We start from the raw sequence: 72,089 nt of genomic DNA on the forward strand, positions 1-72,089 counted from the left end.
CGATGGCAACAATACAATACGTGCCTTGCTGCCCTTACTGTCACCAGGAAAGGACACCGCAAGATTGAACCCAAAGCTAAGTGAGGGAGTCCTGGATTAGGGGGTGTCCGGATGGCCGGACTATACCTTCAGCCGGACTCCTGGACTGTGAAGATACAAGATTGAAGACTCCGTCCCGTGTACGGAAGGGACTTTCCTTGGCATGGAAGGCAAGCTTGGCGATACGGATATGAAGATCTCCTACCATTGTAACCGACTTTGTGTAACCCTAACCCTCTCCGGTGTCTATATAAACCGGAGGGTTTTAGTCCGTAGGACAACATACACATCAACAATCATACCATAGGCTAGCTTATAGGGTTTAGCCTCTCCGATCTCGTGGTAGATCTACTCTTGTACTACCCATATCATCAATATTAATCAAGCAGGACGTACGGTTTTACCTCCATTGAGAGGGCCCGAACCTGGGTAAAACTTCGTGTCCCTTGCCTCCTGTTACCATCCGGCCTAGACGCACAGTTCGGGACCCCCTACCCGAGATCCGCCGGTTTTGACACCGACATTGGTGCTTTCATTGAGAGTTCCTCTGTGTCGTCGCCGTTAGGCTCGATGGCTCCTACGATCATCAATAGCGATGCAGTCCAGGGTGAGACCTTCCTCCCCGAACAGATCTTCGTCTTCGGCGGCTTCGCACTGTGGGCCGATTCGCTCGGCCGTCTGGAGCAGATCGAAAGCTACGCCCCTGGCCGTCAGGTTAGATTTGGAAGTTTAAACTACACGACTGACATCCTCGGGGACTTGATCTTCGACGGATTCGAGCCACTGCCGAGCATGCCACACTGTCACGACGAGCATGATCTAGCTCTGCCGCCGAACAGTGCCCTGGAGGCCGCACCCGCATTGGCTCCAACCCTCAATTCGGAGCCAACTGCGCCGATCGAGGATGGGCGGTTGGACGCCACCTCGGGGGCTGTGACCCCAACAGCGATTGAGCCGAACACCAGCCCCGTACTCTGCGAGACTCGTGACTCCAAGGAGCCGGACTCCTCTCCGAACTCCGAACCCTCCGCGCCCTTGCCGATCGAATCCGATTGGGCGCCGATCATGGAGTTCACTGCCGCGGACATCTTTCAGCACTCGCCTTTCGGCGATATCCTCAAGTCACTGAAGTCTCTCTCTTTATCAGGAGAGCCCTGGCCGGACTACGGTCAGCAAGGTTGGGGTACGGACAATGAAGAAATTCAAAGCCCACCACCACCCACTTTGTAGCCACTGTCGATGACTTAACCGACATGCTCGACATCGACTCCGCAGACATCGACGGTATGGACGCTGATGAAGGAGACGATGAAGAACCAGCGCCCATTGGACCCGGAACGCCACCTCGTCATATGACGTATACATGGTGGACGCACCAAAAGATGACGACGAGGAGCGGAAGGACGCATCGAAAGCTTGTTCCCTCGAAAAGCAGTCAAAGCGGTGACGCAAGCGCCGCCCCAAATCCCGCCTCGATAGAAATAGCGATTATACAGACCCAGCGCTGGAGCAGGGCAAACCGCTGCCGGACAACGGCAATCTAGATAATCAAACCGAACAAACAAATCCTATCAAGGCTAATGGTCCGGACGACATAACGCCGGACAGGCACCCGGAGCAGCAGACTGCCCGTAAAAGGCTTGTTGCCACCGCGAGGAGTCTGAAAAAGCAGAAGCAAAGGCTCAAAGCCGCGCAAGACACACTCCAAATCAGATGGAGTAAAATACTCAACACCGCAGCATGGTACGGCGACAATCGCCCCTCCAAGAGCTACCCAAAGCGGAAGCTGCTACCTGAATTCGATGAGGAGGCCTCAGAACCCCCACAAACAAATATCAAAGCAGCCACCTGGTCGGATAGATGACCCCTCTACCAACACAGATCGGCATACAATGCCGCTCACAATACAATACGTGACCCATGCGAGGGCTCGCACCCAAAGGACGGCGCAACAAGATCCATCTATGGACCACGCAAGCGCGCCCCAGCATACAATGCAACACAACAAACATCTGAACAATGCGGTACACCCAGCTACAGGGGTGCCGCACATCCCCTATGCTTCACCGACGAGGTGCTGGACCACGAATTTCCAGAAGGATTCAAGCCCGTAAACATAGAGGCATACGGCGGAACAACAGACCCTGGGGTCTAGATTGAGGACTACATCCTTCATATCCATATGGCTCGAGGGGATGATCTCCACGCTATCAAGTACCTACCCCTCAAGCTCAAAGAGCCAGCTCGTCACTGGCTCAAAGGCCTACCTGAAAGCTCGATTGGAAGTTGGGAAGAGCTCGAAGACGCCTTTCGGGCAAATTTTCAAGGGACTTATGTCCGACCTCCGGATGTGGACGATTTGAGTCATATAACTCAACAACCCGGAGAGTCGGCCCGAAAGCTTTGGAACAGGTTTCTTACTAAAAAGAACCAGATTGTCGACTGTCCGGACGCCGAAGCCCTGGCAGCTTTCAAGCATAGCATCCGTGACGAATGGCTCGCCAGACACCTCGGCCAAAATAAGCCGAGAACGATGGCCGCACTAACAAACCTCATGACCCGCTTTTGCGCGGGTGAGGACAGCTGGCTAGCCAGATGCAGCGCCAGCGACCCCAGCACATCTGAAGTTAGAGATGGAAATGGGAAATCACCACGCAACAGCAATAACAAACGCCGGAATAAAGAAGACAGCACGAAGGGCACGACAGTAAATGCCGGATTCAAAAGCTCTCGGCCAGGTCAAAAGCCGCCCCCTAAAGGCACCAGGGATGAATTGTCCAGCCTCAACAAAATTCTGGACCAAGTATGTCAGATTCATAGAACCCCTGGCAAACCTGCAAATCATACCCACAGAGAATGTTGGGTCTTCAAGCAGTCCGGCAAGCTCAACGCCGTGCACAAGGGGGAGGATACACCAAGTGAAGACGAGGACGAGCCCCCCAAGCAAGACACGGGGGAACAAAAGAAATTTCCACCAGAAGTCAAAATGGTAAACGTGTTACACGTAATCAAGGGAAAAAACAACGGGGCACTCCCAGGAAAATATACCCAAGTGCCTGTCACCACGAAGTCCTGTCACTGGTCATCTCAACCGATCACTTTCGACCATCGCGATTACTCAGCAAGTATCCGACACGCAGGATGGGCTGCCCTGGTATTAGACCCGGTAATCGGCGGATATCACTTCACAAGAGTCTTGATGGACGGCGGCAGTAGCCTAAACCTAATATATCAGGATACAATCCGCGGGATGGGGTTAGACCCAACACAAATTTGCCATAGCAATACTACCTTTAAAGGAGTAACGCCAGGCCCAGGGGCTCGTTGTACGGGCTCCCTCCTACTACAAGTTATATTCGGCTCCCCCGACAACTTCCGTCGCGAGCATTTAACTTTCCACATCGCTCTGTTTCAAAGTGGCTATCAAGTACTGCTCGGACGCGAAGCTTTCGCCCGCTTTAATGCAATGCCACACTACGCCTCCCTCACACTCAAGATGCCCAGTCCACATTGCATCATTACAGTGCACGGAAATATCAAGCGATCTCTGCGCACCGAAGAGAGTGAGGCTGCCTTGGCAGCCGCACACTAAAGGCGCCCGGACAAGCGAAAGCATCCAATAGGTCGTCAAGACCTCAGATACAACTAATCAAGTCCGGCGCCGCTATTTATACGGAATAAATGGTCACACCCCCATTTGTCAATACAAGGGGCTCAACGCGCGCAGACAAGTGGCAACTTCTTATCATCTTGAAATTTACATGGTTTCTTTGAAAACTATCTTTTTGCACGACGACTTTTTTACTTAACTTCCTCTCTTTTACAGAAGATCATCGTGCCACACCCGTCCAGGATACGGCACAACGGAGACACAGGCGCAGACGTGCAGCAGGGACCCGCTCCAAGGATTCTTTTTAGATTAAGACCCTACGTAAACCTTTTTTACTGTCTCTTGTTGACACATATCCACCGTTGAGAAGGATGCTGGCGTCTTGGCATGTGGCCACGCCAGAACAATGCGCGTACCTGGACACAAGGGTTTCTTACAAAGGCCACTATTTAGGCCCGGTTTATACCACAAAGACCGAATACCTTAGGGAGTGTTCGGCGTCGCGAGTTTGGCCCTATATGCATCAGCTCTGAATCATTGTCTTTGGTCAAATGTTGGGTTTGCCCGGCTCCTGTGTTTTGGTGCCTTACGTTCCACCTTGCCGGCTAAGGTAGCACCAGGAGAACTACTGCGATTGTGCCCTGGTTCATCCGGACGAGCACCTTAATAGAGAAAGTCGAAAACTGACTGTCATGATATAGCGTGAGACTAGTCAACCACTCGATGACCTGTGGGAATGTTAGAATTCCTCCGCCTTAACGAAGGGCCATTTCCCGGCCAGGCATGTACGCACCCCGGAATCGGGATAGTGCGGTGCCACCGGGGGCTATCTAGTAGCCCCACTGTCAAACTCCTATGGCTAAGTGAAAGTGCTAAAGAATTATAGTCCGGTTGCCTCGCTCGCTCCACTATCACCTCCTTAATAGGACTAAGACGTTGGGTTAAGTGTGAACGCGTGTTTTTGCGAGCACCTCCGCATTATATGCGTGGGGTTGAAGCCAACGACTGCAATCTTTCAGGTTATACACATGTATACATAAACGGCCGCCCAGGAGGCATCATATTACTTTCAGGAAAAAGTATAAAAATAGCCTTATAAAAATTCATAAAAGCATTTCGCTTACAATGAGATTACATATCACTGAAACATAATATTTTTTGAGCACTGGGTCTCTATCAAACGGGCACCCTCAAGAACTTCTTCAAAGTAGTGCTCAGCAGCCTTTCGACCTATAGCCGAATCCCGCGCTGCAACATTGGTAGCATCCATCTCCGCCCAGTATGCCTTAACATGGGCAAAGGCCATGCGTGCGCCCTCTATGCACGCCGACCTCCTCATCGCATCAATGCGCGGCACCACGTCAAGGACCTGCTGCACCAAGCCGAAATAGCTGCTCGGTTTTGACCTTTCCGGCCACAGCTGATCCACAACAGACCTCATGGAGAGTCTGGACAACCTATTTAGTTCGGCCCATTCGGCTAATTGGTCAGTCAATGAAAGTGGACGCTCGGGAGAATGGAATTGTCTCCAAAACAGCTGGTCTACTTCACGGTCCGTCTGACCCTGGAAGTACTTGGCCGCATCGGCAGCGCTTGCCGCCAAATCCATATACACATCCTCCGAACTCCATAGCCGATCCAGAGGGGCGTACCGTGGATCTCCGAATTTCCTCCGCAACATAAAGGATTTCCCAGCTACAATATCCCCGGCTTCCCGCAACTCCTCCTTCTTTGCCCTCATAGCAGAGCGGAGATCCTTTTTCGTCGCAGCAGCCTTCTGAAGGTCCAATGCCTTCGCTTGGTTTTCCTTTTCAAGAACCCGGCAACGGTCGGCAGCGGCTTTTAATTCTATAGCCATCTTGTCTCGGGTCTCGCCATGCGCGGCCTTCTCGGCTTGCAACTCTTCGTCCGCCTTCACAGCAGCCGCATTACCCAACCTCGCTTGTTCCTTGGCTCAGGCAAGTTCTGCTCGTAAGGCTTCAACAGTGGCATCTCCATCTGCAGTCACAACATATTAAAGATACTGGCATCATGCTGCTCTTCCTATGTGACGTTTACCAGATAATGACACTTACCCTGTGCCTCATCAAGCCTTTTGTTAACAAGCTCGATGTCGGCGTCTGCCGCATCCAACTGCCGTTCTAAATGGGCAAACTCGCTAGTACGGATAGCCACCGGAGCTTCCATCACCTGCACATAGAGGCGGTATGGTTATTACATGGGAATATGATCCTCTGTTCGTCGTCGTTTCCGACGACAACTAGAGTCTCAGGGGCTACTATCTACACAGGGCACACCTAGCATGTGCAGGACTATCATACATTCTTTTACGTACCTCAAAGCCTGTCAGTAGACTCATAAAAGCTTCATGCAATCCGCTTTCGGCGGACGATATTCTCTCCATCACCGTCAGCACACGGTGTTCATCTGAGATGGCCGCTCGCCCCACCAACTCCCTCAGAACATCCGATCGCACACCAGACGGTGCCGGACTCTTTTGTCTGCTCTCTTCGGGAGCCGGACACTGGGAGCTTCGGGGGTCAATGGGATTATCTTCTGGCCTCACCGAACTCGGAGAGGCCCTCCGCGAGGACACTTCAGGGTCGCCCGCTTCTGGCGCGGAGGAGTCCGGAGGAGGCGTTTCGCTCTCCATCATCTCTGGAAGAAGATCCCCCGAAGACGAGCTCATTTGAGAGGGGCTAAGGCCCGAACTGCAAAAATATATGCGGTGGTTATTTTCTCAGTAGAAAAAGATGGCATATCTGTACCATTAAAAGTATTTCGGGTCACTTACGACTCGCGGGAGAATTGATCCCCCCGCGGACTTTGTGCGGCAACGGCGCCCCCCGAGGTAGGACCCTCTGTGGGAGACTTCTTCTCCCGTTTGGAAGCTTCGGCTTCCGAATCCCCGGGTGCAGTCCTTTTCCTCTTCTGGTCGCCTTCCTTCATGGAGACGCTCGCTCCCTCGGCTAGAGTGGGCAGCGTTGGGGGCCCGCATCCGCCCGCATTATCCTCCACAGTGTCTTCCTTCAAGGGCTCCGGGCAAGGTGCGGTCTGGAGCATCTTTTCCAATACCGGATTTTCTAAACCCTCAGGGAGGGGGGCCGAACACCAAATCAACTTCGCCTTTGTTAGCCAGCCCTGGTCAAAAAGCGAACTTTCAGAAATAACTTCGTAACGAAGAGAGATGTTCGGCCGGAAGATGCCTTACCTCATCGGCGGCGCGGTTACTACTCAGGCCCATGTCCTCGGTGATCTCCGGACACTCCACTTGAGGTTCGAAGAATGACTTGTACATCTCCTCATGCGTCAGACCGAGGAAATTTTGAATGGCACGCGGTCCCTCGGGATTGAACTCCCACAGGCGAAGAGGTCGGCGTTTGCAAGGCTGGGCTTGACGAACCAGCATAACCTGTATCACTGCAACCAAGCTGAAATCTCCATTGAAGAGATCTCAAATGCGACTTTGCAGTATAGGCACGTCCTTGGCTGGCCCCCAGCCCAGACCTCTGCTGATCCATGACATCAGCTGTGGTGGGGGCCCGAGCGGAAAACAGGGGGAGCCGCCCACTTGGCACTTCTAGGAGCCGTGACGTAGAACCACTCTTGTTGCCACAATTCAGACACCTCTGGGATGAAACCTTTGGGCCACGGAGCTCCCGTCATCTTGTGTATTGAGGCACCTCCACACGCTGCATGTTGCCCCTCGATCATCTTCGTCTTCACTTCAAAGGTCTTGAGCCATAGGCCAAAGTGAGGGGTAACCCAGAGGAAGGCCTCGCACACGACAATAAATGTCGTGATATGAAGAAAGGAGTCCGGAGCTAGATCATGAAAGTCTAGCCCATAGTAAAACATCAAACCCCTTACGAAAGGATCCAAAGTGAGGCCTAAGCCTCGGAGGAAGTGGGAGATGAACACGACGTTTTTGTTAGGTTCGGGGGTGGGGACGGCCTGCCCTCGGGGAGGCAGCCGATGCAAAATCTTGGCGGTCAGATATCTGGCCTCCCTCAACCTTTTGATGTCTTCTTCCGTGATGGAGGAAGGCACCCATCGGCCTTGAAGGCTAGATCCGGACATGACTGAAGGTTCGGAGCACCTGACCTGAACTTCAGGCGTTTTGAGCTTGAGGTGGGGGAAGGATTCGATTGAGCACGGGAGGGAAAAATAAAGGCCTTGTCCCCTTTATAAAGAGGGTGAATATCAAGCGTCCTCTCCGTGTCCGTTTGGACTTGCCTATAATCTAGGAGTCCTAGAAGCGGTTGGGTTACCCACACCCGTATTGATGAGAATCCCAGAATAAGGGGACACGATCTCTGCTTTAACAAGACGTGCCAAGGAAACCGCCTCGCATGACGCGCTGAGGTGGGATAATGAAACGACTCGGATAAAGGCTTGGCCGTGGTGTGTCATGCTACGGAATACGTGAGCATATTAGATTTGTGTAAATATTATTCTCTCTATGGCAATATGTGGAAACTTATTTTGCAGAGCCGGACACTATCTTTGTGTTCAAATCTTCTATGAAGTACTTGGAGGGGGAACCCGCCTTGCAATGCCGAAGACAATCTGCGCGTCGGACTCATCGTCATTGAAGCCTGGTTCAGGGGCTACTGAGGGAGTCCTGGATTAGGGGGTGTCCGGATGGCCGGACTATACCTTCAGCCGAACTCCTGGTCTGTGAAGATACAAGATTGAAGACTCCGTCCCGTGTCCGGAAGGGACTTTCCTTGGCGTGGAAGGCAAGCTTGGCGATACGGATATGAAGATCTCCTACCATTGTAACCGACTTTGTGTAACCCTAACCCTCTCCGGTGTCTATATAAACCGGAGGGTTTTAGTCCGTAGGACAACGTACACATCAACAATCATACCATAGGCTAACTTCTAGGGTTTAGCCTCTCCGATCTCGTGGTAGATCTACTCTTGTACTACCCATATCATCAATATTAATCAAGCAGGACGTAGGGTTTTACCTCCATCGAGAGGGCCCGAACCTGGGTAAAACTTCGTGTCCCTTGCCTCCTGTTACCATCCGGCCTAGACGCACAGTTCGGGACCCCCTACCGAGATCCGCCGGTTTTGACACTGACACTAAGCATTTCTCCCATTGCAAGAAAGATCAATCTGTAGGCCAAACCAAACTGATAATTCGAAGAAACTTGCAAAGATAACCAATCATACATAAAAGAATTCAGAGAAGATTCAAATATTATTCATAGATAGACTTGATCATAAACCCACAATTCATCGGTCTCAACAAACACACCGCAGAAAGAAGATTACATCGAATAGATATCCACAAGAGAGGGGGAGAACATTGTATTGAGATCCAAAAAGAGAGAAGAAGCCATCTAGCTACTAACTATGGACCCGTAGGTCTGCAGTAAACTACTCACACTTCATCGGAGAGGCTATGGTGTTGATGTAGAAGCCCTCCGTGATCGATGCCCCCTCCGACGGAGCTCCGGAACAAGCCCCAAGATGGGATCTCGTGGATACAGAAAGTTACGGCGGTGGAATTAGGGTTTTGGCTCCTGTTCTGATCGTTTGGGGGTCTTGGATATATAGATAGGAGGAAGAAGAACGTCGGTGGAGCAACAGGGGCCCCACGAGGGTGGAGGGTACGCTTGGGGGGGTAGGCGCGCCCCCTACCTCGTGGGCTCCTGTTAGCTGGCCTGACGTAGGGTCCAAGTCTCCTGAGTTGTATTCGGTGAGAAAATCACGTTCCCGAAGGTTTCATTCCGTTTGGACTCCGTTTGATATTCCTTTTCTTCGAAACCCTAAAACAGGCAAAAACAACAATTTTGGGCTGAGCCTCCGGTTAATAGGTTAGTCCCAAAAATAATATAAAAGTGGATAATAAAGCCCAATAATGTCCAAAACAGTAGATAATATAGCATGGAGCAATCAAAAATTATAGATACGTTGGAGACGTATCATATAACCGGTTGCTGCGACCAGACGTTGGAGTCCAGGAGCCAGACGCCACCGTCGACGACGACTCCTACAACTCTGGAGGTGCCTACTACTACGTGCAGGCCGCTGACGATGACCAGGAGTAGTTTAGGAGGATCCCAGGCAGGAGGCCTGCGCTTCTTTCGATCTGTATCCCAGTTTGTGCTAGCCTTCTTAAGGCAAACTTGTTTAACTTATGTCTGTACTCAGATATTGTTGCTTCCGCTGACTCGTCTATGATCGAGCTCTTGTATTCGAGCCTTCGAGGCCCCTGGCTTGTAATATGATGCTTGTATGACTTATTTTATTTGTAGAGTTGTGTTGTGATATCTTCCCGTGAGTCCCTGATCTTGATCGTACACGTTTGCGTGTATGATTAGTGTTCGGTCAAATCGAGGGTGTCACAACGTGCACTATTATTATTATCCACACTATTCGGTCGTGCAAGTGAAAGGCAATAATGATGATTATATGATGAACTTATTGAGATGAGAAAAGATGGTATGAACTCGACCTCTCTTGTTTTTGTAAATATGATTACTTCATCATTCATGATTCAGCCTATTATGAATAAACATGTTTGCAATGACAATTAGAGATTGTAGTTGCTTATGCCATGCTTAATTAGCTAGGAGCTTATAATGGTTTACCTTGCATGCCAACATGCTATTAAAATGGTTGTCATGTGGTATGATAGGGTGGTATCCTCTTTTGAACGATTCGAGTGGCTTGACTTGGCACATGTTCACGCATGTAGTTGAAACAAAATCAACATAGCCTCTACGATATTTATGTTCATGGTGCATTATATCCTACTCATGCTTGCATTCGGTGTTGATTAATTTTAATGCATGTTCATGACTGTTGTCGCTCTCTAGCTGCTCGCGTCCCAGTCTTTTGCTAGCCTTCACCTGTACTAAGCGGGAATACTGCTTGTGCATCCAATTCCATAAACCCCAAAGTTATTCCATATGAGTCCACCATACCTACCTATATACGGTATCTACCTGCCGTTCCAAGTAAATTTGTATGTGCAAAACTCTAAACATTCAAATAAACATTCTGTTCAGTATGCTCGAATAACTCATGTATCAACTAGGGTTGTCCGTATCTTCCATGTTAGGCGGGTAATTCTCAAGAGGAGTGGACTCCGCTCCTCACTCACGAGAAAATGGCTGGTCACCGGGATGCCCAGTCCCATGCTTTATGCAAATCAAATCAAAATAATTGCAAACAAAACTCCCCCGGGACTATTGTTAGTTGGAGGCACTCGTTGTTTCGAGCAAGCCATGGATTGATGCTTGTTGGTGGAGGGGGAGTATAAACTTTACCATTCTGTTTGGGAACCGCCTATAATGTGTGTAGCATGGAAGATATCGCCATCTCTCGGTTGTTATGTTGACAATGAAAGTATACCACTCAAAATATTATTCACATCTATTTCAAAACTGAGCTCTGGCACCTCTACAAACCCCTACTTCCATCTATGAAGGGCCTATCCATTTACTTTTATGTTGAGTCATCATCCTCTTATTAAAAAGCACTAGTTGGAGAGCACCACTGTCATTTGCATCCATTACTGTTGGTTTACATTGAGTATGACTTGACTTGCTCTCTTTTACCATGAATTACAATGTCTAGTCAGTCCTTGATCTTTAAAGGTGCTCTGCATTTATGTTTGGCGGTCTCAGAAAGGGCTAGCGAGATACCATCTTGTTGTATCATATCATGGTTGTTTTGAAAAAGTGTTGTCATCCGAGATTTATTATTATTGCTCGCTAGTTGATTATGCCATTGATATGAGTAAACATGAGACCTAAATGTTATTGTGAATATGGTTAGTTCATAATCTTTGATGAAAACTTGAATGTTGGCTTTACATATTTACAACAACAAGAGCAAACAGAGTTTGTAAAATTTTTTCTTTATCACTTTCAGTTTATCAACTGAATTGCTTGAGGACAAGCAAATGTTTAAGCTTGGGGGAGTTGATACGTCTCCGTCGTATCTACTTTTCCAAACACTTTTGCCCTTGTTTTGGACTCTAACTTGCATGATTTGAATGGAACTAACCCGGACTGACGCTGTTTTCAGCAGAATTGCCATGGTGTTATTTCTGTGCAGAAATAAAAGTTCTAGGAATGACCTGAAAATCAACGGAGAATTATTTTGGAATATATAAAAAATACTAGAAGAAGAATCCACGTCAGGGGGGCCTCCACCTGTCCACGAGGGTGGGGGCGCGCCTGCTGATGAAGATATGTACCTAGGGTAGGGTCATAGGCCTGACCTAGACACCCTCCCCTAGGACATCACCCTCAAACCAGAAGCATTCGAAGAAGAGTCGTCATCCACTCGACCATGAGGACTTCCACTCGGAAGACTTGAAGCCACCCGACCGCGGAGACTGTCACTCGACCACCAGAAGGTCTAAGGTCGCTCCGAACTGCAACGGTCGGACATCACCTCATAGCTTTAATGGTCATTATGTCTCTTTATTTGCTAGCGTTACCAGTAACATCTCTCCTTTAATGTACCTTAAATTGTAAGGTGGGCTGGCTGGGGTCCTGGCGCACTCTATATAAGCCACCCCCTCCACAGGCACAAGGGTTCGCATCTTTTGTAAACTCACACACACATATAATCCAGTCGACTGCCTCAGGGCACCGAGACGTAGGGCTGTTACTTCTTGCGGGAAGGGCCTGAACTCGTAAAACTCATGTGTACAACTACTCCATAGCTAGGATCTTGCCTCCTCATACCTACCCCCCATTCTACAGTCAGTCTTAGATCCACGACAGTTGGCGCCCACCGTGGGGAAGGTGTCTTAGCAGTTTATTGGAGAAGTTGCGATTCTTCCGATTCCCATCATCATGGTTTCCGGCGAAGGATTGGCCGAAGGCCGCGAGATCCGTCTCGGCGCGCTCGTCTTCATCGCCGACGACTCCGCTTGGCTCCACGAGGCTTGACTCGACGTCGAGGCGCTCCTCGTCTGCGGGGCGACGCACTTTCGCGCATGCGTTCGCGGCGTCCTTCTTCGGCAACCGTCAACTACGTATCAGTCGGCTCCTACGGCAACCTCCCTCTCCGTTGTTCGCCGGCGCCAGCGATCTGGTCGGTCGCGGCTTCAGTGGTGGGTGAGGCACGCGGTGGCCCGCCAATCGGCCACCCCACAAATCGCGGTGATCGAGCCCGATGAAACTCTCTATGGCCTGTTCGATCTGTCGGCTGGCTCCATCGAGACTGTGTCCGAATGCGACAACAGCGACCCCGCGGCGGAAGTCTTGATGGTCAATGGACCATGCAGTCCTCCTGGCTTCACCCGTGAAGGCGGTGGCGATGGCGGCGGTGATCTATCGCGTGTTCACGAGGAGTACCGCCTCGAACCCCTCTCTTCGCAGCGGAGGGAAGATCTTCGCCGCCGTAATATGGATGCACTTCACACTCCTATCGTTGGAGGAACCCCTGAGGCCCAGGCCTTGGAGGAGGCGCGCCTGGCCAAGTTGGCTGAGCGCACTCGACTGGAGAACCTCCAGCGCGCACTCGACGAGCGTGCTTGGCAGCGTATTCCCGAGTCCAGTCAACGCCAACTTTTTCCGCCTTCAACTTAGGTATACCGAACTCCGATCCAGAATCTCACAGCTACAGCTTGAATAGCAGAGTCAATTCAACCTTCCCAGTTAGAAGCTGGCCGAGGTTTGATGCAGATCCGGGCTTTACTCCGAGCAGCGGGAGATCAAAATACAGTAGTATCTCAGTCGCGGAATAGGATTCATAGCAGGTCTGTGGTGGCGGATACTGTCCATTCTACCCATAGCCTGAGATCGCCTCCGTGGCATGAGGGACGTGGGTACCAGCAAGATCAGTGCAGGAATCATGAGCAGTATGATCATCGACGCGACCATGATGACCGTCGTCGAATGCCCACGCCTCCTCCGAGGAGTAGGTCATACGTGCCTCAGCGGCAAGATGACAGGCGCCCCCACAGCGGCGAACGACGAATTCTAGTCGACCCCAGAGAGCCAGGTTTTGATGCAAGGTCTATCCTCGTTCAAGGTTTGGTTGATAGGAACAGAGCTCACTGAGAAGGCCACGGTAGAGATCATCCGACTGGAAGCAGGGTGCACGTTTCAGGACCCAAGTGTTTCAGCAGAGCCATTAGAGCAGCAGTGATTCCTCCCAACTTTAGGTTGGCAACTGGAGTCAGCAAGTTCACCGGTGAATCCAAGCCAGACACTTGGCTTGAAGATTACCGAGTGGCTGTGCAGATTGGTGGTGGCAATGATGATGTGGCCATGAAGCACCTCCCCTTGATGTTGGAGGGCTCTGCCAGAGCGTGGTTGAATTAGTTGGCTCCTGGCAGCATATATAGTTGGGAGGAACTTGCTCGAGTGTTTGTTAGGACCTTTGAAGGCACTTGCAAAAGGCCGGCAGGGTTGACAGAATTGTAGCGTTGTGTCCAGAAACCGAATAAAACTTTGAGGGATTATATCCAGAGATGGATCACGTTGCACCATACAATGGAGAATGTGTCAGATCACCAAGCAATTTGTGCCTTCAAGGAAGGCGTTAAGTATCGGGAGTTGAATCTGAAATTCGGTCGGACAGGAGATATGACTCGGACTTGGATGATGGAGATTGCCACCAAATATGCCAATGGTGAAGAGGAAGACCGACTCCGGAGTGGCAAGCACAAAACAGTTGCCCAAGAAACCGGAGGAGGGAATTCCAGTCGGAAACAAAAGCGAAAGGCCGAACCAGCTGCTCCTGGTGAAGCTTTAGCTGTTACCCAAGGAAAGTTCAAAGGAAATCCCAAAGGGCCCTAGACTCCCAAAAAGTTAAGGATAAAGATGGGAATGATGTGTTGGATTTACCATGCCATATTCATACCAAAAAAGATGAAGAAGGGAACATCATTTACCCTAAACACACCACTCGACAGTGTCGTTTCCTAATCTAGCAGTTCCGAGAGAAACAACCCAAGGAAAAGGAAAAGGAGCCGGACGGAGGTGAGGATAGGGAAGAAGATGATGATGGTTTTCCCAATGTCAATTCCACGCTGATGATTTTTGCTGATGTTGAAAGCAAAAGTCGATTGAAGGTTATTAATAGGGAGGTGAACATGGTTGCTCCGGCAACACCCAGTTATTTGAAGTGGTCCCAGACTACCATCACGTTCGACCAATCGGACCACCCAGCGCATATAGCCACCCCTGGGAGGCAAGCACTAGTGGTCGACCCAGTAGTCGAAGGCACTCGACTGACTAAAGTGCTGATGGATGGTGGCAGTGGCCTGAATATCTTTTATGCTGAAACCTTGAAGGGAATGGGCATTCCGATGTCCAAGCTTAGTGAAAGCAACATGAGTTTCCACGGTGTTATACCCGGCAAGAAGGCTCAGTCACTCGGCCAGATCGCACTTGATGTGGTTTTCGGTGATTCCAAGAATTACCGCAAGCAAAAGTTGACGTTTGAGGTAGTGGATTTCAAGAGTGCTTACCATGCCATTCTGGGGAGACCCGCTTATGCACGTTTTATGGCTCGACCATGTTACGTGTATCTCAAATTGAAGATGCCTAGCCCCAGAGGAGTAATCACTGTCACTGGCAATCGACAGAAGGCAGAAGAGTGCTTCCAGAAGGGCTCAAAAATTGCCGATGCACAGATGGCAGTAGTGGAACTGCAAGAGTATCAGAAAAATGCAGATCTGAGAGATTTGCTGTGAGCCAAGAAGCCTGCCACAGAGTCCGCATTTCAGTCGTCAGGGGAAACGAAGCCGATTCATATCCACCCGACTGATCCCAATGTTGCTCCGACCCATATCTCGTCAACACTCGACAACAAATAGGAAGAAGCGCTCATCCAGTTCCTCCGTGAGAACTGGGACATCTTTGCATGGAAACCTTCTGACATGACGGGTGTACCCAGGGGACTGGCTGAGCATCATCTGCGAGTCGACCCGAAAGTAAAACCAGTCAAGGAACATCTCCGATGGTCCGCCGTCCAGAAGAGAAAAGCAATTGGCGAGGAAGTGGCTCGGCTCCTGGCAGCTGAGTTCATCCGAGAGATTTACCACTCCGAGTGGCTCGCCAATGTTGTCATGGTCCCCAAGAAGGATGATTCACTTCGCATGTGCATTGACTTCAAGCATATCAATCGGGCCTGCCCGAAAGATCATTTTCCTCTTCCCCGCATCGACCAAATTGTCGACTCAACTGCGGGGTGTGACCGTTTGTCCTTCTTGGACGCCTATTCCGGGTACCATCAGATCCGACTGTATGGACCCGATGAGATAAAAATGGCTTTCATCACTCCATTCGGGTGTTTCTGTTATGTCACTATGCCATTCGTCCTGAAGAACGCCGGAGCCACATTCATGAGGATGATCCAGAAGTGTCTACTCACTCAAATCAGTCGAAATGTGGAAGCATACATGGATGCCATTGTAGTCAAGTCATGTAAAGGTTCTGACCTGCTGGCTGACCTTGCCGAAACCTTTGCCAACCTCAGAAGGTATGATATCAAGCTTAATCCATCAAAGTGCACATTTGGAGTTCCTGGTGGAAAGTTACTCGGTTTTCTCGTTTCCGGACGAGGGATCGACGGTAACCCAGAGAAAGTTGGTGCCATTCTTCGGATGAAACGCCCTGTGCGTGTGCACGATGTCCAAACGCTTACTGGTTGTTTGGCCGCCTTGAGTCGATTCATTTCTCGTCTCGGTGAAAAGGCACGGCCTCTTTACCGACTGATGAAGAAGTCTGATAAGTTCGAGTGGACTCCTGAAGCTGATGCAGCGTTTGTAGAGCTCAAAGCCCTGCTTTCCACCCAGCCGGTGCTTGCTGCACCAATCAGCAAAGAGCCTTTACTGCTTTACATTGCAGCCACAGGACAAGTTGTCAGTACAGTACTCACGGTCGAGCGGGAAGAAGAAGGAAAAACTTATAAAGTTCAGCGCCTAGTGTATTACGTTTCTGAAGTTCTGACTCCATCAAAGCAAAGATATCCCCATTATCAGAAGCTTGTTTATGGAATTTACATGACCACAAAGAAGGTTGCACACTATTTCTCTGATCATTCCGTTACAGTCGTCAGCGACGCTCCATTATCGGAGGTTTTGAACAACAGAGATGCAACTGGTTGAGTGGCAAAGTGGGCGATTGAACTCCTTCCCCTGGATATCAAGTTTGAAGCAAAGAAAGCTATTAAGTCCCAAGCAATAGCTGATTTCCTCGCCGAGTGGATCGAACAGCAACTTCCGGCCCAAATTCACTCGGAGCATTGGACCATGTTCTTCGATGGGTCCAAGATGCTGAATGGTTCCGGTGCTGGAGTGGTGTTGGTCTCCCCCCGTGGTGAAAAACTCAGTTATGTTCACCAGATTCACTTTGACTCCTCCAACAATGAGGCCGAATACGAGGCACTTCTGTATGGGTTGCGTATGGCCATTTCACTCGGTGTCCGTCGCCTCATGGTCTATGGCGACTCGGATTTAGTGGTCAATCAGGTGATGAAGGAGTGGGACGTGAGAAGCCCAGCCATGACTGGTTATTGCAATGCAGTAAGAAAGTTAGAAAAGAGGTTTGAGGGGCTAGAGCTCCATCACATCCCTCGACTGAAAAATCAAGCAGCCGATGATCTGCAAAGATAGGCTCCAAGAGAGAAGCCATTCCCAGTAATGTGTTCCTGGAGCATATTCATGCACCTTCAGTTCAAGAAGATCCCTTCACTGAAGAGCCCCCACAGCCGAAGAGTGCCACTGATCTGACTGAAATCGAGATTCCAGTCGTGGTCGACTTGATCATGGAAGTTTTGGTCATCACCCCTGATTGGACAGTACCATATATCGCATACATTCTTAGAAGAGAACTCCCAAAAGATGAAGAAGAGGCTCGACAGATCGTCCATCGATCTAAGGCCTTCACTATGATAAGAGGACAGTTGTTCAGAGAAAGTGTGACTGGAGTTTGCCAAAAATGCATAACACCTGAAGAAGGCCGAGTGATCCTTAATGATATCCACTCGGGGACCTGTGGTCACCATGCGTCCTCTCGGACCATTGTGGCCAAAGCATATTGAGCGGGATTTTACTGGCCTCGGGCAAATGAGATGGCACAAGAAATAGTCGACAAATGTGAAGGTTGTCAGTTTTACTCCAACATGTCTCACAAGCCTGCGTCTGCCCTGAAGACCATTCCACTCGTCTGGCCTTTTGCTGTTTGGGGATTGGATATGGTTGGACCTTTGAAGACTGGCAGGAGTGGATTCACTGATGTGCTTGTAGCAGTCAACAAGTTCACCAAGTGGATTGAAGCCAAGCCTATCAAGAACCTTGATGCCAGTACTGCTGTCAGCTTCATCAGGGAGATAACATTTAGATATGGTGTTCCACACAGCATCATCACTGACAACAGATCAAACTTTGATTCTGATGAGTTCTGGACTTTTTGTGCTTCACAAGGTACTCGAGTTGACTATGCCTCGGTCGCCCACCCCTAGTCGAATGGACAGGCTGAAAGAGCAAATGGATTGATTCTCAAAGGACTGAAACCCCGACTGATGCGTGATCTCAAACACGCAGCAGGAGCCTGGGTCGATGAACTTCCATCAGTATTATGGGGATTGAGGACAACTCCCAATCGGTCGACTGGCAGAACCCCGTTTTTCTTGGTTTATGGAGCCGAAGTTGTACTTCGGAGTGACTTGCTCCACAATGCACCCCGAGTCGAGCTTTTCACAGAGGAAGAAGCAGAACAAGCACGACAGGATGCAGTTGACCTCCTTGAAGAAGAAAGAGAGATGGCCTTGATCCGATCAACCATCTATCAACAAGACCTGCGTTGATTCCATGCCAGAAACGTGAGGGGTCGAGCATTTCAAGAGGGAGACTTAGTTCTCCGAGTGGATCAGCAGAAACCACATAAGCTTGCTCCCTCTTGGGAAGGTCCCTTCATGGTCACCAGAGTGCTCCACAATGGAGCATACCACCTTTACGACGTCGAGCACAAGAAAGACGAGCCACACGCGCCTGGAATGCGGAGCTGCTCCGCCCCTTTTATACTTAAACATTCAGTCTGCTGAGATGTAATAAAAAACACCTTTGTATTTTGTTTATCAAAGACAAGAGTCTTATGGTCTTCTAAAAAGATTGTCGATTGTTTACGTCTGCTTCTGAAATCCCCCAGTGGGTGGCTCAGCTGTGAATCCGTTTCGCCTAAGTTGATAAAATCCTACCGAGTGATGAGCAAGCCTCTCACTCGGGGGCTTAGCTGTGAACCCGCTTCGCCTAAGATGAAAAAATCCTACCGAGTGATGAGCAAGCCTCTCACTCGGGGGCTTAGCTGCAGTCCAGTACTCGCCTAAGTTGAAAAAATCCTACCGAGTGATGAGCAAGCCTCTCACTCGGGGGCTTAGCTGCAGTCTAGTACTCGCCTAAGTTGAAAAAATCCTACCGAGTGATGAGCAAGCCTCTCACTCGGGGGCTTAGCTGCAGTCCAGTACTCGCCTAAGTTGGAAAAAAATCCTACCAAGTGACGAGCAAGCCTCTCACTCAGAGGCTTAACTGCAGTCCAGTACTCGCCTAATTTGAAAAAATCCTACCGAGTGATGAGCAAGCTTCTCACTCGGGGGCTTAGCTGCAGTCCAGTACTCGCCTAAGTTCCAAAAATCCCGCCGAGTGATGAGCAAACCTCACACTCGGGGGCTTAGTTGCAGTCTAGTACTCGCCTAAGTTTCAAAAATCCTGTCGAGTGATGAGCAAACCTCATGCTCGGGGGCTTAGCTACAGTCCAGTACTCGCCTAAGTTTCAAAAATCCTGCCGAGTGATGAGAAAACCTCACACTCGGGGGCTTAGCTGCAGTCCAGTACTCGCCTAAGTTTCAAAAATCCTATTGAGTGATGAGCAAACCTCACACTCGGGGGCTTAGCTGCAGTCTAGTACTCGCCTAAGTTTCAAAAATCCTACCGAGTGATGAGCAAACCTCACACTCGGGGGCTTAGATTCAGCCCCGTGCTCGCCTAAGTTTCAAAAATCTTACCGAGTGATGAGCAAGCCTCTCACTCGGAGGCTTAGCTGTAGCCCCGTGCTCGCCTAAGTCTCAAAAATCCTACCGAGTGATGAGAAAACCTCACACTCGGGGGCTTAGTTGCAGCCCCATACTCGCCTAAGTCGAAAAACCACCCTTATCCGCAAGGATGAGGAGGTGCAGGTCGACTGCAATCCTCTCACGGAGCCGCGCTACAAGTACAATGTCCGCTCCATCCCTATCCGCAAGGATGACGAGGTGCAGGTCGACTGTAATCCTCTCACGGAGCCGCGCTACAAGTACAATGTCCGCTTCATCCCTATCCGCAAGGATGACGAGGTGCAGGTCGACTGCAATCCTCTCACGGAGCCGCGCTACAAGTACAATGTCCGCTCCATCCCTATCTACAAGGATGACGAGGTGCAGGTCGACTGCAATCCTCTCACGGAGCCGCGCTACAAGTACAATGTCCGCTCCATCCCTATCTACAAGGATGACGAGGTGCAGGTCGACTGCAATCCTCTCACAGAGCCGCGCTACAAGTACAATGTCCGCTCCATCCCTATCCACAAGGATGACGAGGTGCAGGTCGATTGCAATCCTCTCACGGAGCTGCGCTACAAGTACAATGTCCGCTCCATCCCTATCCGCAAGGATGACGAGGTGCAGGTCGACTGCAATCCTCTCATGGAGCCGCGCCACAAATACAATGTGCACTCCACCCTTATCCGCAAGGATGGCGAGGTGTAGGTCGACTGGGATATCTCCTTCAGAGTTGCATCTCGAAAGATATTCCGAGTGAAGAACAGGTTCTACTCGAAGACGAAAGCAAGCATATGCAGGAGATAAACCAAGATAAAACGAAGATAAAAGTACTTAGGCATCAGGCCCGAAGGAGTTTAACGGTTACAAAAACCACTCGACATTCCGAGGCAAATTTAAGGCAAGTTCAAATCTCAAGTTTGTTCATTCGGCAAGAGGAGGGCTTGCAGGCTCGACGAATTCATCCAAGTCAATTCCATCAGCGATCCGAGTGGAAGCAGCGATGAAAGTCTCCTTGAAGGACTGGAGTCTGGAAGTCATGCCTTTTGGTGTTGGCGACCTTGATCGCCGCCAACTTATCTTCGCGGGCTTCCTTGAAGTGGACTCTTACCAGTGACAGAGCCACGTCAGCACCGCATCGGGCAGAGGACTTCTTCCATTCCTGCACTCGACCTGGGACCTCGTTGAGTTGAGCCATCAGAGACTCGAGATCATTTTGAAGCGTTGCCCTTGGCCAGAGCGATGAGTCGATGCGTGAAACTGCCACCTTCAGAAGAGCAAGATAACTTGTAACACTGACGACGCGGGATTCCAGTCGAAGCACATTCATGGCAGCCTCGTCGCCGACTGGAGAAAGGATAGGGTCCAAACCCATCTCGATCCGTCCAGTCTCCTCTTCAAAGTTTTGGCAGAATTCTGCAGTCAAGGAGTTAGTGAGTCGACTGGACAGGACTAACTTGCAAACAGTAAAGCAGTCGGATTAAAAGGGGTACCTTCGAGCATAAGAAAGAGCTTCTTGGCGAGGGTTTCCAGATAAGCTTCCAAGTCATTTCTCTTATGAGCCATGTCTTCCAGCTTCTCGTTCAGAGCCACCTTATCCTTCTTCAGACGAGTTGCCTCTCGGTTGGATTCAGTGAGAGAGGACTTCAGCTTGCTTACTTCCTCTTCCAGCGCTCCGACTGAAGCCAGCTTCTTGTCAGCATGGATAGTCTTCTCTTGAGCCTCCTTCTGCGCAGCTGCAAGGTCCATGTCCTTCTTCTCCAGAGCCAACCTCATTTCCTCTGCAAAATAAGCATTTAGATCAAACAAAAGATCAAAGGGATAATTTAAAGGACGATCGACATGATCAGTCGACAGGCAGTTACCTTCCATACCGGCAACTTCATCTTGAGCCTTCTTCAAGTTTTGTTGGGCCAGCTCTAGGTCAAGGTTGAGTTGCCTCTGCTTCTCCTCAAATTCGGTGAACTTGGAAATGAGAGTACAAGATTTCTGCAGAGAGTAAAAGACATATCAATCGACAAGATCAAAGATTATTTACTTCCGGGTGAATAAAACTTCAAAGTTTACTCAGACCCCAACCGACTGCCAATAGTCAGCTGCGGTCTCGGGGGCTACACCCAGTTGGTGCACTTGGCGTGCCCCCACTGGTTCAGATTCCACTCGGCCGGTCCGCCCAGGTCGAGTAATAAAAAAAAGAAGTACTCAGACCCCGGCCGACTGCCAGCAGCCAACCGCGGTCTTGGGGACTACACCCAGTGGATGCACTTGGCGTGCCCCCACTGGTTCAGATCCCACTCGGCATGTTCCGCCCAGACCGAGTGGAAGAAAGGAAAGAGAAAGAAGTGCTCAGACCCCAGCCGACTGCCCGCAGTCGACTGCGGTCTCGGGGACTACACCCAGTGGGTGCACTTAGCATGCCCCCACTGGTTCAGATCCCATTCGACCAGACCGAGTGGAAGAGTGCAAATACTAAAGACAACAAAACACCTAGTGGGTGTACAGATTCGAAGCAGACAAAAAGATATTGTACGAAGGAAAATATTCAGGTAGCATATCCTAATAGAACAAGTTCAGTCGGAAGTCAACTTACCTGGACATTGGCTCGAAGAGCCGCACTGGCGTCGTAAGCAGCCTGGCTATTGTCGTGCACCGCCTTCATCCGCTCCATCATTACGCCAGCCTGACGGATAGCCTCCGCAGCGGTGTCCGACTGGCTTTCCGGAACATGATAGGTGGTGAAGAAGGGGACAGACGGTCCAGATGCAGCAGCTTGGAGCTCCGAGGCATGAGGTTGGATGACTGAAGAAAACACTGGTACAGTCAACGGTGCGGGGCGTTCACTTGACACTGGGACATCAAAAGTTACAGAGGCTCTACCTGCATCTTCGGGCTGTTGGACTGTTGGTTCTGTCGCCAGTTCCGACTGAGATATCTTGCTAGCTGCTGCTTTCTTGCTCCTTCTGGGCCTCGGTAAGCATCTCGGAGTTGGAATGTATGCTTTGATGAGATGATCAAAGATTTTGGGTGTATACAAAGTTTATGAGAAACTTGTATTTCCAAAGAAGTGAGTGGGAGCACTATAGAATTTCTGATGAATATATGTTGTTGATCGGAAATGACGTAGAATTTCTGGAAAGCATATAGGGTTATTGGGAAAGTGTTTTTCAATGGAAAGCCTGGATTAAGCTACTTGAACATTGAGCATCAAGATCTATAAGGATAGATCAAAACGCATAATGGTACTTTCAAATGAGCACATACCTTGACATGATCTTGAAGGTGTTCAAGATGGATCAGTCAAAGAAGGAGTTCTTGCCTGAGTTACAAGGTATGAAGTTAAGACTTAAAGCTCGACCACGGCAGAATAGAGAGAAAGGACGAATGTCGTCCCCTATGCTTAAGACATAGGCTCTACAGTATGCTATGCTGTGTACCGCACCTGAAGTGTGCCTTGCCATGAGTCAGTCAAGGGGTACAAGAGTGATCCATGAATGGATCACAGGACAGCGGTCAAAGTTATCCTTAGTAACTAGTGGACTAAGGAATTTTCTCGATTATGGAGGTGGTAAAAGAGTTCTTCGTAAAGGGTTACGTCGATGCAAGCTTAACACCTATCCGGATAGCTCTGAGTAGAGATACCGGATACGTATAATGGAGCAACAATTTAGAATAGCTCCAAGTAGAACATTATTTGGAATAGCTCCAAATAGAGCGTGGTAGCTGCATCTAGGAGATGACATAGAGATTTGTAAAGAACACACGGATCTGAAAGGTTCAGACCCGTTGACTAAAACCTCTCTCACAAGCAACATGATCAAACCTAAAACTCATTGAGTGTTAATCACATAGTGATGTGAACTAGACTACTGACTCTAGTAAACTCTTGGGTGTTAGTCACATGGCGATGTGACCTGTGAGTGTTAATCACATGGCGATGTGAACTAGATTATTGACTCTAGTGCAAGTGGGAGACTGTTGGAAATATGCCCTAGAGGCAATAATAAATTAGTTATTATTATATTTCCTTGTTCATGATAATCGTTTATTATCCATGCTATAATTGTATTGATAGGAAACTCAGATACATGTGTGGATACATAGACAACACCATGTCCCTAGTAAGCCTCTAGTTGACTAGCTCGTTGATCAATAGATGGTTATGGTTTCCTAACCATGGACATTGGATGTCGTTGATAACGGGATCACATCATTAGGAGAATGATGTGATGGACAAGACCCAATCCTAAGCCTAGCACAAAGATCGTGTAGTTCGTATGCTAAAGCTTTTCTAATGTCAAGTATCATTTCCTTAGACCATGAGATTGTGCAACTCCCGGATACCGTAGGAATGCTTTGGGTGTATCAAACGTCACAACGTAACTGGGTGACTATAAAGGTGCACTACAGGTATCTCCGAAAGTGTCTGTTGGGTTGGCACGAATAGAGACTGGGATTTGTCACTCCGTGTAAGCGGAGAGGTATCTATGGGCCCACTCGGTAGGACATCATCATATGCGCAATGTGACCAAGGAGTTGATCACGGGATGATGTGTTACGGAACGAGTAAAGAGACTTGCCGGTAACGAGATTGAACTAGGTATTGGATTCCGACGATCGAATCTCGGGCAAGTAACATACCGATAGACAAAGGGAATTGTATACGGGATTGATTAAGTCCTTGACATCGTGGTTCATACGATGAGATCATCTTGGAACATGTGGGAGCCAACATGGGTATCCAGATCCCGCTGTTGGTTATTGACCGGAGAACGTCTCGGTCATGTCTGCATGTCTCCCGAACCCGTAGGGTCTACACACTTAAGGTTCGGTGACGCTAGGGTTATAGAGATATTAGTATGCGGTAACCCGAAAGTTGTTCGGAGTCCCGGATGAGATCCCGGACATCACGAGGAGTTCTGAAATGGTCTGGAGGTAAAGAATTATATATAGGAAGTGCTATTTCGGCCATCGGGACAAGTTTCGGGGTCACCGGTATTGTACCGAGACCACCGGAAGGGTCCCGGGGGTCCACCGGGTGGGGCCACCTGCCCCCGGGGGCCACGTGGGCTGTAGGGGGTGTGCCTTGGCCTATATGGGCCAAGGGCACCAGCCCCAAGAGGCCCATGCGCCAAGAGAAGAGAAAAAGGGGAGAGTCCTAAAAGGGGAAGGCACCTCCGAGGTGCCTTGGGGAGGATGGACTCCTCCCCCCCCTTAGCCGCACCCTTCCTTGGAGGAAGGGGCAAGGGCTGCGCCTCCCCCCTCTCCCTTGGCCCTATATATAGTGGGGAAAAGGAGGAGCAAACACACCTAAGGCCTGGCGCCTCCCTCTCCCTCCCGTGACACATCTTCCTCCTCCCGCAGCGCTTAGCGAAGCCCTGTTGGAATCCCGCTACTTCCACCACGCCGTCGTGCTGCTGGATCTCCATCAACCTCTCCCTCCTCCTTGCTGGATCAAGGCATGGGAGACGTCTCCGTTCCGTACGTGTGTTGAACGCGGAGGTGCCGTCCGTTCGGCGCTAGGATCATCGGTGATTTGAATCACGACGAGTACGACTCCATCAACCCCGTTCTCTTGAACGCTTCCGCGCGCGATCTACAAGGGTATGTAGATCCACTCCTCCCTCATTGCTAGATGACTCCATAGATAGATCTTGGTGACACGTAGGAAAATTTTGAATTTATGCTACGTTTCCCAACAGTGGCATCATGAGCTAGGTCTATTGCATAGATTCTATGCACGAGTAGAACACAAAGTAGTTGTGGGCGTTGATTTTGTTCAATATGCTTGCCGTTACTAGTCTTATCTTGATTCGACGGTATTGTGGGATGAAGCGGCCCGGACCGACCTTACACGTATCCTTACGTGAGACTGGTTCCACCGACTGACATGCACTAGTTGCATAAGGTGGCTAGCGGGTGTCTGTCTCTCCTACTTTAGTCGGATCGGATTCGATGAAAAGGGTCCTTATGAAGGGTAAATAGCAATTGGCATATCACGTTGTGGTTTTGCGTAGGTAAGAAACGTTCTTGCTAGAAACCCATAGCAGCCACGTAAAACATGCAAACAACAATTAGAGGACGTCTAACTTGTTTTTGCAGGGTATGCTATGTGATGTGATATGGCCAAAAGGATGTGATGAAAGATATATGTGATGTATGAGATTGATCATGTTCTTGTAATAGATGATCATGGAGCCCCAAGATGGAGATCAAAGGAGCTATATGATATTGGCCATATCATGTCACTATTATTTGATTGCATGTGATGTTTATCATGTTTATACATCTTATTTGCTTAGAACGATGGTAGTAAATAAGATGATCCCTCATTAAAATTTCAAGAAGTGTTCTCCCCTAACTGTGCACCGTTGCTACAGTTCGTCGTTTCGAAGCACCACGTGATGATCGAGTGTGATAGATCCTTACATTCACATACAACGGGTGTAAGACAGTTTTACACATGCAATAACACTTAGGGTTAACTTGACGAGCCTAGCATGTGCATAGACATGGCCTCGGAACACAGAAGACCGAAAGGTCGAGCATGAGTCGTATGGTAGATACGATCAACATGAAGATGTTCATCGATGATGACTAGTCCGTGTCACGTGATGATCGGACATGGCCTAGTTGACTCGGATCATGTAATCACTTAGATGACTAGAGGGATGTCTATCTGAGTGGGAGTTCATAAGATGAACTTAATTATCTTGAACATAGTCAAAAGGTCTTCGCAAATTATGTCGTAGCTCGCGCTTCTGTTTTACTGTTTAGATATGTTCCTAGAGAAAAATTAGTTGAAAGTTGATAGTAGCAATTATGCGGACTAGGTCCGTAGACTGAGGATTGTCCTCATTGCTTCTTAGAAGGCTTATGTCCTTAATGCACCGCTCAGTGTGCTGAACCTCGAACGTTGTCTGTGGATGTTGCGAACATCTGACATACACATTTTGATAACTACGTGATAGTTCAGTTAAACGGTTTAGAGTTGAGGCACCGAAGACGGTTTTGAAACGTCACGAAACATATGAGATGTTTTGAGGGCTGAAATTGGGATTTCAGGCTCGTGCCCATGTCAAGAGGTATAAGACCTCCGACGATTTTCTTAACCTGCAAACTAAGGAGAAAAGCTCAATTGTTGAGCTTGTGCTCGGATTGTCTGAGTACAACAATCATTTGAATCAAGTGGGAGTTGATCTTCCAGATAAGATAGTGATGTTTCTCCGAAGTCATTACCACCAAGCTGCTAGAGCTTCGTGATGAACTATAATATATCGGGGACATGTATGATGATCCTTGAGATGTTCGTGATGTTTGACACCACAAAAGTAGAAATCAAGAAGGAGCATCAATTGTTGATGGTTGGTGAAACCACTAGTTTCAAGAAGGGCAAGGGCACGAAGGGATACTTCATAAAACGGCAATTCAGCTGCTGCTCTAGTGAAGAAACCCAAGGTTGAACCCAAACCCGAGACTAAGTGCTTCTGTAATAAAGGGAACAGCCACTGGAGCAGAATTACCCTAGATACTTGGTAGATTAGAAGGCTGGCAAGGTCGATAGAAGTATATTGGATATACATTATGTTAATGTGTACTTTACTAGTACTCCTAGTAGCACCAGGGTATTAGATACCGGTTCGGTTGCTAAGTGTTAGTAACTCGAAATAAAAGCTACGGAATAAAACGGAGACTAGCTAAAGGTGAGCTGACGATATGTGTTGGAAGTGTTTCCAATGTTGATATGATCAAGCATCGCAAGCTCCCTCTACCATCGAGTTTGGTGTTTGCGTTGAGCATAGACATGATTGGATTATGTCTATCGCGATACGGTTATTCATTTAAGGAGAATAATGGTTACTCTGTTTATTTGAATAATACCTTCAATGGTCTTACACCTAAAATGAATGGTTTATTGAATCTCGATCGTAGTGATACACATGTTCATGCCAAAAGATAGTAATGATAGTACCACCTACTTGTGGCACTGCCACGTAAGTCATATCGGTATAAAACGCATGAAGAAGCTCCATGTTGATGGATCTTTGGGCTCACTCGTTTTTGAAAAGTTTGGGACATGCGAACCATGTCTATTGGTGTATATGCATGAAGAAACTCCATGCAAATGGACCGTTTGAACTCACTTGATTTTGAATCACTTGAGACATGCAAATCATGCCACATGGGCAAGATGACTGAAAGCCTCGTTTCCAGTAAAATGGAACTAGAAAGCAACTTGTTGGAAGTAATACATTTTGATGTGTGCAATCCAATGAGTGCTGAGGCATGTAGTGGATATCGTTATGTTCTTACTTCACAGATGATTTGAGTAGATGTTGAGTATATTTACTTGATGAATCACGAGTCTGAATTATTGAAAGGTTCAAGTAATTTCAGGGTGAAGTTGAAAGATCGTCGTGACAAGAGGATAAAATATCTATGATATGATCATAGAGATGAATATCTGAATTACGAGTTTGGCACAGAATTAAGACATTGTGGAAATTGTTTCACAACTGATACAGCCTGGAACACCATAGTGTGATGGTGTGTCCGAACATCATAACTGCACCCTATTGGATATGATGCATACCATGATGTCTCTTATCAAATTACCACAATAGTTTATGGGTTAGGCATTAGAGACAACCACATTCACTTTAAATAGGGCACCACGTAATTCCGATGATATGACACCGTATGAACTATGGTTTAGAGAAACCTAAGCTGTCATTTCTTAAAAGTTTGGGACTGCGACGCTTATGCGAAAAAGTTTCAGGCTGATAAGCTCGAACCCAAAGCATTATAAATGCATCTTCATAGGACACCCAAAACAGTTGGGTATACCTCCTGTCTCAGATCCGAAAGCAATAAGGGATTGTTCCTAGAATCGGGTCCTTTCTTGAGGAAAAGTTTCTCTCGAAAGAATTGAGTGGGAGGATGGTGGAGACTTGATGAGGTTATTAAACCGTCACTTCAACTAGTGTATAGCAGGGCACAAAGAGTTGTTCCTGTGGCACCTACACCAATTGAAGTGGAAGCTTATGATATTGATCATGAGACTTCAGATCAAGTCACTACCAAACATCGTAGGATGACAAGGATGCGTACTACTTCAGAGTGGTACGTAACCCTGTCTTGGAAGTCATGTTGCTAGACAACAATGAACCTACGAGCTATGGAGAAGCGATGGTGGGCCCGGATTCCGATAAATGGCTCGAGGCCATATAATCCGAGAGAGGATCCATATATGAAAACAAAGTGTAGACTTTGGAAGAACTACTTGATGGTCGTAAGGCTGTTAGGTACATATGGATTTTAAAAGGAAGACGGACAATGATGGTAAATGTCACCATTAAGAAAGCTCGACTTGTCGTTAAGATGTTTTCCGACAAGTTCAAGGAGTTGACTACGGTGAGACTTTCTCACTCGTAGCGATGCTAAGAGTCTGTTGGAATTATATTAGCGATTACTGCATTATTTATGAAATCTTGCAGATAGGATGTCAAAACATTGTTTCCTCGACGAAAGGTTGTATGTGATACAAACCGGAAGGTTTTGTCAATCCTGAAAGATGCTAATAAGTATGCAAAGCTCCAGCAATCCTTCTGAGGACTGGAGTAAGCATCTCGGAGTTGGAATGTATGCTTTGATGAGATGATCAAAGATTTTGGGTGTATACAAAGTTTATGAGAAACTTGTATTTCCAAAGAAGTGAGTGGGAGCACTATAGAATTTCTGATGAATATATGTTGTTGATCGGAAATGACGTAGAATTTCTGGAAAGCATATAGGGTTATTGGGAAAGTGTTTTTCAATGGAAAGCCTGGATTAAGCTACTTGAACATTGAGCATCAAGATCTATAAGGATAGATCAAAACGCATAATGGTACTTTCAAATGAGCACATACCTTGACATGATCTTGAAGGTGTTCAAGATGGATCAGTCAAAGAAGGAGTTCTTGCCTGAGTTACAAGGTATGAAGTTAAGACTTAAAGCTCGACCACGGCAGAATAGAGAGAAAGGACGAATGTCGTCCCTATGCTTAAGACATAGGCTCTACAGTATGCTATGCTGTGTACCGCACCTGAAGTGTGCCTTGCCATGAGTTAGTCAAGGGGTACAAGAGTGATCCATGAATGGATCACAGGACAGCGGTCAAAGTTATCCTTAGTAACTAGTGGACTAAGGAATTTTCTCGATTATGGAGGTGGTAAAAGAGTTCGTCGTAAAGGGTTACGTCGATGCAAGCTTAACACCTATCCGGATAGCTCTGAGTAGAGATACCGGATACGTATAATGGAGCAACAATTTAGAATAGCTCCAAGTAGAACATTATTTGGAATAGCTCCAAATAGAGCGTGGTAGCTGCATCTAGGAGATGACATAGAGATTTGTAAAGAACACACGGATCTGAAAGGTTCAGACCCATTGACTAAAACCTCTCTCACAAGCAACATGATCAAACCTAAAACTCATTGAGTGTTAATCACATAGTGATGTGAACTAGACTACTGACTCTAGTAAACTCTTGGGTGTTAGTCACATGGCGATGTGACCTGTGAGTGTTAATCACATGGCGATGTGAACTAGATTATTGACTCTAGTGCAAGTGGGAGACTGTTGGAAATATGCCCTAGAGGCAATAATAAATTAGTTATTATTATATTTCCTTGTTCATGATAATCGTTTATTATCCATGCTATAATTGTATTGATAGGAAACTCAGATACATGTGTGGATACATAGACAACACCATGTCCCTAGTAAGCCTCTAGTTGACTAGCTCGTTGATCAATAGATGGTTACGGTTTCCTAACCATGGACATTGGATGTCGTTGATAATGGGATCACATCATTAGGAGAATGATGTGATGGACAAGACCCAATCCTAAGCCTAGCACAAAGATCGTGTAGTTCGTATGCTAAAGCTTTTCTAATGTCAAGTATCATTTCCTTAGACCATGAGATTGTGCAACTCCCGGATACCGTAGGAATGCTTTGGGTGTATCAAACGTCACAACATAACTGGGTGACTATAAAGGTGCACTACAGGTATCTCCGAAAGTGTCTGTTGGGTTGGCACGAATCGAGACTGGGATTTGTCACTCCGTGTAAGCGGAGAGGTATCTCTGGGCCCACTCGGTAGGACATCATCATATGCGCAATGTGACCAAGGAGTTGATCACGGGATGATGTGTTACGGAACGAGTAAAGAGACTTGCCGGTAACGAGATTGAACTAGGTATTGGATTCCGACGATCGAATCTCGGGCAAGTAACATACCGATAGACAAAGGGAATTGTATACGGGATTGATTAAGTCCTTGACATCGTGGTTCATCCGATGAGATCATCGTGGAACATGTGGGAGCCAACATGGGTATCCAGATCCCGCTGTTGGTTATTGACCGGAGAACGTCTCGGTCATGTCTGCATGTCTCCCGAACCCGTAGGGTCTACACACTTAAGGTTCGGTGACGCTAGGGTTATAGAGATATTAGTATGCGGTAACCCGAAAGTTGTTCGGAGTCCCGGATGAGATCCCGGACGTCACGAGGAGTTCCGGAATGGTCCGGAGGTAAAGAATTATATATAGGAAGTGCTATTTCGGCCATCGGGACAAGTTTCGGGGTCACCGGTATTGTACCGGGACCACCGGAAGGGTCCCGGGGGTCCACCGGGTGGGGCCACCTGCCCCCGGGGGCCACGTGGGCTGTAGGGGGTGTGCCTTGGCCTATATGGGCCAAGGGCACCAGCCCCAAGAGGCCCATGCGCCAAGAGAAGAGAAAAAGGGGAGAGTCCTAAAAGGGGAAGGCACCTCCGAGGTGCCTTGGGGAGGATGGACTCCTCCCCCCCCCCTTGGCCGCACCCTTCCTTGGAGGAAGGGGCAAGGGCTGCGCCTCCCCCCTCTCCCTTGGCCCTATATATAGTGGGGAAAAGGAGGAGCAAACACACCTAAGGCCTGGCGCCTCCCTCTCCCTCCCGTGACACATCTTCCTCCTCCCGCAGCGCTTAGCGAAGCCCTGTTGGAATCCCGCTACTTCCACCACGCCGTCGTGCTGCTGGATCTCCATCAACCTCTCCCTCCTCCTTGCTGGATCAAGGCATGGGAGACGTCTCCGTTCCGTACGTGTGTTGAACGCGGAGGTGCCGTCCGTTCGGCGCTAGGATCATCGGTGATTTGAATCACGACGAGTACGACTCCATCAACCCCGTTCTCTTGAACGCTTCCGCGCGCGATCTACAAGGGTATGTAGATCCACTCCTCCCTCATTGCTAGATGACTCCATAGATAGATCTTGGTGACACGTAGGAAAATTTTGAATTTATGCTACGTTCCCCAACAGCCTAATCCATCCCGATTACTGCGGCCTCCCCCGCCCGGCGCGCTTCCCAAAATTCGAATCCCGTGAAATCCGCAGACAGCAGAACAACCCATCAGACGGAAGATTTTTCCCATATCAACACTTGAAGCTTAACAATGAAAGTTCACTCGACAAAACCAAGAATAGATCAAGGCGACTGAACAAGCAGTTGAAGTCATCATGAATGTTCATTCGACCTCTGGACAAGACATTTTCGAAGCGCAAAAGCTGAATCGGAGAGGCTATCAACTCCTCCACTCGAACCCTGAACCATTCGGGGGCTAATGATGAAGATATGTACCTAGGGTAGGGTCATAGGCCCGACCTAGACACCCTCCCCTAGGACATCACCCTCAAACCAGAAGCATTCGAAGAAGAGTCATCATCCACTCGACCATGAGGACTTCCACTCGGAAGACTTGAAGTCACTCGACCGCGGAGACTGTCACTCGACCACCAGAAGGTCTAAGGTCGCTCCGAACTGCAACGGTCGGACATCACCTCATTGCTTTAATGGTCATTATGTCTCTTTATTTGCTAGCGTTACCAGTAACGTCTCTCCTTTAATGTACCTTAAACCCTTTGTAACGTGGGCTGGCTGGGGTCCTGGCGCACTCTATATAAGCCACCCACCTCCACAGGCACAAGGGTTCGCATCTTTTGTAAACTCACACACACATATAATCCAGTCGACTGCCTCAGGGCACCGAGACGTAGGGTTGTTACTTCTTCCGAGAAGGGCCTGAACTCGTAAAACTCGTGTGTACAACTACTCCATAGCTAGGATCTTGCCTCCTCATACCTACCCCCATTCTACTGTCAGTCTTAGATCCACGACACCTGCCGCCCTGGGCGCGCCCCCTGCCTCGTGGGCCCCCTGACGCTCCACCGACCTCAACTCCAACTCCATATATTTGTGTTCGGGGAGAAAAAAACAGAGAGAAGGATTCATCATGTTTTACGATACGGAGCCGCCGCCAAGCCCTAAACTCTCTCAGGAGGGCTGACCTGGAGTCCGTTCGGGGCTCCGGAGAGGGGAATCCGTCGCCATTGTCATCATCAACCATCCTCCATCACCAATTTCATGATGCTCACCGTCGTGCGTGAGTAATTCCATCGTAGGCTTGCTGGACAGTGATGGGTTGGATGATATTTATCATGTAATCGAGTTAGTTTTGTTAGGGTTTGATCCCTAGTATCCACTATGTTCTGAGATTGATGTTGCTATGACTTTGCTATGCTTAATGCTTGTCACTAGGGCCCGAGTGCCATGATTTCAGATCTGAACCTATTATGTTTTCATCAATATATGAGAGTTCTTGATCCTATCTTGCAAGTCTATAGTCACCTACTATGTGTTATGATCCGGCAACCCCGGAGTGACATTAATCGGGACCACTCCCGGTGATGACCGTAGTTTGAGGAGTTCATGTATTCACTATGTGTTAATGCTTTGGTCTGGTACTTTATTAAAAGGAGGCCTTAATATCCCTTAGTTTCCGCTAGGACCGCGCTGCCATGGGAGGGTAGGATGTCATGCAAGTTCTTTTCCATAAGCACGTATGACTATATTCGGAATACATGCCTACATTACATTGATGAACTGAAGCTAGTTCTGTGTCACCGTAGGTTATGACTGTTACATGATGAACCACATCCGGCATAATTCGCCATCACCGATCCAATGCCTACGAGCTTTCCATATATTGTTCTTCGCTTATTTACTTTTCCGTTGCTATTGTTACAATCACTACAAAACACCAAAAATACTACTTTTGTTACCGTTACTTTTGCTATCGTTACCACTACTATGATATTACTTTGCTACTAAATACCTTGCTGCAGATATTAAGTTTCCAGGTGTGGTTGAATTGACAACTCAACTGCTAATACTTGGGAATATTCTTTGGCTGCCCTTGTGTCGAATCAATAAATTTGGGTTGAATACTCTACCCTCGAAATCTATTGCGATCCCCTATACTTGTGGGTTATCAAAGCCATGTTGCTTCCCGAAGCGCCGGCAGTTATTAGCCTCACTGCTCCCTCTCCCCACTCTCCCCCACTCTCCAAACTCTCACCGGCGGCGATGGATCGGAGGAGAGCAAGAAGACCACCGGACTCCATCTCCGGCGAGCGGATCATCACCTGGCCCGCGGCAATGGCGGTAAGCACGTTTTTGTTCATCATGCAATACTTTTTTGCATACGATCCGGCAGTAGATTCGATCCATGGCGGAGAGGGGAATGGGGAATAGAGGTAGATAAGCATGAAAGTTCATACTATTTCATACGAGTTCATACTAGTTCATGCAAGATCGGAATAGAGGTAGATGCGGATGGAGTAGAAGGGGGATTGGGGGTACACAATAGACGGTGGCTAACCGCGACGGCTGTTGAGGCGTGCGGAGCGGCGGGTCGAGTGGCTGGCCTTCATCTTCTTGTTCATCGCTGTGCGGGGAGGTGGGTTATCGTCGTCCTCGGCGGAGTCGAGGTCGATCTGCCAGGAACGACGGCCTGGCTCCGGCGCCCTCATTAGCATCTGCACCGGTTCTTCCTCCTCCTTAGGCTCCCCACCGATGACTGCTGGTGGCACGATTGTCGTCTCCCAGTACACTGTGGCACGATGGTCATTAGGAGCCCAGTAGTTCTTGTACTTGGACCACCTCTTTCTCTGTTTAGCGTTGTCGAAGACGGCCTGATTCATGGCCCAGCGAATGATGTCGACTACCATCGCGCCCTTCGCTGGGTTAGGAACCAGCGTCTTCAACTCTTGTGCAGTGGCCCTCATGAGCACTGCATCAGATTCCTTCTGCATGTCAGGCATGGAGCTGAATTTCGAGCACACCTCCATGGTGTTCTCGAACTTGGTGCGGTCACCAGCCGACCACCCGAGGAAGAAGGCCCTCCAGCCAATACCCCAAGGGAAGGGGTTGGCGTTGGAGCTGGAGCCCATGGCGATGGAGAGGAGAAAGGTTGATAGTAAGAGAATAGAGGGGGTGGGTAAGTAGTGGTGGTCAGGGTGAGTAAATATAGGCGCGATGGAGAGGAGGAAGAGTGACAGTCATGCCGTTTTAACTACATGCTCTTCAATAAGCCATGAACTCTGTGTTGTGCCTGACTCCATGAATTGTGTGTAGATCGAGGAGAGCAATGAGATGGACACGGAGGTGCTCCCGGCTGTTGACAAGAAGGGTAAGGAGGCATTTCATCCAATGCCCGAGGTGGTGCTGCCGCCCACCGCCGAGGAAGAACCAAAGACGCCAACGGTTGGCGACGACAAGCGCATGGAGGAGCCCCCCAGCAGTAAGCGCCACACTACGACCACTACTATGAGGTGGGTGGCCCATGTCACTTCTGCAAGGTCATCCTTGCACCGAAGCTTTAGTGCATCCCCATGCCCCTAGACTTCACCAAGCACTTCGCCGCGGTGCCGACAGAGTTCAAGGTGAGGAACAACACCGCCTGCTCCTGGAGGGTGACGGTGAAGCCGATGAATGGCAGGGTGACCCTGGATCAGGGTTGGGCCACCTTCGTCGCCGTTCATCAGATCAAGATCGGCTACATGGTGACGTTCAAGCTCCTAACTCCCGACACCCTCAAGGTCATCATCTTCGACGATGATGGCATTGAGGTGGTCAACAAGTGTAAGAAGCACGACGAAGCCTTCGCCGCCAGAGACTAGGGCCGGGGCACCTCCTTCCCAAGTACTATCGAGTTTGCTTTATGGTTTATGCGTTGAACTGTTTGAACTATCGTTATGATGTGTGGTACTATGTTATCTGAACTATACTGTTAAGTAGTTGATGCTCTGTTTATGCTCTGCTCTGCTTATGATGTGTGGTTCATGGTTGTGCCGAAGTGTACTGATAACCTCACAAACTAGCCAAAGAGATTACCACACACCACGCGTTGCATACAACCAAACACCATGCCTTGGATTTGTCCACTAACATACAGACAACCAAACACCAGATAGTGTGGTTCAGCCCATGCAGACAAGAGGGCATGCAGGCAACCAAACAACTTGCAGGTGGTGCATTTGATGCTGCATTTGCATAGGCAGACTGAGTTGAGAAGGCTATGCATGCAGCTACTGTAGACTACGACAACCAAACACACCCCTCCCATACTAAGGTGCAACACACTAACCAGCCGACCACACAACTTCATCGGACATTGTTCATCTTTTCGAACTCTTTTATTAATTCCACATTCCGTTCCCTTTTTCATTTTTTTCTTTTTCCTTATTTTTCAAATTGATGAGATTTTCGAAAAAATCGACGAACTTTTTCATATTTTTTGATTTTTGATGAATTTTTTCCAAAATCTATGAATTTTTTTCAAAACCCATGAACTTTGTAAAACAATGAACATTTTTTTGGAAATTCATGAACTGTTTTTCAATTCGATGAACATTTTTCCAAAATTGATGAACTTTTTTCTAAATCAATGAACTTTTTTTAAAAAATTGAACTTTCTGCGAAATCGATTAACTTTTTTCAAAACTGGTGAATTTTTTTTCAAATTTGAATATATATTTTTCAAATACGATGAACTTTTTCAAAATTGATGAACTATTTCTCAAAATTGATGAACTTTTTCCAAATTCATGGAAATTCTTTGAAATCGTGAACTCTTTTTTAATTCGTGGTTTGTTTTGAAATCTGTGAACTTTCAAATTTTCTTCACATTTTTTTTAAAAAATCACGTTTTTCTAATTTATATATGCAGTAAATAGCGTGGCTATACTTACTTATTAAAAGTTTGCGCCTAAATGATTCACAAGAGCCTGGTTAGTATAGCCGTTTGGCAACACGCGCCCGAGGTGGATGGCTTGAGATAGAATCCTCACAAGAGTTCTATTTTTACGTGGTTTTTTGCACTATGTACTGAATTTCCGCTGCGATGCCTTTACGGGAATGGCCCAACTTCGAAACCGGCCCAACCAAGGAACCTGCAGGTGCCAAGTTGCCTAATCGGCGCTGAAGGTGCCGACTGGGGCTCCCACCTTGTTCGGCCTCAGTATATGCGACACATAGTCGCCCCCGAGCGCCACACGCGGGTGGTCCGGCCCAGCCAGCTGGTTTATTCCAATATTAATAAAAATGACATTTTAATCATTAATAGGTTGGCAGTTTTATTTTAGGAGGATGGTAGTTTTATTATTTGAGAGCATGGCATTTTATTATCGTTGGCATGACATTTTTATTTCTAAGAGGATGGTAATAGTATGTGAATTTTTTTGTTGGCATGAAATTTGTATTTTATTTCATTTTTTCGAGACGTTATTTTATGATTTGCATAGTGAACAAAATAAATAAATAATGTACAGCTTGTTATTTTTGCTTTTGGTCCATGGTAAGTATAACGAAAAAGGAACAATTAACTGGGCCTATTAGCTATGGGGGGTTGGCACTGGCCCTCTCCCTTGACGAACGATCGAGGGAGGAGTAAAACGATAAAGTCATTAGTTAAGGGATATCTCTTGCAAATATCACTTTCACCTCCCCGCATGTGCGTCACTTATCGCAACATGAGAGTCTTTTCTTTTTTCGTATATTCATTTATTCAAAACGTTCTATCTCTTAGATCCTTGCATCCAAATCACGGACCGTTTTCACCATTAGATTTCTCACATTGAGATCTTTGAAAGTAGACCCCATGTTAATAGATTTTGACGAACTTTTTTCACGAAAAAACTAAAAAATGAGCGGGAAGCATCATTCCCCTCCTCCCTTTTTCCCTTCCGAGAGAAAGTAAGTATGTGTCTCCACACGAAGCAAACCTATGCCTCTCGCGGAAAGAAACTTGTGGCCCTACGAGAAGCAAATTTATGCCTCTCATGGAAAAAATGTGTTTTCCCTTTCCGAGAGGCACAATTGTACCTCTCGCGGAAGCAAAACTGTGCCTCTCGTGAAAGAAAAAAATGTGTTCCTTTCCTTTTCGAGAGGCACAATTGTGCCTCTCACGAGAAGCAAACCTGTGCCTTCACGAGAAGCAAATTTGTGCCTCTCGTGAAAGAAAAAAACATATTTTCGTGTATTTTTTTTATTTTTTCAAATACATAGAGAAAACCGGGCAAAAACCAAAAGCCGAAAAAACCATCAAAACCCGAAAACCCGCATAGAAAAATAAAATAAAATAAAATAAAATCCCGAGAGAGCGCCTAGCACGTGACATGTGGCGGCAATTGCCCACCAAAAGTAATCCTTGAGGGCCTCCTGCAAGGGGTACCCCATAGTTCGTTGCTCTTGTTCGCTTGATCATGAATCCTCTGGTGAATGAAAACGTTCGATGGGACCTCCTCTCTTGCAATCGGTCTACAACATTTTTTAGGGGTTTATTGACTCTTTTTTTGAGGGGTTAAAAAATGGATGAAAAAACCACTGAAGGCATGTTATCCATGTTGGGCCGGCCCATTCTGTCGGCTACTTCAGGCCAGACGTGCTACTGTCTCATGCCGAGCAAGATATAGTCGCCCCCTTATGACGGACGGTACTCTCGCAGCGAGCAACTATAGTATCGGGCCAGCCCGTTCGGGAAGGATCGATCATGGGGCCTCCTTGTTTCTTCGAGACACTGCTAGCCACTACGCTAACATCTTCTTCATGCACAATACGTGGTCGCGACTTACTAGAAGAAGCAAAATGAGCCAGTTTTTCACACTGATCCATTTGCTTTTTCCTGTTTTAACCAGGGGTTTTCTTTTCTTTTTTTCTTCATCTTTATTCGGGTTTCTACAGGTTTTTTTCTTCTCCCTATTTCTTTTTGTTTCTTGTTTGCTATTTTTCCAATTTTTTTGTTATTCTTTTTTGCTTCGTCCATTGTTTTTATCTTTTTTGTTTTCTTGCACATTTTCCTTGTTTCATTCTTCGCCTTTTTGTTACTCCTTGGTTTTCAATGGTTTTTTTGTTTTCTTTTGTTTCTTTTCTTTTTTCTTATCCAGTTTTCTGTTTATTTTCATTATTTTCTCATTCTTTTTGCATATGTCTCTTCGGTTTTATTTCTTATTTTATTTTTTGTTTGGTTTATTTTTGTTTCCTTTTCAGTTTCTTTTCTTTTGGTTCTCATTCTATATTTCTTCAACCTATCAACAACATTTTTCTAGTAAAAATTAACATTTGTAATACATGGTCAACATTTTTTACACATTTTTAACATTTCTTTCAAATGCTTGATTAACATTTTTCAAACACAAGATTCGCATGTTTGAACGTGTTCAACATTTTTCCTATACACACATTTTAAATCTTTTAAAATGCTTGACTAACATTTTTCAAATACTAGATTAACATTTTGTAACACATGGTCAACATTTCTTCCATGCACATGTAACATTTTTATAAATGCTTGATTAATAATTTCTAGACGCAATATTAACAGTTTTTCAACACATGGTCAACCTTTTCTCTATACACATTTAACATTTTCCAAATGCTTGATTAAAAAATTTCAAATACACGTTCAACATTTTTTCGAATACTTGATTAACATTTTTTATATGCATGATCAACAAATTTCCTCATTTTTTGTACATGATTACCATTTTTCCTATACACAATTAACATTGTTCAAATGCTTGATCGGCATTTTTCAGATACTAGTTCAACATTTTTGTCAAATACTTGATCAACATTCATCATCTTTTAAATAAGTGATCAACATTTTTTGTATACACGTTCAACATTGTTGGAACACTTGTCCAATATTTTTCAAATACTTGCTCAACATTTTCAATACTTATTAAACATTTTTCAAATACTTGTTCAACCTTTTACAAATACTTGTTCAACATTTTTCAAATACTTGTTCATCATTTGATTAAATGCTTGATTAACATTTTTATATACATGATCAAGAAATTTCATCATTTTTTAATACATGGTCAACATTTTTTGTATACACATTCAACATTTTTCAAAGCATGATCAGTATTTTTTAAAAATATTGAGTGAAGCAAAATTTTGTAGTATATATGTTTAGAATATTTACAAGAGTAAACAACACTAAAAATGAAATAAAAATCGAATCAAAAGCATGAAAAAATTCAAAACAAACGAGGTATGTACCTACCTCGAACTGACCGGCCCATATCCTCGCGCGCCTCAGCGAGTACTCGCTGAACGCGAGAAATATCAGCGCCCTCATGTCACAGGAATTCCCTATTTGACGCGCGATGCGTCAAACGGCCGGCGCTTCGCACAGGCGAAGCGACCGATGCACGCGATGGCCGGCCCAATTTGTGTACTGGCATATTTCTTTTACCGATTTTCCTTTTTATTTTATTTTCACTTTTCGGTTTCTTTTTCTTCTTCTTTCTTTCTTTTTCCTTTTTTTCTGTTCGTTTTTTCTTTTTCCTATTTCAAGTCATTTTTTAATTTCTTCAATTTTTTCACATATTTGAAAATTGTTCGAAAATTTAATAAAGGTTCAAATTTTAAAAATTGTTCATAAATTCAATTTTTGCTCATAAATTCATGAAATGTTTGCTTTTTCAAATTACTGTTCAAGATTTTTTTAAACGTTTCCATGATAGTAGAGATGTATAACAACAGTAGCTTAACCAGATTTGAAATCTTCCAGACACCCTTGCCAGAGGTTTTAAGAGAACAACCTTTTAGGGATACCAATTCCACCCGTTTGCAACAAAGAAACTAGCACTTTTTAAGTTTTCCAGCGTTCTTGCAGATTCCTCTTACTCACCCAATAAAAGATATAGATTGGAAATAGGAAGATGGCCGTCCATAGTTAACTTGTTGAAAATACCCTAGCCAGTTATTCAAAAAATTGTTCGGCATGTTTTGGTACAATTTTTTCACAACTTTTCAAAAAATGTTCCCGCTTTCAAAAATTGTTCACAATTTATTCGTGCTCTATAAAAAATGTTTGAAACTTTCAATTTTGTTCACAAACTTAATAATTGTTCAAACTTCAGAGAATGTTCGGAATTTCAATATTTTTTTCATGTTTTAAAATATTTGTTCAGATCTTAAAAAAATCAGAATTTCAAGTTTTGTTCATAATTTTCAAAATTTGTTCAGGTTTTCTATTTTTTGTCCCATTTCTAAAAAATGTTCATGTTTCATAAAGTTATTCATATTTTTCTTTTATGTTTTCTTTACAATAAATGTTTGTGTTTTAATATAAATTCTGAAATTTTAAGAATTTGTTTGCCTTTTCCATAATATGTTCGAAACTTTGATATATTCCATTTTTTAAAACTCAAATTGAAAAAATGTTTATGTTTTCAAAAACTATTCTGGAATTTATAAAATGTTTATGTTTTAGAAATATGTTCAAAAGTTAAAAAAAGTCCCTGTTACAATTTCTGTTCACAAATACAAAAATGTTCCGAATTTCAAAATATGTTCACATTTTCTAATATTTCTTCACAGTTTTAAAAAATTGTTCGTGTTTTTAAATTTGTGTTCTAATTTCAAAATTTGTTCACTTGTTTCGATAAGTGTTCAAAAATTGTTCAGTATTTCAAATTTCTGTTCATGAGTTCAAACATTGCTCAAATTTTTAAAAGTTTTGTTCACATTTTCCAAGAGAATGGTCGAAAAACTTTGAAGAAATAGGATCCATCGTTGTACATTCTTTTGGAATTCTCGCTGCGTTAGTGTCAGTAGCCGTCCAACCCAGTGGACAGCGAGAATGCCTCCTGAGGTCCGTGTGTGCATCGTGACGGCAATTTGCCGCAGAGCGCGTCAGATAGGAGGTCTTCATGTCACAGCCTGATGTGACTAAATCGATCCCGTTAAGGCCCATTCGGGTGCATGCATCGTTTTCCTTTTCTGCTAATGCTGGGAGCAACTTCGGGAGCCTCGCAATGATAAGCATCACTTGGCGCGCTCTCAGCAATTCGTCACGTGTCGCGCTCTAGACGCTCCCTTCGGATTTTATTTTATTTTCGCATGCGTTTTTAACTTTTTAAACATTTTTTTCAGATTTTTTCGACGTTTTGATTTTCCCTTCCTTAGCTTTCTGATAAAAAAAATTCAAAAAAAAAATTTGCACGAAAAAATGCGTTTTTTTCACGAAAGTCACGGTTCTTTCCCGCGAGAGGCATGATTGTGCTTTAGCGAGAGTCACGGCCGTACCTTCAGGAAACGAAAAATAAACGTGTTTTCTGTTTTTTTTTCTTTCGCGAGAGTCACGGCCGCGCCTCTCGGAAAGGGGAAAAACACGTTTTCTATTTTTTTTTGCGAGAGTCATGGTTTTGCTTTCGCGAGAGGCATGGTTGTGTTTTGGCGAGAGTCACGGCCGTGCCTCTCGAAAAGGGAAAAACAAAACGCATTTTCTATTTATTTTCTTTCGCGAGAGTCACGATTTTGCTTCGGCGAGAGGCACGGTTGTGCTTTCGCGAGAGTCACGGCCGTGCCTCTCAGAAAGAAAAAAAAACGTGTTTTCTGTTTTTTTCGCGAGAGTCACGGTTTTGTTTCTGCGAGAGGCACGGTTGTACTTTCGCGAGAGTCACGGCCGTGCCTCTCGGAAAACGAAAAAAACGTGTTTTCTATTTTTTTTCCTTCCACGAGAGTCATGGTTTTGCTTCCACGAGAGGCACGAGTATAATTTCGCGAGAGGCACGGGCGTGCCTCTTTCGAAAAAGGAAAAAAACCATGCTCCCGGTTGGGTTTTTTCGCCCGTTTTTTCGTCTGGGTTTTTTGTGAAACATGGGATCTAATTTTGAAAATCTCGACGCGAGAAATTCAATGATAAAAACGGTTCGAGATTTGGTCGCACGGTTTAAAAGATAAAACATTTTGAATAAATGGATCTACGAAAAAATAGGAAAACTCATATGTTACGATAAGTGGCACGTTGCATGTGCGCCACTTGTGGTGACCTGGAAAAGTGGAGTGTTCTTTGCAACGAGTACTCCTTAATTAGTGATTTCGGCTAATACTGAGTTGCCTCAAAGAAAAGTTGCTAATGCTGGGTGCGTGTATGAGGTGTGGATATTGTATGGTTCCTTTCCAGGAAAAAAAAGTGTGGATATGGCTCAGTATATGTCACTGTCAGCTTTTCCTTTCGGTGATCGCTATCATCGCTACATGATTAGCAGATATGCCTGTGTCTCGCAAGAGATGATACTTAATTTGCTCAACTTCATCAGCATAATCAGACGCTCATATCCGGATGTTGGTATAATCAAGCAACCTCCTCTATCCCCACCCTACAATCATGTTTGTTTTCATGGTTCAAATACTGGAAGTACTCGTTGGTACCGTGATTTTTACGTAATGTGGGTACCGTGATTTGCATAGAGTGAGGATGATAGATACATAATATACCGATTTTTGAAGCGAGAATTTATGTCCGTTCGTCCCTCGTTTGATGATGAGCACTGCGCTTATAACTTGGTGAGTTGCCGCTATATATAATAGCATTGGTTCGCCAATAGTTGGCGCGGCCAGGATTGGGTTGGCGGCCAGGATGGCTTTGATTTCTTCCAGTCTGGCCGTGGCTGCGTCCGTCCACTCGAAGTGTTCGGTGCGCCTAAGAAGGCGATAAAGGGGAAGTGCCTTTTCTCCTAATCGGGAGATAAAGCGGCTTAAAGCCGCCACACATCCAGTCAATTTCTGGATTTGCTTGAGGTCAGTTGGGATAGCCAACTGTGACAGAGCTCGGATTTTAGCCGGGTTTGCTTCAATTCCTCTACTGGAGACGGTACACTATTATTCTTCAAAGCAGAGAAGGAGCAAGCCAGAGAAGTTAAGAAAATTATTAACACATATGAGAATGCAACAGGACAATTGATAAACCCAGCAAAGTGCAGTATTTTGTTTGGGAATTCTTGTGTGCACGCAGAACAGGAGCAAGTTCGTGCTGAGTTGCAAGTGCAGTTGTCAACCTCTGAGGAGAAATATTTGGGGCTCCCAACTCCAGAAGGTAGAATGTCCAAAGGGAAATTTCAGAATTTGCAAGCTCGCCTCACTAAACGCATCATTGCGTGGGGCGACACCTTGTCCTTGGCAGGGAAGGAGACCATGATTAAGGCGGTCGCCCAGGCTATTCCAACTTATATGATGGGAGTTTTCAAACTACCGATGTCAGTGTGTGATGACCTAAACAGAATGGTGCGTAATTTCTGGTGGGGTGCGAAGGAAGGGAAGCGAAAAACTCATTAGATTTCTTGGCCACGCATTATGTCACATAAGATGAAGGGGGGACTGGGATTCCGAGACTTCAGGGTCTTTAATCAGGCGCTCCTGGCTCGCCAGGCGTGGAGACTTCTAACAAAACCCAATAGCTTGTGTGCACAGGTCCTCAAAGCTCGCTACTACCCCGAGGGTCGCCTCGAGGACACGGTGTTCTCTGGTAACGCGTCCTCCACCTGGCAGGCCATCCAGTATGGGCTTGAGCTTCTCAAGAAGGGGCTAGTGTGGCGCGTGGGGAATGGTGAAAGCATTCGTATCTGGCGTGACAAGTGGTTGCCCCGCCCCCCGACTGGTGAACTCATATCTACACGAGGGACCTGCCGCCTTCGACGGGTGGCAGAGCTGCTCGATGACCGAGGTGCATGGCGCACGGACCTCCTGCATTGCTTCTTCCATCCAGCAGATATTGACATCATCAGCAAAATCTGGACGTCGTCGCGCCTCACCGAGGACATCCTGGCATGGGCTCCTGAGACGAATGGTATCTTCACCGTTCGGTCCGCGTACCGCTTCGCGATGGACGAGCGCGAGCGTCCATCGACGAGCGCATCTAGCAGGGCACCGGATGGTCGTCACGCCATCTGGAAGATCATATGGGGGTGCCCTGCCCCCCAAAGGTACGCGTGTTTGCTTGGCGGCTTGTGACAAATTTCCTTGCTACATGGGCGAATAAATTTTCCCGTCACTTGGAAACCACTGACATATGTCCCTTGTGTGGTTTGGAATGCGAGGATGGACTCCACGCAATGTGTAGGTGTCCCCGTGCAGTGGAGCTATGGAGAGCGATGGCTAAAGACTGGATGCTCCCGGACATCCAGTTTGTTCGTCACACAGGCCCGGAGTGGCTTTTTGATGTGCTTGAGCCGCTATCGGAATCGTCCCGCATGGCTCTCTTGATGACAATGTGGCGTTCGTGGCATGTCCGCAATGAGATCACTCACGACAAAGCTCCTCCACCAACTGAAGCATCTCGTCGATTTCTGCACAGCTATCTAACATCACTTTTAGGCATCCAGCAGTTTCCTATGAAAGATATGTGCAAGGGTAAAATGGTGCTCATGGAACCGGTGATCCAAGCTGCACCTGGGATTAGTAGCAGCAGCAGCAGCACACACGGAGGTGTACATGCCTATAGCAGCAACACACACGCTGGTGCATGGACATGCAGCAACACACATGGAGGTGTACGTGCTTGCAGCAGCAGCACACACGGAGGCGTACGTGCATGCAGTAGCACCGGCCCGCCAGATTCCAACAGGGACGATGCGCCAAATGCTAGCCCAGCTCACCCACCAGCTGACAGATGGAGTACGCCACCTCAAGAATGGCTCAAACTCAATGTTGACGGTGCTTTTCTAGCGCAGGCAGGAAACGGCGGCTCTGGCATGGTGCTCCGGGACAACTTAGGCGGCATCATTTTCACTTCCTGCCGTCATTTATTCACATGTGATAATGCTCTTGCTGCGGAACTAGAAGCATGTAAAGAGGGAATCGCGCTAGCTTTGGAGTGGAACACACTTCCGTTTATTCTAGAGACAGACAGTACCGAAGCTGTTGCGATGATTTCAAACCCTTCAGGGAATAGATCACGACATGCTGCCATCATTCAGGAGATCGCCTCCATGATGAGAGGAGGTAGAGAGGTAGTGGTAAAAGCTATTAGAAGAGGGTGTAATCATGTTAGCCACCATTTGGCTCAGATGGGTAGATGTGAGATGAAGACGGCCGTATGGTTACGGTCAGGCACTGAGAGGGTTGTAAACTTGTGTGAACTGAACTGCCGCGATCTAGCTTAATTAATATACAATCCTTTTCCCCCGCAAAAAAAAATACTGGAAGTATGCTTCTTTTTTCCCCCTAGCAAACGAAACAAAAAGGGACTCTCCTAGGCTTTAAAAAAAAAGGGGCTCGCAGTTAGGAGAGAAGTTGCAGTCGGCCGACGTGCTCTGCTCAACTTATCCTGGCTACCATCTCCAGTTCCGCCATTTTTTAATTTCTGCCCTCGGTTGTCCTGTGCTGCCTCCGCGAATCCAAGTTAAACCAACGTGCATGCTGACTAGGTTTTGCAATCTTTCCTCTAAAGTCATCTTGCTGGCCCCGACAGCACGAAGGATTTTTTTAAGTAGTTCTGAGCAGATAAGATAACGTTGCTGGCTTAGATAACTGAGATAAGATGTCCTTTGCATCCTGCCTGAAGTAGTTTGATAATGCCCCTAGTTTTTGCAAAGGAACAAATTTCGGTGAGCTCTAGTGCGCATGGTTTGGCTAGCTCTATTTCAAACATGCTCCCGTCCACTTTATAAATAAAACACAAATTAAGATACACGGTCGAATGATACAAAGTACTCCCTCCGTCTGAAAATACTTGTCATCAATGAGTAAACTCACTGACCACGTTGTCGAAAGAAAACGTAGAAATGCCTGACCATAACGTCACAATGCACCTAAGACTCTAAGCTTCACGACAACGCTCTCAAGAGGAAAACACAGGGCAAAGCGTCGCTGCTGCCGAGTCAAAATAGACTCGAACGACGACGTCTTTTAGAGGAAAGCGGCACCCGCGGGCATCGCCGCCAAAGCGTAGAACTTTCACTACTATGAAAGGGCTTATAGGTGATCACAAATTAGTAGCGGGCGAAGCCGGACACTCGCCACAACTAATTTTGAAAACCAACAACAGCGGGTAATAGGACACACCCGCTAGTGCTAGTGGTGTAGCAGTGGCGGGTGCGGCGGAATGACAGCCAGAACCGGACTCACAAAATTTGCTAGCGTGTTGAAACCTGCCACTGGCGAGGGTTGCCGCCCACCCGCCACTGCTACTTTGTCTTACAGTGGCGGTCGTGGAATACGTCCACCACAGACATATCGCAAAAATTGAGTTATGTGCGTGAGGTGGTCGTTTTAAAACTCTATACACTTGGCGGGAGAGTGTCCTGTTTGCACAGAATGTGCATCAGCTTTGGGTCGTAACGATCTCTAATTTTTATCACACCCTACAAGTGTACAATGAAGACGTGATGGAAAGTTTTAAACATTTCCAACCTCGTTAGCACGGCCAAAATTTGTTTTGCATGTTTTACTTGCCGAAAATTTAGTTGATGCCGCGAAAATAGCAAACCAACTCCAAAAAATGTCAAATTGTAGCACGGGGCTTCTTATGGCGTATATTGCACATGGAAAAAAAATTCAAGTCCAAAATATGTTTAAATTTTGAGTTCTGTGTGTGAGGTGGTTGTTTCGAAACCCTTACACTTGGCAGGGGAGTGTCCTATTTGCACATGATGTGCATCAGGTTTTGATCGTAATGATCTCTAATTTTTATCACACCCTACACGTGTTCAATGAAGACGCCATGGAAACTTTCAAACATTTCCAACCTCGTTAGCACGATCAAAATTTGTTTTGCCTTTTTTACTTGCCGAAAATTCAGTTAATGCCGTGAAAATAGCAAACTAACTCCAAAAATTGTGAAATTGTAGCACGGGGCTTCTGATGGCGTATATTACACATGGAAAAAGAATTCAAGTCCAAAAGTTGTCAAAGTGCTGCCGTATTTTTACGCAACAAATATCTGTGAAAGGCAGATTTTACGCACGTGCTAATGTTTGAAGTGGCGGGTGCCACGTGCTGCGTGTCGTGTGTTCTCACACGCTCGTCCACCGCAGCCGCCACCGGCCACCGCACACCTCACTCTACTCTCGCGTGCTTCGATCCGCTGTCGCGCACCTCTCTCTACTATCGGGCGGTCCGGTCCGCGCCCCGCTGCCGTTGCCGCCGCTGGTACTCGTACTCCGCCGCCACCACAGCTGTAGTTTTTTCCCCGCGGGATCCCGTGGGATAACACCTTGACAACCTCGCGGACGTCGCAACAAACTCGGCCGTCTCGTCAACACCATCGTCGGTGTCGCAAATTTCCGATTCACATATCTGTTAAGGTATAATTTCACTACATTTCACATCTATATGTTTCACTATTATAGATGATTGTAAAGTGTTTGATAAAATGCCACACAAAGGATTTAGATCTTAGTTCTTAGATGTACCTGTACAAACACGTGGATGGGGTGGTGTCATTCGATGTAGAATCAGATGGTTGTGTTTGATTGTAGGACTTAATATGAGTGCCAATGTTTTAATGAAACGTTGATCGTTTCGTTTCGTCAAATTTCTGGTACTCAATATGCCCTACTTTTAGCAAAGGTCATGTCGAATTTTCCAGTCGCCATTCTCTTTCTATGTTCAGTCATAACTTTTTGTTACAATATTGCAGTTGGACAAATGGATCCCGGTGTCGGAACGTCATCTCAGAAGGAACCACAGTATGTCAACCCTGATGTCGAGATGAGCACCCCTGACATGGATGATTCGTCCACCCCTAACGCCGAGAAGGGCAATGACCAACAGGTAGAACCGACCACCGGGGTAGGGGACACGGGCCACACTAACGAGACTTCATACAGCACGGCCGCCACAAAGAAAAGCAACTGAAAGGCAAGGGATCCAAACAAGCTTCACAAAGGTATAATTACAATCACCACAGTTGGCCCGAGCGGCGAGCCCGTCACCACGGAGGACGCAGCAAAAAGGTATCGCAAAATGCTAGGATGCATCTTGTGAAAAACCGTCCCGATCGGTAGCAAGGATTTGGTTAGACACCAGGAGTGAAGGAAATATGCCCTAAAGGCAATAATAAAGTTGTTATTTTATATTTCCTTATTCATGATAAAGGTTTATTATTCATGCTAGAATTGTATTGATCGGAAACCTAAATACATGTGTGAATACATAAACAAATACCGTGTCCCTAGTAAGCCTCTACTAGACTAGCTCGTTGATCAAAAATGGTTAAGGTTTCCTAACCATAGACATGTGTTGTCATTTGATAACGGGATCACACCATTAGGAGAATGATGTGATGGACATGACCCATCTGTTAGCTTAGCATAATAAGCGTTCAGTTTTATTGCTATTGCTTTCTTCATGTCAAATACATATTCCTTCGACTATGAAATTATGCAACTCCCGGATACCGGAGGAATACCTTGTGTGCTATCAAACCTCACAACGTAACTGGGTGATTATAAAGAAGTTCTACAGGTATCTCCTGTTGGAAATATGCCCTAGAGGCAATAATAAAATGGTTATTATTATATTTCTTTGTTCATGATAATTGTCTATTGTTCATGCTATAATTGTGTTATCCGGAAATCGTAATACATGTGTGAATACATAGACCACAACACGCCCCTAGTGAGCCTCTACTTGACTAGCTCGTTGATCAAAAGATAGTCATGGTTTCCTGACTATGGACATTGGATGTCATTGATAACGGGATCACATCATTAGGAGAATGATGTGATGGACAAGACCCAATCCTAAGCATAGCTCAAAGATCGTGTAGTTCGTTTGCTATAGCTTTTCCGAATGTCAAGTATCATTTCCTTAGACCATGAGATTGTGCAACTCCCGGATACCGTAGGAGTGCTTTGGGTGTGCCAAACGTCACAACGTAACTGGGTGACTATAAAGGTACACTACAGGTATCTCCGAAAATGTCTGTTGGGTTGGCACGAATCGAGACTGGGATTTGTCACTCCGTATGACGGAGAGGTATCTCTGGGCCCACTCGGTAATGCATTATCATAATGAGCTCAATGTGACCAAGTGGTTGATCACGGAATCATGCATTACGGTACGAGTAAAGTGACTTGCCGGTAACGAGATTGAACAAGGTATTGGGATACCGACGATCGAGTCTCGGGCAAGTAACGTACCGATTGACAAAGGGAATTGTTATGGATTGATTGAATCCTCGACATCGTGGTTCATTCGATGAGATTATCGAGGAGCATGTGGGAGCCAACATGGGTATCCAGATCCCGCTGTTGGTTATTGACCGGAGAGTCGTCTCGGTCATGTCTGCGTGTCTCCCGAACCCGTAGGGTCTACACACTTAAGGTTCGATGACGCTAGGGTTGTTGAGATATTAGTATACGGTAACCCGAAAGTTGTTCGGAGTCTCGGATGAGATCCTAGACGTAACGAGGAGTTTCAGAATGGTCCGGAGGTGAAGATTTATATATAGGAAGTCAAGTTTTGGCCATCGCGAAAGTTTCGGGGGTACTCGGTATTGTACCGGGACCACCGGGTGGGGCCACCTATCCCGGAGGGCCCCATGGGCTGAAGTGGGAGGGGAACCAGCCCCTAGTGGGCTGGTGCGCCCCCCTTGGGCCTCCCCCTGCGCCTAGGGTTGGAAACCCTAGGGGTGGGGGGCGCCCCACTTGGCTTGGGGGGCAAGCCACCCCCTTGGCCGCCGCCCCCCCTTGGAGATTGGATCTCCTAGGGCCGGCGCCTCCCCCCTAGGGACCCTATATATAGTGGGGGGAGGGAGGGCAGCCGCACCCTAGCCCCTGGCCTCTCCCTCTCCCTCCCGTGACACTCCTCTCTCTCCCTATGCTTGGCGAAGCCTTGCCGAGATCACCGTTGCTTCCACCACCACGCCGTCGTGCTGCTGGATCTTCATCAACCTCTACTTCCCCCTTGCTGGATCAAGTTGGAGGAGGCGTCTTCCCAACCGTACATGTGTTGAACGCGGAGGTGCCGTCCGTTCGGCGCTAGGTCATCGGCGATTTGGATCACGACGAGTACGACTCCATCAACCCCGTTCTCTTGAACGCTTCCGCGCGCGATCTACAAGGGTATGTAGATGCACTCCTCTCTCCCTCGTTGCTAGATGACTCCATATATTGATCTTGGTGATGCGTAGAAAATTTTAAAATTTTGCTACGTTCCCCAACAGTGGCATCATGAGCTAGGTCTATGCGTAGTTTCTATGCACGAGTAGAACACAAAGCAGTTGTGGGCGTCGATATTGTCAATTTGCTTGCCGTTACTAGTCTTATCTTGATTCGGCGGCATCGTGGGATGAAGCCGCCCGGACCGACCTGACACGTACGCTTACGTGAGACTGGTTCCACCGATTGACATGCACTAGTTGCATAAGGTGGCTGGCGGGTGTTTGTCTCTCCCACTTTAGTCGGATCGGATTCGATGAAAAGGGTCCTTATGAAGGGTAAATAGAAATTGGCATATCACGTTGTGGTTTTGGCGTAGGTAAGAAACGTTCTTGCTAGAAACCTATAGCAGCCACGTAAAAACTTGCAACAACAATTAGAGGACGTCTAACTTGTTTTTGCAGCATGTGCCGTGTGATGTGATATGGCCAAAAGGATGTGATGAATGATATATGTGATGTATGAGATTGATCATGTTCTTGTAATAGGAATCACGACTTGCATGTCGATGAGTATGAAAACCGGCAGGAGCCATAGGAGTTGTCTTTATTTATTTATGACCTGCATGTCAACATAAACGTCATGTAATTACTTTACTTTATTGCTAAAGCGTTAGCCATAGTAGTAGAAGTAATAGATGATGAGACAACTTCAAGAAGACACGATGATGGAGATCATGGTGTCATGCCGATGACAACGATGATCATGGAGCCCCGAAGATGGAGATCAAAAGGAGCAAATGATATTGGCCAGATCATGTCACTATTTGATTGCATGTGATGTTTATCATGTTTTACATCTTATTTGCTTAGAACGACGGTAGCTTAAATAAGATGATCCCTCGTAATAATTTCAAGAAAGTGTTCCCCCTAACTGTGCACCGTTGCGAAGGTTCATTGTTTCGAAGCACCACGTGATGATCGGGTGTGATAGATTCTAACGTTCGAATACAACGGGTGTAAGCCAGATTTACACACACAATACACTTAGGTTGACTTGAAGAGCCTATCACGTATAGACATGGCCTCGGAACACAGAAGACCGAAAGGTCGAGCATGAGTCGTATAGAAGATACGATCAACATGAAGATGTTCACCGATGTTGACTAGTCCGTCTCACGTGATGATCGGACACGGCCTAGTTGACTCGGATCATGTTTCACTTAGATGACTAGAGGGATGTCTATCTGAGTGGGAGTTCATTGAATAATTTGATTAGATGAACTTAATTATCATGAACTTAGTCTAAAATCTTTACACTATGTCTTGTAGATCAAATGGCCCACGCTAATGTTGCCCTCAACTTCAACGCGTTCCTAGAGAAAACCAAGCTGAAAGATGATGGCAGCAACTATACGGACTGGGTCCGGAACCTGAGGATCATCCTCATAGCTGCCAAGAAAGATTATGTCCTAGAAGCACCGCTAGGTGACGCACCCATCCCAGAGAACCAAGACGTTATGAACGCTTGACAGTCACGTGCTGATGATTACTCCCTCGTTCAGTGCGGCATGCTTTACAGCTTAGAACCGGGGCTCCAAAAGCATTTTGAGAGACACGGAGCATATGAGATGTTCGAAGAGCTGAAAATGGTTTTCCAAGCTCATGCCTAGGTCAAGAGATATGAAGTCTCCGACAAGTTCTTCAGTTGTAAGATGGAGGAAAATAGTTCTGTCAGTGAGCACATACTCAAAATATTTGGGTTGCATAACCGCTTGACTCAGCTGGGAGTTAATCTCTCGGATGACGCGGTCATTGATAGAATCCTTCAGTCGCTTCCACCGAGCTACAAGAGCTTTGTGATGAACTTCAATATGCAGGGGATGGAAAAGACCATTCCTGAGGTATATTCAATGCTGAAATCAGCAAAGGTGGAAATCAAAAAGGAACATCAAGTGTTGATGGTGAATAAAACCACTAACTTCAAGAAAGGCAAGGGTAAGAAGAACTTCAAGAAGGACGGCAAGGGGGTTGCCGCGCCCGGTAAGCAAGCTGCCGGGAAGAAGCCAAAGAATGGACCCAAGCCCGAGACTGAGTGTTTTTATTGCAAGGGAAGTGGTCACTGGAAGCGGAACTGCCCCAAATACTTAGCGGACAAGAAGGCCGGCAACACTAAAGGTATATGTGATATACATGTAATTGATGTGTACCTTACCAGTGCTCGTAGTAGCTCCTGGGTATTTGATACCGGTGCGGTTGCTCACATTTGTAACTCAAAGCAGGAGCTGCGGAATAAGCGGAGACTGGCGAAGGACGAGGTGACGATGCGCGTCGGGAATGGTTCCAAGGTCGATGTGATCGCCGTCGGCACGCTGCCTCTACATTTACCTACGGTATTAGTTTTAAACCTCAATAATTGTTATTTAGTGCCAGCTTTGAGCATGAACATTGTATCAGGATCTCGTTTAATTCGAGATGGCTACTCATTTAAATCCGAGAATAATGGTTGTTCTATTTATATGAGAGATATGTTTTATGGTCATGCTCCGCTGGTGAATGGTTTATTCTTAATGAATCTCGAGTGTAATGTTACACATATTCATAGTGTGAATACCAAAAGATGTAAGGTTGATAATGATAGTCCCACATACTTGTGGCACTGCCGCCTTGGTCACATAGGTGTCAAACGCATGAAGAAGCTCCATGCAGATGGACTTTTGGAGTCTCTTGATTACGAATCATTTGACACGTGCGAACCATGCCTCATGGGTAAAATGACCAAGACTCTGTTCTCAGGAACAATGGAGCGAGCAACCAACTTATTGGAAATCATACATACTGATGTGTGCGGTCCAATGAGTGTTGAGGCTAGCGGTGGCTATCGTTATGTTCTCACCCTCACTGACGACTTGAGTAGATATGGGTATGTCTACTTAATGAAACACAAGTCTGAGACCTTTGAAAAGTTCAAGAAATTTCAGAGTGAGGTTGAGAATCAACGTGACAAGAAAAACAAGTTCTTGCGATCAGATCGTGGGGGAGAATACTTGAGTCACAAATTTGGCACACACTTAAGGAAATGTGGAATAGTTTCACAACTCACGCCGCCTGGAACACCTCAGCGTAATGGTGTGTCCGAACGTCGTAATCGCACTCTATTGGATATGGTGCGATCTATGATGTCTCTTACCGATTTACCATTGTCATTTTGGGGCTATGCTTTAGAGACTGCCGCATTCACTTTAAATAGGGCTCCGTCGAAATCCGTTGAGATGACACCGTATGAATTATGGTTTGGGAAGAAACCTAAGCTGACGTTTCTAAAAGTTTGGGGATGCGATGCTTATGTCAAGAAACTTCAACCTGAAAAGATTGAACCCAAATCGGAAAAATGCGTCTTCATAGGATACCCTAAAGAAACTATTGGGTATACCTTCTACCTCAGATCCGAAGGCAAGATCTTTGTTGCCAAGAATGGATCCTTTCTAGAGAAAGAGTTTCTCTTGAAAGAAATAAGTGGGAGGAAAGTAGAACTTGATGAAGTATTACCTCTTGAACCGGAGAGTGGCGCAGCTCAGGAAATTGTTCCTGAGGTGCCTGCACCGACCGAGAGGAAGTTAATGATGATGATCATGAAACTTCAGATCAAGTTGCTACTGAACTTCGTAGGTCCACAAGAACACGTTCCGCACCAGAGTGGTACGGCAACCCTGTCTTGGAAATCATGTTGTTAGACAACGGTGAACCTTCGAACTATGAAGAAGCGATGGCGGGCCCAAATTCCGACAAATGGCTGGAAGCCATGAAATCCGAGATAGGATCCATGTATGAAAACGAAGTATGGACTTTGACTGACTTGCCCGATGATCGGCGAGCCATAGAAAATAAATGGATCTTTAAGAAGAAGACAGACGCGGATGGTAACGTAACCATCTATAAAGCTCGGCTTGTCGCTAAGGGTTATCGACAAGTTCAAGGGGTTGACTACGATTAGACTTTCTCACCCGTAGCGAAGCTGAAGTCCGTCCGAATCATGTTAGCAATTGCCGCATTCTATGATTATGAGATATGGCAAATGGACGTCAAAAGGGCATTCCTTAATGGTTTCCTTAAGGAAGAATTGTATATGATGCAGCCGGAAGGTTTTGTCGATCCTAAGAATGTTGACAAGGTGTGCAAGCTCCAACGCTCGATTTATGGGCTGGTGCAAGCATCTCGGAGTTGGAACATTCGTTTTGATGAGATGATCAAAGTGTTTGGGTTTACGCAGACTTATGGAGAAGCCTGCATTTACAAGAAAGTGAGTGGGAGCTCTGTAGCATTTCTCATATTGTATGTGGATGACATACTGTTGATGGGAAATGACATAGAATTCTTGGAAAGCATAAAGGCCTACTTGAACAAGTGTTTTTCAATGAAGGATCTTGGAGAAGTTTCTTATATATTAGGCATCAAGATCTATAGAGATAGGTCGAGACGCCTCATTGGTCTTTCATAGAGTACGTACCTTGACAAGATATTGAAGAAGTTCAAAATGGATCAGTCAAAGAAGGGGTTCTTGCCTGTATTGCAAGGTACGAGATTGAGCACGGCTCAATGCCCGACCACGGCAGAAGATAGAGAAAAGATGAGTGTCGTCCCCTATGCCTCGGCCATAGGGTCTATCATGTATGCTATGTTGTGTACCAGACCTGATGTAAACCTTGCCCTAAGTTTGGTAGGAAGGTACCAAAGTAATCCCGACATGGAACACTGGACAACGGTCAAGAATATCCTGAAGTACCTGAAAAGGACTAAGGATATGTTTCTCGTTTATGGAGGTGACGAAGAGCTCGTCGTAAAGGGTTACGTCGATGCTAGCTTCGACACAGATCTGGATGACTCTAAGTCACAAACCAGATACGTGTATATTTTGAATGGTGGGGCAGTAAGCTGGTGCAGTTGCAAGCAAAGCGTTGTGGCGGGATCTACATGTGAAGCGGAGTACATGGCAGCCTCGGAGGCAGCACAAGAGGCAATCTGGGTGAAGGAGTTCATTACCGACCTAGGAGTCATACCCATGCGTCGGGCCCGATGACTCTCTTCTGTGACAACACTGGAGCTATTGCCCTTGCCAAGGAGCCCAGGTTTCACAGGAAGACCAGGCATATCAAGCGTCGCTTCAACTCCATTCGTGAAAGTGTTCAAAATGGAGACATAGATATTTGTAAAGTACATACGGACCTGAATGTGGCAGATCCGTTGACTAAACCTCTCCCTAGAGCAAAACATGATCAACACCAGAACTGCATGGGTGTTCGATTCATCACAATGTAACTAGATTATTGACTCTAGTGCAAGTGGGAGACTGTTGGAAATATGCCCTAGAGGCAATAATAAAATGGTTATTATTATATTTCTTTGTTCATGATAATTGTCTATTGTTCATGCTATAATTGTGTTATCCGGAAATCGTAATACATGTGTGAATACATAGACCACAACACGTCCCTAGTGAGCCTCTAGTTGACTAGCTCGTTGATCAAAAGATAGTCATGGTTTCCTGACTATGGACATTGGATGTCATTGATAATGGGATCACATCATTAGGAGAATGATGTGATGGACAAGACCCAATCCTAAGCATAGCTCAAAGATCGTGTAGTTCGTTGCTATAGCTTTTCCGAATGTCAAGTATCATTTCCTTAGACCATGAGATTGTGCAACTCCCGGATACCGTAGGAGTGCTATGGGTGTGCCAAACGTCAGAACGTAACTGGGTGACTATAAAGGTACACTACAGGTATCTCCGAAAGTGTCTATTGGGTTGGCATGAATCGAGACTGGGATTTGTCACTCCGTATGACGGAGAGGTATCTCTGGGCCCACTCGGTAATGCATCATCATAATGAGCTCAATGTGACCAAGTGGTTGATCACGGGATCATGCATTACGGTACGAGTAAAGTGACTTGCCGGTAACGAGATTGAATGAGGTATTGGGATACCGACGATCGAGTCTCGGGCAAGTAACATACCGATTGACAAAGGGAATTGTATACGGATTGATTGAATCCTCGACATCATGGTTCATCCGATGAGATTATCGAGGAGCATGTGGGAGCCAACATGGGTATCCAGATCCCGCTATTGGTTATTGACCGGAGAGTCGTCTCGGTCATGTCTGCGTGTCTCCCGAACCCGTAGGGTCTACAAACTTAAGGTTCGGTGACGCTAGGGTTGTTGAGATATTAGTATACGGTAATCCGAAAGTTGTTCGGAGTCCCGGATGAGATCCCGGATGTCACGAGGAGTTCCGGAATGGTCCGGAGGTGAAGATTTATATATAGGAAGTCAAGTTTCGGCCATCGGGAAAGTTTCGAGGGTACTCGGTATTGTACCGGGACCACCGGAAGGGTCCCGGGGGTCCACCGGGTGGGGCCACCTATCCCGGAGGGCCCCATGGGCTGAAGTGGGAGGGGAACCAGCCCCTAGTGGGCTGGTGCGACCCCCTTGGGCCTCCCCCTGCGCCTAGGGTTGGAAACCCTAGGGGTGGGGGGCGCCCCACTTGGCTTGGGGGGCAAGCCACCCCCTTGGCCGCCGCCCCCCCTTGGAGATTGGATCTCCTAGGGCCGGCGCCCCCCTAGGGACCCTATATATAGTGGGGGGGGGGAGGGAGGGCAGCCGCACCCTAGCCCCTGGCCTCTCCCTCTCCCTCCCGTGACACTCCTCCCTCTCCCTGTGCTTGGTGAAGCCCTGCCAAGATCACCGTTGCTTCCACCACCACGCCGTCGTGCTGTTGGATCTTCATCAACCCCTCCTTCCCCCTTGCTAGATCAAGTTGGAGGAGACGTCTTCCCAACCGTACGTGTGTTGAATGCGGAGGTGCCGTCCGTTTGGCGCTAGGTCATCGGTGATTTGGATCACGACGAGTACGACTCCATCAACCCCGTTCTCTTGAACGCTTCCGCGCGCGATCTACAAGGGTATGTAGATGCACTCCTCTCTCCTTAGTTGCTAGATGACTCCATAGATTGATCTTGGTGATGCGTAGAAAATTTTAAAATTCTGCTATGTTCCCCAACATCTCCGAAGGTGTTTGTTGAGTTGGCATAGATCGAGATTAGGATTTGTCACTCCGAGTATCGGAGAGGTATCTCTGGGCCGTCTCAGTAATACACATCATAAGCTTGCTAGCAAACGACTAAGGAGTTAGTCACGAGGTGATGTATTACGTAACGAGTAAATAGACTTGCCGGTAACGAGGTTGAACTAGGTATGAAGATACCTACGATCGAATCTCGGGAAAGTAACATACCGATAGACAAATGGAATTACGTATGTTGTCATAACGGTTCGACCTATAAAGATCTTCGTAGAATATGAAGGAGCCAATATGGGCATCCAGGTTCCGCTATTGGTTATTGACGGGATAGGTGTCTCGGTCATGTCTACATAGTTCTCGAAACCGTAGGGTCCGCACGCTTAACGTTCGTTGACGATATAGTGTTATATGAGTTATATGATTTGGTGACCGAATGTTGTTCGGAGTCCCGGATGAGACCACAAACATGACTAGGAGTCTCGAAATGGGCGAGAGGTAAAGATCAATATATAGGACGATGGTATTTGGACACCGAAAGTGTTTCGGGGCATACCGGGAAGGAATCGGGTCAACGGAAGGGGTTCCGGGCACCCCCGGCAAGTTATGGGCTTAATGGGCCAAAAGGATGGATAGACCAGCCCACTAGGGGGCTGGTGCACCCCTCCACTTGTTTGACCAGCCCTAGGGAAGGAAAAGGGGGAGGGCTAGCACCTCCTGCCTTTCCCTCTCATGGGAGAAAGGAAACAGAGGGGCGCCACCCTTCCCTTCCTTTCCCCGCACTCCAAATAAGGAAAGGAGGGGGCGCGTCTTGGGAGGGACCCCAAGTAGGATTCCTCCTACTTGGGCGCCTCCTTTGGATGCTCCTCCCTCCCTTCCACCTATATATATGTGGGAGGGGGCGCCTAGCAAACACAAACAATTGCCTAGCCGTGTGCGGTGCCCCCCTTCACCGTTTACTCCCTCGGTCATATTTTTGTAGTGCTTAGGCGAAGCCCTACGGAGATCACTTCACCATCACCGTCACCACGCCGTCGTTTTGACGGAACTCATCTACTAGCTCGACATCTTGCTGGATCAAAAAGGCGAGGGACGTCACCGAGATGAACGTGTGCAAAACTCGGAGGTGCCGTATGTTCGGTACTCGATCGGTGGATCACGAAGAAAGTTCGACTACATCAACCACGTTGTGAAACGCATCCGCTCATGGTTGCTGCCTCTTGAGCATGCGTTGGTTTTCCCTTGAAGAGGAAAGGGTGATCCAGCAAAGTAGTGTAAGTATTTCCCTCAGTTTTTGAGAACCAAGGTATCAATCTAGTAGGAGATCACGCTCAAGTCACCTAGTACTTGCACAAACAATCAAGAACCTTGCAACCAACGCGGTAAAGGGGTTGTCAATCCCTTCACGTCCACTCGCAAAAGTGAGACCTGGTAAAGATATTAAGATAAATATTTTTGGTATTTTTGTTATATAGATTGGAAAGTAAAGATTGCAAAATAGTAAACGGGATGAGATGTAAATAAAAAAGATGCAATATAATAAGGAAGAGACCCGGGGGCCATAGGTTTCACTAGTGGCTTCTCTCAAGATAGCATGTAATACGGTGGGTGAACAAATTATTGCCGAGCAATGATAGAAAAGCGCATAGTTATGAAGATAACTAAGGCAATGATCATGAATATAGGCATCACGTCGTGTTAAGTAGACCGAAACGATTCTGCATCTACTACTATTACTCCACACATCGACCGCTATCCAGCATGCATCTAGAGTATTAAGTTCATAAGAACAGAGTAAAGCTTTAAGCAAGATGACATGATGTAGAGGGATAAACTCAAGCAATATGATATAAACCCCATCTTTTTATCCTCAATGGCAACAATACAATACGTGCCTTGCTGCCCCTAATGTCACTGGGAAAGGACACCACTAGATTGAACCCAAAGCTACGCACTTCTCCCATTGCAAGAAGATCAATCTAGTAGGCCAAACTAAACCGATATTTCGAAGAGACTTGCAAAGATATCAAATCATGCATATAAGAATTCAGAGAAGAACCAAATAATATTCATAGATAATCAAGTTCATAAATCCACAATTCATCGGATCTCGGCAAACACACCGCAAAAGAGTATTACATCGAATAAATCTCCAAGAACATCAAGGAGAACTTTGTATTGAAGATCCAAGAGAGAGAAGAAGCCATCTAGCTAATAACTATGGACCCGAAGGTCTATGGCAAACTACTCACGCTTCATCGGAGAGGCCATGATGTTGATGTAGAAGCCCTCCGTGATCGATTCCCCCTCCGGCAGATCGCCGGAAAAGGCCCCAAGATGGGATCTCACGGGTACAGAAGGTTGCGGCGGTGGAAAAGTGGTTTCATGGCTCCCCCTGATGTTTCTAGGGTATAACAGTATATAACTATATATAGGCGGAAGAAGCACGTAGGTGGAGCTTCGTGGGGCCCATGAGGGTGGGGGCGCGCCTACCCCCCTGGGCGTGCCCTCCTACCTCGTGGACGCTTCACAGAGTTCTAGATTTCAAATCCAAGTCTTCTGGTTTGCTTTCGGTCCAAGAAAGATCATCACGAAGGTTTCATTCCGTTTGGATTCCGTTTGGTATTCCTTTTCTACGAAACTCTAAAATAGGCAAAAAAAACAAAAACTGGCACTGGGCCTCCGGTTAATAGGTTAGTCCCAAAAATAATATAATAAAAGTGCATATTAAAGCCCATTAAACATCCAAAACAGATAATATACTAGCATGGAACAATAAAAAATTATAGATACGTTGGAGACGTATCAAGCATCCCCAAGCTTAATTCTTGCTCGTCCTCGAGTAGGTAAATGATAAAAACAGAATTTTTGATGTGGAATGCTACCTAACATATTTATCAATATAATTTTATTTATTGTGGCATGAATGCTCAGATCCAAAAGATTCAAGACAAAAGTTTAATATTGACATAAAAATAATAATACTTCAAGCATACTAACAAAGTAACTATGTTTTCTCAAAATAACATGGCCAAAGAAAGTTCGTCCCTACAAAATCATATAGTTTGGTTATGCTCCATCTTCGCCACACAAAATATACAAATCATGCACAACCCCGATGACAAGCCAAGCAATTGTTTCATACTTTAGTATTCTCAAACTTTTTCAACTTTCACGCAATACATGAGCGTGAGCCATGGACATAGCACTATAGGTGGAATAGAGTGGTGGTTGTGGAGAAGACAAAAAGGAGGAAGATGGTCTCACATCAACTAGGTGTATCAATGGGCTATGGAGATGCCCATCAATAGATATCAATGTGAGTGAGTAGGGATTGCCATGCAACAGATGCACTAGAGCTATAAATGTATGAAAGCTCAACAAAAGAAACTAAGTGGGTGTGCATCCAACTTGCTTGCTCACGAAGACCTAGGGCATTTGAGGAAGCCCATCGTTGGAATATACAATACAAGTTCTATAATGAAAATTTCCCACCAGTATATGAAAGTGACAAAATAAGAGACTCTCTATCATGAAGATAATGGTGCTACTTTAAAGCACAAGTGTGGAAAAAGGACAGTAGCATTATCCCTTGTCTTTCTCTCTCTCTGTCTCCTTTTATTTCTCCTCTTCTTTTGTTTCCTCACATGGGACAGTGCTCTAATAATGATGATCATCACACTTCTATTTATTTACAACTCAAAGATTACAACTCGATACTTAGAACAAAAATATGACTCTATATGCGTGCCTCCGGCGGTGTACCGGGATGTGCAATGAATCAAGAGTGACATGTATGAAAAAATTATGAATTGTGGCTTTTCCACAAATACGATGTCAACTACATGATCATGCAAGGCAATATGACAATGATGGAGCGTGTCATAATAAACGGAACGGTGGAAGGTTGCATGGCAATATATCTCGGAATGGCTATGGAAATGCCATAATAGGTAGGTATGGTGGCTGTTTTGAGGAAGGTAAATGGTGGGTTTATGGTATCGGCGAAAGTTGTGCGGTACTAGAGAGGCTAGCAATGGTGGAAGGGTGAGAGCGCGTATAATCCATGGACTCAACATTAGTCATAAAGAACTCACATACTTATTACAAAAATCTACAAGTCATCAAAAACCAAGCACTACCCACATGTTTCTAGGGGGATATATTGGTAGGAAAAGACTATCGCTCGTCCCCGACCACCACTCATAAGGTAGACAATCAAAGAAATACATCATGCTTCAAATTTGTTACACAACGGTTACCATACATGCATGCTACGGGACTTGCAAACCTCAACACAAGTATTTCTCAAATTCACAATTACTTTACTAGCATGACTCTAATATCACCATCCTCATGTCTCAAAACAATCATCAAGCATCAAACTTCTCATAATATTCAACGCACTTTATATGAAAGTTTTTATTATACCCATCTTGGATGCCCATCATATTAGGACTAGTTTTATAGCCAAAGCAAATTACCATGTTGTTCTAAAAGACTCTCAAAATAATATAAGTGAAGCATGAGATATCGATAATTTCTATAAAATAAAACCACCATCGTGCTCTAAAAAGATATAAGTGAAGCACTAGAGCAAAATTGTATAGCTCAAAAGATATAAGTGAAGCATATAAAGTATTCTAATAAATTCTGATTCATGCGTGTCTCTCCCAAAAGGTGTGTGCAACAAGTATGATTGTGGTAAATTAAAAAGCAAGGACTCAAATCATACAAGATGCTCCAAGCAAAACACATATCATGTGGTGAATAAAAATATAGCCTCAAGTAAAGTTACCGATAGACGAAGACGAAAGAGGGGATGCCTTCCGGGGCATCCCCAAACTTAGTATTTTGGTTGTCCTTGAATTTTACCTTGGGGTGCCTTGGGCATCCACAATCTTAGGTTCTTGAGACTCCTTATTCCAAAATCCATCAAATCTTTACCCAAAAACTTGAAAACTTCACAACACAAAACTCAACAGAAAATCTCGTGAGCTCTGTTAGTATAAGAAAATAAACCACCACCTTAAGGTACTGTAATTAACTCATTATTTATTTATATCGGTGTTAAACCTACTGTATTCCAACTTCTCTATGGTTCATACCCCATGATACTAGCCATAGATGCATCAAAATAAGCAAACAACACGCGAAAAACAGAATCTCTCAAAAACAGAACAGTCTGTAGCAATCTGTAGGTTTCGAATACTTCTGTAATTCCAAAAATTCTGAAAAATTAGGAAGACCAGGACAATTTGTATATTGATCTACTGCAGTTGGAATTGGTATTTTATCACTCTCTGGTAAAAAATAAAAATTATTTACATGAGCACATACTTTCTGTTTCTATCAGCAAGATCAAACAACAATCACCCAAGAAGATCCTAAAGGCTTTATTTGGCACAAACACTAATTAAAACATAAAAAACACAATCATAACAGAGGCTAGATGAATTATTTATTACTAAACATGAGCAAAAAGGAAAGAATAAAAATAAAATTGGGTTGCCTCCCAACAAGCGCTATCATTTAACGCCCCTAGCTAGGCATAAAAGCAAGAATATATCTAGGTATTGCCATCTTTGGTATTTATCTTTTTAATGGGGTTATGCTCGAATCTGGGAGGTTCCTTACGTTTCCCTTCATACTCAGAGATTTTTAGATGTAGAGCATCCAACCGCTTATTGCAAAGAGTGATCAACATATTCATGCGGTGAAGGTTCCCACTAAAATTTTTAAGAGGTTAAAGAGATTTTTGTACTTCGCATAGTTTCTCAAAAACTTGGGTTCCTTCTTGAGTATGATGTAATCCCTTTTGTGGGGGTTGTACTCCTACTATTCCCTCTATAATCTCATGCACAATATTGGGATCAATTTCAATAAAATTCCCTTTGGCGGCAAAATCCAAGAGTTGTCTATGGGACACAGTTAGCCAAACAAAAAAAATTACGAAGTAAAATCTTGAAATCTCCCTCTATAGTGAAATTACGATAGGATTCTATTATCCTGTACCAAGCATCTTTTAGGTTTTCTCCTTGTCTTTGTTTTAAGTGAAGAACTTCAAAATCGGGAGACAAAGGAAGGCTAGCCATGAAGGCGAAACAAACGATCTAACACATGAACTCACAAGAAGCAAGCAAAAAGAGACGAACGGGAGAGGGGCAAAGAAAAGGCAAATGTTTTCGAAAATCGTTTTAGAAGTGGGGGAGAGGAAAACGAGAGGCGAATGGCAAATAATGTAATGCGAGGGAGAAGAATTTATGATGGGTACTTGGTATGTCTTGACTTGGCGTAGATCTCCCTGGCAACGGCGCTAGAAATCCTTCTTGCTACCTCTTGAGCATGCGTTGGTTTTCCCTTGAAGAGGAAAGGGCGATGCAACAAAGTAGCGTAAGTATTTCCCTTAGTTTTTGAGAACCAAGGTATCAATCTAGTAGGAGACCACGCTCAAGTCACCTAGTACCTGCACAAACAATCAAGAACCTTGCAACCAACGCGATAAAGGGGTTGTCAATCCCTTCACGGCCACTCACAAAAGTGAGATCTGATAAAGATATTAAGATAAATATTTTTGGTATTTTTGTTATATAGATTGGAAAGTAAAGATTGCAAAATACTAAACGAGATGCAATGTAAATAAAAAAGATGCAATATAATAAGGAAGAGACCCGGGGGCCATAGGTTTCACTAGTGGCTTCTCTCAAGATAGCATGTATTACGGTGGGTGAACAAATTACTGCCGAGCAATGATAGAAAAGCGCATAGTTATGAAGATATCTAAGGCAATGATCATGAATATAGGCATCACGTCCGTGTCAAGTAGACCGAAACGATTCTGCATCTACTACTATTAATCCACACATCGACCGCTATCCAGCATGCATCTAGAGTATTAAGTTCATAAGAACGGAGTAATGCTTTAAGAAAGATGACATGATGTAGAGGGATAAACTCAAGCAATATGATATAAACCCCATCTTTTTTTCCTCGATGGCAACAATACAATACGTGCCTTGCTACCCCTACTGTCACTGGGAAAGGACATCACAAGATTGAACCCAAAGCTAAGCACTTCTCCCATTGCAAGAAAGATCAATCTAGTAGGCCAACCTAAACCGATAATTCGAAGAGACTTGCAAAGATATCAAATCATGCATATAAGAATTCAGAGAAGAACCAAATAATATTCATAGATAACCAAGTTCATAAATCCACAATTCATCGGATCTCGGCAAACACACCGCAAAAGAGTATTACATCAAATAGATCTCCAAGAACATCGAGGAGAACTTTGTATTGAAGATCAAAGAGAGAGAAGAAGCCATCTAGCTAATAACTATGGACCCGAAGGTCTGTGGTAAACTACTCACGCTTCATCGGAGAGGCTATGGTGTTGATGTAGAAGCCCTCCGTGATCGATTCCCCTCCGGCAGATCGCCGGAAAAGGCCCCAAGATGGGATCTCACGGGTACAGAAGGTTGCGGCGGTGGAAAAGTGGTTTCATGGCCCCCCCTGATGTTTCTAGGGTATAAGAGTATATATAGGTGGAAGAAGTACGTCGGTGGAGCTTCATGGGGCCCACGAGGGTGGGGGCGCACCTACCCCCTGGGCGCGCCCTCCTGCCTCGTGGCCGCCTCACGGAGTTCCAGACTTCAACTCCAAGTCTTCTGGTTTGCTTTCGGTCCAAGAAAGATCATCGCGAAGGTTTCATTCCATTTGGATTTCGTTTGGTATTCCTTTTCTGCGAAACTCTAAGATAGGCAAACTAGCACTGGGCCTCCGGTTAATAGGTTAGTCCCAAAAATAATATAAAAGAAGAGCATATTAAAGCCCATTAAACATCCAAACAAGATAATATAATAGCATGGAACAATAAAAAATTATAGATACGTTGGAGACGTATCAATGGTCTAAAAGGGTACGTAGACACACTCCCCCCCTCGTTGCTATGCATCTCCATGGATAGATCATTGCGTGTGCGTAGAATTTTTTTGTTTTCCATGGAACGTTTCCCAATAGTGGCATCATGAGCCAGGTCTATGCGTAGATGATATACACAAGTAGAACACAAAGAAGTTGTGGGCGGTAATGTTCATACTGCTTACCACCAACATCTTATTTTAATTCGGCGGTATTGGGGATGAAGCGGCCCGGACAAACCTTACATGTCCATGATGTCTACTACACACCCTTCTTCTTGTAGATGTTGTTAGGCCTCCAAGTGCAGAGGTTTGTAGGACAGTAGCAAATTTCCCTCAAGTGGATGACCTAAGGTTTATCAATCTGTGGGAGGCGTAGGATGAAGATGGTCTCTCTCAAACAACCCTGCAACCAAATAACAAAGAGTCTCTTGTGTCCCCAACACACCCAATACAATGGTAAATTGTATAGGTGCACTAGTTCAGCGAAGAGATGATGATACAAGTGCAATATGGATGGTAGATATAGGTTTTTGTAATATGAAAATATAAAAACAGCAAGATAGCAAGTGGTAAAAGTGAGCGTAAACGGTATTGCAATGCATTGAAACAAGGCCTAGGGTTCATACTTTCACTAGTGCAAGTTCTCTCAATGATAATAACATAATTGGATCATATAACTATCCCTCAACATGCAACGAAGAGTCATTCCAAAGTCACTAATAGCGGAGAACAAACGAAGAGATTATTGTAGGGTACAAAACCACCTCAAAGTTATCCTTTCTGATCGATCTATTCAAGAGTCCGTAGTAAAATAACACGAAGCTATTCTTTCTGTTCAATCTATCCTAGAGTTCGTGCTAGAATAACGCCTTAAGACAGAAATCAACCAAAACCCTAATGTCACCTAGAAACTCCAATGTCACCTCAAGTATCCATGGGTATGATTATACTATATGCATCACACAATCTCAGATTCATCTATTCAACCAACACAAAGAACTTCAAAGAGTGCCCTAAAGTTTCTACCGGAGAGTCAAGACGAAAACGTGTGCCAACCCCTATGCATAAGTTCATGAGGTCACGGAACTTGCACATTGATCACCAAAACATACATCAAGTGGATCACGTGATATCCCATTGTCACCACAGATAAGCACATGCAAGACATACATCAAGTGTTCTCAAATCCTAAAAGACTCAATCCGATAAGATAACTTCAAAGGGAAAACTCAATCCATCACAAGAGAGTAGAGGGGGAGAAACATCATAAGATCCAACTATAATAGCAAAGCTCGCTGTACATTAAGATCGTGCCGAATCAAGAACACGAGAGAGAGAGAGAGATCAAACACATAGCTACTAGTACATACCCTCAGCCCCGATGGTGAACTACTCCCTCCTCGTCATGGAGAGCGCCGGGATGATGAAGATGGCCAACGGAGAGGGATTCCCCCCTCCGGCAGGGTGCCGGAACGGGTCTAGATTGGTTTTCGGTGGCTACAGAGGCTTGCGGCAGCGGAACTCCTGATCTAGGTTATGTTCTGGAAGTTTGGGTATATATAAGAGATTTTGGCGTCGGGAACAAGTCAGAGGGGTCTCCGAGGCGGCCACGAGGTAGCGGGGCGTGCCCAGGGGGGTAGGGCGCGCCCCCACCCTCGTGGTGGCCTCGGGACTCTTCTGGCCCATCTCCGGTATTCCGTGGGCTTCTTCTGGTCCAAAAATGATCTCCGTGACATTTCAGGTCAATTGGACTCCGTTTGGTTTTCCTTTTCTGCGATACTCAAAAACAAGGAAAAAACAGAAACTGGCACTGGGCTCTAGGTTAATAGGTTAGTCCCAAAAATCATATAAAATAGCATATAAAACATCAAAGGTTGATAATATAATAGCATGGAACAATAAAAAATTATAGATACGTTGGAGACATATCAAGCATCCCCAAGCTTAATTCCTGCTCGTCCTCGAGTAGGTAAATGATAAAAACAGAATTTTTGATGTGGAATGCTACCTAACACATTTATCCATGTAATTCTCTTTATTGTGGCAAGAATATTCAGATCCAAAAGATTCAAGACAAAAGTTTAATAATGACATAAAAATAATAATACTTCAAGCATACTAACAAAGTAATCAAGTCTTCTCAAAATAACATGGCCAAAGAAAGCTATCCCTACAAAATCATATAGTCTGGCTATGCTCTATCTTCATCACACAAAATATTTAAATCATGCACAACCCCGATGACAAGCCAAGCAATTGTTTCATACTTTTGATGTTCTCAAACTTTTTCAATCTTCACGCAATACATGAGCGTGAGCCATGGACATAGCACTATAGGTGGAATAGAATGGTGGTTGTGGAGAAGACAAACAAGGAGAAGACAGTCTCACATCAACTAGGCGTATCAACGAGCTATGGAGATGCCTATCAATAGATATCAATGTGAGTGAGTAGGGATTGCCATGCAATGGATGCACTAGAGCTATAAATATATGAAAGCTCAACAAAAGAAACTAAGTGGGTGTGCATCCAACTTGCTTACTCACAAAGACCTAGGGCATTTGAGGAAGCCCATTGTTGGAATATACAAGCCAAGTTCTATAATAAAAATTCCCACTAGTATACGAAAGTGACAATATAAGAGACTCTCTATCATGAAGATCATGGTGCTACTTTGAAGCACAAGCATGGAAAAAGGATACTAACATTGTCCCTTCTCTCTTTTTCTCTCATTTTTTTGGGACTTCTCTTTTTCTATGGCCTTTTTTCTCTTTTTTTTATTTTTCTTCTGGAGTCTCATCCCGACTTGTGGGGGAATCATAGTCTCCATCATCCTTTCCTCACTTGGGACAATGCTCTAATAATGATGATCATCACACTTTTATTTACTTACAACTCAAAAAATTACAACTCGATACTTAGAACAAGATATGACTCTATATGAATGCCTCAGGCGGTGTACCGGGATGTGCAATGACTCATGAGTGACATGTATGAAAGAATTATGAACGGTGGCTTTGCCATAAATACAATGTCAACTACATGATCATGCAAAGCAATATGACAATGATGGAGCGTGTCATAATAAACGGAATGGTGGAAAGTTGCATGGCAATATATCTCAGAATGGCTATGGAAATGCCATAATAAGTAGGTATGGTGGCTGTTTTGAGGAAGGTAATGGTGGGTGTATGGTACCGGCGAAAGTTGCGCGACACAAGAGAGGCTAGCAATGGTGGAAGGGTGAGAGTGCGTATAATCCATGGACTCAACATTAGTCATAAAGAACTCACATACTTATTGCAAAAATCTATTAGTTATCGAAACGAAGTACTACACGCATGCTCCTAGGGGGATAGATTGCTAGGAAAAGACCGTTGCTCGTCCCCGACTGCCACTCATAAGGAAGACAATCAATAAATAAATCATGCTCCGACTTCATCACATAACGGTTCACCATACGTGCATGCTACCAGAATCACAAACTTTAACACAAGTATCTCTCAAATTCACAACTACTCAACTAGCATGACTCTAATATCACCATCTTCATATCTCAAAACAATCATCAAGTATCAAACTTCTCATAGTATTCAATGCACTCTATATGAAAGTTTTTATTATATCCCTCTGGATGCCCATCATATTAGGACTAGTTTCATAACCAAAGCAAATTACCATGCTGTTTAGGGCTCTCAAAATAATATAAGTGAAGCATGAGAGTTCATCTATTTCTTCAAAAATAAAACCACCGCCGTGCTCTAAAAAGATATAAGTGAAGCACTAGAGCAAATGACAAACTACTCCAAAAGATATAAGTGAAGATCAATGAGTAGTCGAATAATTATGCAACTATGTGAAGACTCTCTAACATTTAATAATTTCATATCTTGGTATATTACTCAAACATCAAGCAAAACAAAAGAAAATAACTTGACGCTCCAAGCAAAACACATATCATGTGGTGAATAAAAATATAGCTCCAAGTAAAGTTACCGATGAACGAAGACAAAAGAGGGGGTGCCATCCGGGGTATCCCCAAGCTTAGGCTCTTGGTTTTCCTTGAATGTTACCTTGGGGTGCCTTGGGAATCCCCAAGCTTAGGCTCTTGCCACTCCTTATTCCATAGTCCATCGAATCTTTACCCAAAACTTGAAAACTTCACAACACAAAGCTTAACAGAAAACTCGTAAGCTCCATTAGTATAAGAAAATAAATCACCACTTAGGTACTGTTGTGAACTCATTATAAATTCATATTTGTGTAATATCTACTGTATTCCAACTTCTCTATGGTTCATACCCTCCGATACTACTCATAGATTCATCAAAATAAGCAAACAACACATAGACAACAGAATCTGTCAAAAACAGAACAGTCTGTAGTAATCTGTAGGTTTCGGATACTTATTTCACTCAAAAAATTATGATATAAATTGTTGGACCTGAGTAAATTGTCTATTAATCATCTGCAAAAATAATAAACCTAAACGCATTTTCCAGTAAAAAATGGAAGCTAATATCGTGAGCGCAAAAGTTTCTGTTTTTTACAGCAAGATCGCAAAGACTTCACCCAAGTCTTCCCAAAGGTTCTACATGGAACAAACACTAATTAAAACATAACCACATCTAAACAGAAGATGTATTAATTATTTATTACTAAACAGGAGCAAAAAGCAAAGAACGAGAATAAAATTGGGTTGCCTCCCAACAAGCGCTATCGTTTAACGCCCCTAGCTAGGCATGATGATTTCAATGATGCTCACATAAAAGATACGAATTGAAACATAAAGAGAGCATCACGAAGAATATGACTAGCACATTTAAGGCTAACCCACTTCCTATGCATAGGATTTTGTGAGCAAACAACTTATGGGAACAATAATCAACTAGCATAGGAAGGCAAAACAAGCATAACTTTAAAACTTTAGGCACATAGAGAGGAAACTTGATATTATTGCAATTCCTATAGGCATATGTTCCTCCCTCATAATAATTACATGTAGGATCATAAGAAAATTCAACAATATAGCTATCACAAAACATATTCTTAACACGATCCACATGCATGCAAAGTTGAGACTCTTCCAAAATAGTGGGATTAACAATAACTAAAGTCATGACCTCTCCAAACCCACTTTCATAATTATCACAATAAGATTCAACACCCTCCAAAATAGCGGGATCATTACTTCCTAAAGTTGACACTCTTCCAAACCCACTTTCATCAATATAATCATCATAAATAGGAGGCATGCTATCATAAAAATAAATTTGCTCATCAAAATTTGGGGGACAAAAAATATCATCTTCATCAAACATAGCATCCCCAAGCTTGTGGCTTTGCATATCATTAGCATCATGGATATTCAAAGAATTCATACTAACAACATTTGAATCATGCTCATCATCCAAAGATTTAGTGCCAAACATTTTAATGCACTCTTCTTCTAACACTTTGGCACAATTATCAGAATCCTTATTTTCATGAAAGACATTAAAAAGATGAAGCATATGAGGCAACCTTAATTCCATTTTTTTGTAATTTTCTTTTATAGACTAAACTAGTGATTAAACAAGAAACTAAAAGATTCGATTGCAAGATCTAAAGATATACCTTCAAGTGCTAACCTCCCCAGCAATGACGCCAGAAAAGAGCTTGATGTCTACTACACAACCTTCTTCTTGTACACGTTGTTGGGCCTCCAAGTGCAGAGGTTTGTAGGACAATAGCAAATTTCCCTCAAGTGGATGACCTAAGGTTTATCAATCCGTGGGAGGCGTAGGATGAAGATGGTCTCTCTCAAACAACCCTGCAACCAAATAACAAAGAGTCTCTTGTGTCCCCAACACACCCAATACAATGGTAAATTGTATAGGTGCACTAGATCGACGAAGAGATGATGATACAAGTGCAATAGGGATGGTAGATATAGGTTTTTGTAATCTGAAAATATAAAAATAGCAAGGTAGAAAGTGGTAAAAGTGAGCATAAACGGTATTGCAATGCGTTGAAACAAGGCCTAGGGTTCATACTTTCACTAGTGCAAGTTCTCTCAACAATAATAACATAATTGGATCATATAACTATCCCTCAACATGCAACAACGAGTCACTCCAAAGTCACTAATAGCAGAGAACAAACGAAG

At 45.4% G+C, this 72,089-nt stretch overlaps 1 protein-coding gene and 1 pseudogene across 1 annotated transcript; one reads left to right on the forward strand and one right to left on the reverse strand.

The window, feature by feature from the left end:
- Positions 1–34,413: 34,413 nt before the first annotated feature.
- On the reverse strand, positions 34,414–34,887 carry LOC147991372 (uncharacterized). The gene has a single exon (XM_087538448.1). It carries the CDS (start codon positions 34,885–34,887, stop codon positions 34,414–34,416), a length of 474 nt encoding a protein of 157 aa, XP_087394574.1.
- Positions 34,886–35,718, forward strand: LOC147991373 (uncharacterized; annotated as a pseudogene).
- Positions 35,719–72,089: the final 36,371 nt, after the last annotated feature.

This window comes from Triticum urartu, chromosome 1A, assembly GCF_056163025.1.
Source record: "Triticum urartu cultivar PI428250 chromosome 1A, HENAU_Tu73, whole genome shotgun sequence".
NCBI classification, from domain to species: Eukaryota; Viridiplantae; Streptophyta; class Magnoliopsida; order Poales; family Poaceae; genus Triticum; species Triticum urartu.

Excerpts from the sequence above, each read along its gene's own strand:
- LOC147991372 (XM_087538448.1), bottom strand. The coding sequence starts at position 34,887 with ATGGAGGTGTGCTCGAAATTCAGCTCCATGCCTGACATGCAGAAGGAA.